The sequence below is a fragment of the Phyllobates terribilis genome, unplaced genomic scaffold (genome assembly GCF_046119375.1).
Source record: "Phyllobates terribilis strain yellow unplaced genomic scaffold, ASM4611937v1 Scaffold_13__5_contigs__length_258822181, whole genome shotgun sequence".
Classification (NCBI taxonomy): Eukaryota; Metazoa; Chordata; class Amphibia; order Anura; family Dendrobatidae; genus Phyllobates; species Phyllobates terribilis.
This window is the reverse complement of record NW_027362773.1, coordinates 107,327,175-107,399,263: the sequence shown is the minus strand read 5'-3', so window position 1 is coordinate 107,399,263 and position 72,089 is coordinate 107,327,175.

The following is a 72,089-nucleotide window of genomic DNA, read 5'->3' as shown; positions in this document are numbered from 1 at the left end:
GTACTCTAGACGAAGGGTGCACTTTTGGACTCTCCCCAGTGAGCGGGTATAGGGCCTCTTGATTAGAGATGAGCGGTGTTCGAATCGAACTGGTCGCCAATCTCAAATTCGAGCTGTTTTGGGCGGTGTTCGAGCCATTCGACGAACCCGAACGATTTGAAAAAAATCCGGCTGTTCGAGGTTATGTTCGATAACTCTTCGTGCACCCAAATCGTCACTGGATTTTTTCACAGTAATGCTGATAACCAATGTTACTACACAGTTTGAGGGTACATCGGGGCGGGGGGAGGGGCATGGAATGGATCTCTGTAGAAATAATGAAGATCTCCATTTTTTTTTCTTTTTCCCGCATTTACAGTGGGGCGGTGCAGTCTCTCAGCCTATCAGCAGCACACACACGGAGTGAAGTGCTTTTTTTCACACAAGCAAGGGCATGTGTCATTGGTAGTGTTGAGCACTCCGATACTGAAATATCGGGTATCGGCCGATATTCGCGGTATCGGAATTCCGATACTTAATTCCGATACTTTTGCAATATCGTATACCGGAATCGGAAGTTCCCATAATGCAATGAGCCATTTTCATTTTATTCAGCCAATGAGGATCCTAAGAAGTGTGGGCACATCCTGTTAGGCATGTAGGCATCTTAACTAATGGCATGGCTGTGATTGGCTGCTGAAATGATGTCATGATGCACTATAAAAGCCGCCGCCGCCATTTTGAGCTCACTTTGCTGTGAATTCAGTTAGGGATAGGACGCTGTTGTTCTGAGGGACAGTTTTAGCTACCTATTTGGTCTATTCTGCTTTACCCAAGCTACTTTATAAATCGCTGTGCCTTGCAGTGCTAGTGCACATTTCCCTGTGCTGTTCACCGCTTTCTGCAAGGTCTCTGTGTATGAGTGCAGCTCACCCTGTAGTGTGTGCTTCAACCACGTCTGGTTGTAGTGCACTCAGTGTGTGTCACTGCCTCATACATTGTCCTTTTTTGCCAATTCATAATTTTTCCTGATATCTCCTATTAGTGTGGTGGTTCCATCCGTATTCAGCTAAATTGGTTCCAAACACACTATATAGGAGTAGATAGAGAATTTTTTTTGGTCTTGCAGCGCTAGTGCACAGTGCTCTGCATCTGTACTGTTCACCGCTGTCTGCAAGGTCTGGTGTGTGAGTGCAGCTCACCCTGTAGTGTGTGCTTCAACCACGTCTGGTTGTAGTGCACTCAGTGTGTGTCACTGCCTCATACATTGTCCTTTTTTGCCAATTCATAATTTTTCCTGATTTCTCCTATTAGTGTGGTGGTTCCATCCGTATTCAGCTAAATTGGTTCCAAACACACTATATAGGAGTAGTTAGAGGAGCCTTTCTGCAGCATTGGGCCCTGCAGCCCCAGCCAGATTAGTATTAGCCTATTTTTTGCAGCCTCATCTATTGCATTGTAGGTTACCTTCCTACATTGTAATAGCTACAAAAAGTTTGTGATACTATCGTTATTACATCTTTAGGCACATCCAGTGTCTTTTTGTGACAAAAAAAACCTAAATAAAGTTCACCAAACACTCCACTTTACAGTTGTGTAGGCCACATTAGCTCATATTAAAGTCTAGTCCACACTTTATAAAATTAGTGTTTCTTATACCTGTTAGCAGCTGTTCAGGATTAAGCACACTAAGCCCTTAGTACTTTTCTGCCTATCTTTATCAGTCTACCAAGATGAAGAAGGCAGGGAGTAAGGCATGTGGTCGTGGGCGTGGGCGTGGAGTTTCTGCAGGGAGAGGACGTGAGGATTCTGTGCCTGCAGGGAGAGGACGTGGGGATTCTGTGCCTGCTGCGGGCACCAGTGACTCAGCATCCCCCAGTTTTACCCGGGAACAGTCCTTTATGCGCAGCTTTGTAGGAGCTAGCCGTACCCCACTGCTGCGCGAGGACCAAATTGAAGCCGTTGTCGGATGGATGGCAGCTAACGCATCGACTTCAATTAGTTCCAGATCCTCTCAGGTCCTGAGCACTGAAGAGCACCCATCTGTCTCTTCACCACCTGCCAAATTGCCCAGGCAGTCAGAGAGCCCTGGACAGGAGCCATCTCTACTTCTGTTCTCTGAATCTCTTGGCTTGGAAAGAGGGGGCCAGCCAAGCAGAATTCGAGAATTTGAAGAAGAGGTAGTATGCAGTGATGCGCAACCGTTTTGTCTCTCTGAATCTGAAGAGGCGGGTGGGCCAGTGCCTATGGTCAGCAGCACACCTCAGTACGCATCTGATGATGAGACTCAGGTGCCACTTTCTGGTGCGTACTGTGCTGTCGAGACTACCCAGGAGAAGCAGTTGTTTGAAGAGGGTGGTGTAGATGATGAGGTCCTTGACCCATCATGGCGTGAGGGACAGGAAGGTGGTGGGAGCAGCTCTGAGGAAGAGATTCCCCGAACGGCCCAAAAAGGAGGGAGAGGGAGGGGGCAGACTTGGTTGCCTGTAGCCTCAACTTCGGCACCCATTAGGAGCATGGCTCTTCCAAAATCCAAAGCGGGCGCTCCCAAGACTTGCAGTGCCTGGTCCTTTTTTGACACAGTTGCAGATGACATTTGCTTTGTCAAATGCAAGCTGTGTAATCAGAAGGTGAAAAGAGGGAAAAGTGTCAGCAACCTCAATACCACAAATATGTGGAAACATGTGCGGACCAAGCACGTGGTGGAGTTACAAAAACACACTGAAGACCTAGGCCAACCTACAGCGCCACCTACCACCTCTTCAGCTCGTGTTGCAGCCTCTTCCTCCAGCTCACACACAGCTGGTTCGGCTTCCTCACAGGATCGCCATGGAAGAATCTCTGGCACTGTTGTACAGAGACACAGTGTAATTCCACCCACAGCACCACTTTCCCAGTCATCCTCACACTCCCAGGCCAATCTACAGCCATCGTTAGCACAGGCATGGGAGAAAAGGCGCCCATACTCGGCAAACCACCCCCGAGCACAGGCTCTGAATGCTGGCATTGCTAAACTACTGGCCCTTGAAATGCTATCATTCAGGCTGGTGGAGACTGACACATTCCGTAACTTTATGGCATTGGCAGTCCCACAATACAACGTGCCCAGCCGATTTTATTTCAGCAGGCAAGCCGTCCCTGCCCTGCAACATCATGTGGAGGGAAAAATTAAACATGTGCTACAAAACGCCGTCAGTAGCAAGGTCCACCTGACCACCGATGCGTGGACCAGTAAGCATGGACAGGGACGATACCTTTCCCTCACTGCCCATTGGGTAAATGTTGTGGAGCCGGGTACAAATCTTGAGAGTGGCGCTGTACGTGTTCTGCCAACTCCAAGGATTGCAGGAATCCAGTCTGTACACATTGACTCCTCCTCATACTCCAGTTCCTCTGAATCAGCGCTGCAGGAGCCGTCACGGTCTACCTCCACATCGACCCGTGAACGGTTACCTGTTATGGTGACCAATATGAGCACAGCCGTGGCCAAACGTCAACAGGCCGTATTAAAATTAATTTCTTTGGGGAATCGAAGCCACACAGCGCAGGAGCTCTGGAATGCCATCAAGCAGCAGAGCGACGTGTGGTTTGTGCCAGCGAATCTCCAGCCAGGCATGGTAGTGTGTGACAATGGCCGAAATCTGGTGGCAGCTCTGGGCCTAGGCAACCTCACTCACATCCCATGTCTGGCACATGTGCTCAACTTGGTCGTGCAGAGTTTTTTGAGGGACTATCCGGATCTTGATGCACTGCTTCACAAGGTCCGCATAGTGTGCGCTCACTTGCGGCGTTCCAGCAATGCAAGATCACGCATTGCAGCTCTGCAGCGCCGATTACGTCTTCTGGAACATCGCATCATATGTGACCTACCCACCAGGTGGAATTCAACGTTACATATGTTGGAGAGGTTGTGTGAGCAGCAGGCAGCAGTAATGGAGTACCAGCTGCAGCAGGCGCAAACAAGTCGCAGTGCGCGCCGTTCACACTTCACCACCACTGAGTGGGCCTCTATGAAGGACATTTGCCACGTTTTGCGTGCCTTCGATTATTCCACGCGGATGGCAAGAGCAGATGATGCACTTGTCAGCATGACTATCCCCCTTATCTGCCTGTTTGAAAAAACACTGCAAGCACTAAGGGACGAGGTTCTGGAAGAGGTGGAGGATGAGGAGTCACAAATGCCATCTGCTTCTCTACAGTCTGCGCAACGTGGTTCCTCACAAAGGCCTAGGCAGGGGACACTTTGTGAGGAGGATGAGGAGGAGTCAATGGATGAGGAAGACATCTGTCCAGAGGAGGGAGGTACACAATGCTCTAGTAGTCAGTATCTAGAGCGAGGGTGGGGTGATGCAAAGCAGGCAGAGATCACGCCTCAAGCAGGGGACAGCGTTTCTTGGCCAGTTGGCAGTCTGCAGCACATGGTTGATTTCATGCTGCAGTGCCAGAGAAACGACCGCCGCATCGCCCACATTCTCAACACGGCTGATTATTGGGTGTCCACCCTCCTAGATCCTCGCTACCGGGACAACTTACAAAGCCTCATAACACCGTTGAACCGGGAGCGTAAAATGCGGGAGTACCAAGACGCACTGGTGCATTCCATCATGTTCTCCATTCCAACCGAGAGCAGTGCTGCTAGTGCTTTACAAAGCAGCTCAGTGCATCGAGGCAGTGGAGGAAGATCTGCACAAAGAGGGAGCAGAAGCAGCGCCTCAGCACAAGGCAAGACCAGTATGGCCGAAATGTGGCAAAGTTTTGTGTCCCCGCCGCCACAAATGTCTACACCATCACAGACGGCTCCAGTCAGCAGGAGGCAACGTTTCCGTCAGATGGTGACAGACTACATGTCTTGCCCTCTTAGTGTACTCCCAGACGGCTCTTCTCCCTTCAAGTTTTGGGTCTGTAAGCTGGATACATGGCCAGAGCTTAGTCAGTATGCATTGGAGATGCTAGCTTGCCCTGCTGCTAGTGTATTATCGGAACGCGTCTTTAGTGCCGCAGGTGGTGTACTAACAGACCGTCGCATGCGACTATCCTCCGATAACGTTGACCGGCTTACTTTTCTCAAAATGAACAAGGCCTGGATCTCTCATGAATTTGCCAGTCCTCTTCCAGAATAAATAATTGGTTGGCAACAGTATCCAGGTCTCCTGTTCTGTTCATGTTTCTACCACCTGAACTGTAATCCCTGAGCTCCAAAACCGCCAGTTGGCGCTCGGAAGTGCCGTCTGCACAGTCAACACTTGCTGCCGTGTTATTGGGGTTCAGTAACGTCAGCTGTTCCCCTGCTGTGCGGACGGCAATTTCTCCTGCTCTGTCTACATTCTCACTACTACAGATTTTAAAGTTGCTCCAATTACACCTCTGGCTCCTCTGTTTTCAGTATTATCCCTGAGCTCCAACACCGCCAGTTGGTGCACGGAAGTGCCGTCTGCACAGTCAACACTTGCTGCCGTGTTATTGGGGTTCAGTAACGTCAGCTGTTCCCCTGCTGTGCGGACGGCAATTTCTCCTGCTCTGTCCACATTCTCACTACTACAGATTTTAAAGTTGCTCCAATTACACCTCTGGCTCCTCTGTTTTCAGTATTATCCCTGAGCTCCAACACCGCCAGTTGGCGCACGGAAGTGCCGTCTGCACAGTCAACACTTGCTGCCGTGTTATTGGGGTTTAGTAACGTCAGCTGTTCCCCTGCTGTGCGGACGGCAATTTCTCCTGCTCTGTCCACATTCTCACTACTACAGATTTTAAAGTTGCTCCAATTACACCTCTGGCTCCTCTGTTTTCAGTATTATCCCTGAGCTCCAACACCGCCAGTTGGCGCACGGAAGTGCCGTCTGCACAGTCAACACTTGCTGCCGTGTTATTGGGGTTCAGTAACGTCAGCTGTTCCCCTACTGTGCGGACGGCAATTTCTCCTGCTCTGTCCACATTCTCACTAATACAGATTTTAAAGTTGCTCCAATTACACCTCTGGCTCCTCTGTTTTCAGTATTATCCCTGAGCTCCAACACCGCCAGTTGGCGCACGGAAGTGCCATCTGCACAGTCAACACTTGCTGCCGTGTTATTGGGGTTCAGTAACGTCAGCTGTTCCCCTACTGTGCGGACGGCAATTTCTCCTGCTCTGTCCACATTCTCACTACTACAGATTTTAAAGTTGCTCCAATTACACCTCTGGCTCCTCTGTTTTCAGTATTATCCCTGAGCTCCAACACCGCCAGTTGGCGCACGGAAGTGCCGTCTGCACAGTCAACACTTGCTGCCGTGTTATTGGGGTTCAGTAACGTCAGCTGTTCCCCTGCTGTGCGGACGGCAATTTCTCCTGCTCTGTCCACATCCACTGTACTACTGATTTAAAACCTCCTCCAAATACACCTCTGGCTCCTCTGTTTTCAGTATTATCCCTGAGCTCCAACACCGCCAGTTGGCGCTCGGAAGGGCCGTCTGCACAGTCAACACTTGCTGCCATGTTATTGGGGTTCAGTAACGTCAGCTGTTCCCCTGCTGTGCGGACGGCAATTTCTCCTGCTCTGTCCACATCCACTGTACTACTGATTTAAAACTTGCTCCAATTACACCTCTGGCTCCACTCTGTTTTTAGTACTTACCCTGGGTTCCAGCACCGCCAGCTGGTTCTCGGCAGTGCCTTTGGATTAGGTGCCTCTGACGCGCCCCTGGGCCTGTGTCGCGCTGCGTTGCGCACGCGGGAGCTTACCCGGAGCCGGATCTCTTGAGGGTTGTAGTCTAGTGGCGGCGACCCGGTCCGTGCCCAGGGAGTCAAACTGAGCGGCGATGTACTAGCAGTAGATGGTTGGTGACTACGCCACCCGTTGAATGCAGCTATGGAGCTGCCGCTGCAGGGCAGACCGCTGAGGCCGGTGGAAGGATGGTGCAGCGTGGATGGTATAACCCCCAACGGGAGGGGTATGGCCTCAGGGCAGCCGACGTGGATGATGGGGGTAGCAGGAACCACTCAGAGACGGTGCGGTGTAGTTCAGGGTCTTTACTGGTGACAAAGATAGACCCTCCCGGAGTACTTGCTAGTGATAGGGGCCTGGTCAGTCCTTGAGCAGATGGGATCTCCCCTGGCCAGGCGGAGTTGTAGGCCTTCCCAACTAACTGTACTCTTCTGGCTACCTTGCTAGAGGCGGGAATAAGTAGCCCACGTCCCTGAGTGTACCGTGTGGTGCTCACCCGTATGGCCGGTGACTCGGGGCCTTCTAATGGCTTCCGCTCCTCGATGGCGGTGCTGGTCCCACGCGTGTGACCGTGCCTTCGGGCTTCTGGGCCAGAGGACCTGAAATCCTCTGCCGGACGGTTTCTGCTGCTGGGTAGGAGTTAGTCCCCACAGCCTCGGACTCCGGGTCCAGTAAGAAATCTTCTCAGTCAGGGCGAGCTCTGCAGCTGCCAGCCCCTGACTCCTTGTAACACCGCTCCCCACAGAGCTCCTGATGTTTCTTGCTATGCTGCTTCTCTTCTCTACTCTTGTTCTGTCTTCTTTCTCACTAACCCTGCCTCAGCCCCGGGTTTATATAGGGGAAGTCCTTCCCCTCCCAAGACTGGGCAGGAGGTGTGGCATGCACAGGATCCCTGACCAAAGGACCTCCCACCTGCTCTCAGACGTAATATCTCTATCACTGTGGCAACCAGACCCCTGGGGTGTCACATTCCCCCCTAGTGAAATTTAGTACTCCGGGACTAAACATATTTTTTTTTTTTTTAGAAAAACATAACAAGGTATAACAATAACAATACAATAAGAAAAACACATAAGATGGTTACGGCGTGTCCGCAACCGGGTGCAGTTTTGAAAAGCAAGGTGTCCATTTCACCAAAACAGGGAGACGTAACCAGGTAGGGGCCTGTCCTGCCCCGAGTCCTTAACAGTCTTTAGTCCATCCTGGGTTACGCTCCAACTATGTACAAGGATTCCCGGTAAATCCACCAAGGACTCCTAAAAAGAACTAGAAACACAAAATTATACACAAGTAACTATAAACAAGTAAACATTATAAGATAGCTTAAACATTTAGATCCTCCAACGTGCGGGTAACTGGCCTCTAGTGGCCCTAGTGGACCTACGGAGCTGACTGTCTGGCCCTGAACTACAGGGTGTAGGAGCTGTCAAGGGTAAACTGGGCAGCTGTCTATGGGCCCTCTGGCTCACTAGGGGTATGGCAGGCTCACTATAAGCAGAGGGTTGATTTTCCGGGTCTGCTTGTGTAGAGTCTTCTGCCTCCTGGACCGGCTGTTCTTCCAGCTCTACCGGTTGCTCCGTAGGTTCTTGGGATGATGGTTGGAGGAAGGTGAGTACGGGTACCACAACTGCACCATTGACTTGAGTCCAAGACCGAGGGAAGTCCCCGAGCACGGTACTAACCATATCTTCCCTTTCCTCTACGGGTCGATGGTCTTCTTGTTCCTCTTCAGGGTTCCTCAGTTGTTCGGGACACTTCTTCAGGTGGTCCCGGGATACAATGGCTGTGGTTTCCCCTCCGTCTTTACTGATGGTACAGACCTTCGGGTTTTCGTGGCTTGAGGGCAGTACGGTGTACGGGTCCTTCTCCCACTGGTCGTCCAACTTGTGGAGCCGTCTCTTCCTCTTCAAGACCTGCTCTCCGGGTACCAGGGGAACAGCGGGAGCATACTGGTTGTAAGTTTTCTCTTGTCTTTCCCTAGCCTGACAGAGACTTCGCTCCACGCTCTCCTGTACTCTCCGGTACTGCTGCTGCCTCTCTGTGTCCCAGTCTGTTTCTGGTGAAGTGTCATCGGGTGTCAGGACTCCCATTTCCAGGTCAACAGGTAACTTACCAGGTCTTGCCCTCATTAGGTAAGCCGGGGTACAGTTGGTGGAACCTACCGGGATGTGGTTGTATAGGTCCACCAGATCGGGCAACTTTTCAGGCCACAGACTGCGTTCTTCCAGGGGCAACGTTTTTAGAAGATCCATTACCACCTGGTTCATTTTTTCACAAAGTCCATTAGTCTGCGGATGGTAGGGTGTCGTCCTTATCTTCCGGCAGCCATACAGATTGCAGAATTCCTGGAAGACCTCCGCTTCAAAGGCAGGTCCCTGGTCCGTCAGCACTTGGTCCGGGTACCCGTGTGGACGGCAAAAGTGCTGCTGGAAGGCTCTAGCTGCTGTTTGAGCCGTTAAGTCCTTGACGGGGACGACAACCAGAAACCGGGAGTAATGATCCACGATGGTTAACGCGTAGACGTAGCCACTTCTGCTTGGGGTCAGTTTTACATGATCCAAGGCTACCAGTTCCAACGGTTGCCGGGTGACAATGGACTGCAGGGGAGTCTTCTGGCTGGCGCGGTCCTTCCTTCTCAGGTTGCACGGGCCACAGTCTCTGCACCACTTCTCAATGGTTCCCCTCATGCCTACCCAGTGGAATCGCTCGCGCAGCAGGAACTCCAGCTTCTTCCACCCGAAGTGTCCAGCTCCGTCGTGGTATGCCTCCATCACCATGGCTGCGTCTCTTCGTGGCACCACTACTTGCCAGAGTAATTCATGCGTCCGGGAGTTAACCATTCTGCGGCACAACTTCCCTTTGTAAAGGAACAGTCGACTTTTCTCTGCCCATAGTTGTTTGGCTTCCTCCGGAGCGTCTGGTTCAAGGCGAGCCTCCGGCCGAGTCAGCATCTCCTTCACCAGTCGGACGGCAGGGTCGCTGTCTTGCGTTTCCGCCCAGTTGTAGTGAGGTAAGGGGTTCAACGTAGCAGCCTGCTTACTCCTTACCCGGTGGGAATACTGGATAGTCCCATGACGGTGGAACGCAGGGAGTTCAATCTCTTCCAGTCCCTCCGGATCTTCTCCTTCGTCCGGCAGGTTGGGCATCCTGGACAGGGCGTCCGCGTTAGTATTGGAGCGCCCTGCCCGGTATTTGATTATGAACTCGTAGTTGGACAGACGGGCCATCCACCTCTGCTCCAGGGCACCGAGTCTTGCCGTGTCCAGGTGTGTCAACGGGTTGTTATCCGTGTACACGGTGAACCGGGAAGAAGCAAGGTAATGCTTAAAGCGCTCAGTGACTGCCCATACCACGGCCAGGAACTCTAGCTTAAATGAGCTATAATTCTCGGGGTTCCTTTCGGTGGGTCGCAGTTTTCGGCTGGCGTAGGCGATTACTCGTTCTTTCCCCTGCTGGATCTGGGACAGTACGGCTCCTAGCCCGATGTTACTGGCGTCGGTGTAGAGGATGAAGGGCTGGCTATAATCCGGGTACGCCAAGATTTCATCCCCCGTGAGGGCCATCTTCAGCTGGCGGAAGGACTCTTCTTCTAGCTCTTCCCATTTGAAGGGCGGCTTCTGGTTCTTGGCCTTCCGGGACTGGCCTATCAGGAGGTCCTGCATAGGCGCTGCCTTTTTGGTGAAACCGGGAATAAACCTTCGGTAGTAGCCTACCAACCCGAGGAACTGCCGCACTTCTTTTACGCTGGAGGGGCTTGGCCATCCCTTAATTGCGGTGATCTTATCGGGGTCGGGAGCCACTCCGTCAGCGCTCACCACGTGTCCCAGGTACTGCACCTTTGGTTTCAGGAGGTGACACTTGGAGGGTTTCACCTTTAGGCCGTAACTCGCCAGAGCTTCGAACACCTCCGCCAGGTGTTTCAGGTGGTCCTCATAAGTTTTGGAGTATACGATGACATCGTCCAGGTACAACAGGACCGTCTCGAAGTTTCTGTGGCCCAGACAACACTCCATTAGTCGTTGGAAGGTTCCCGGTGCGTTGCAGAGTCCGAACGGCATGCAGGTGAACTCGCTAAGTCCCATCGGGGTGGTGAATGCGGTCTTCTCCCGGTCCGCCTCTGCTACAGGAACCTGCCAGTACCCGCTAGTGAGATCCAAGGTAGAGAAGAAGTTAGCAGATCTTAAAGCAGCCAATGACTCCTCTATCCTTGGTAAGGGGTACGCATCCTTGTGTGTGATACGATTGATTTTCCGGTAATCTACACACATCCTCATGGTGTTGTCTTTCTTTCGGACTAAGACTAGTGGAGCTGCCCAGGGGCTACAGCTATCCCGGATTACCCCAGCCTCCTTCATGTCTCTAAGCATCCCCTTGGCGTGTTGGTAATGTGCAGGGGGTACGGGTCGATACCTCTCTTTTATGGGAGGATGATCTCCCGTGGGGATGCGGTGTTCTACCCCCTTGACTCGCCCGAAGTCTAACGGGTGTTTACTAAACACTCTCTCATACTCTTGAACCACCCGGTAGACTCCCTGTTTCTGATGGGAGGGAGTGGAGTCAGTTCCCAAGTGTAGTTGCTGACACCAATCCTCCATTACTTTCGTAGAGCCGTTACCTTCCTCCGGGAGAGATGGAGGCAAGGGTTCCACAGACTGTATAGAGTTTTGGTTGATGGTATATAATTTTGCTAGCGTGGCATACCGGGGCAGGTACACTTCCCTCTCCCCGATATTGATTATGCGAACGGGCACCCTCCCATGGCGTACATTGACCACCCCCCGTGCTGTCAAAATGGTGGGCCTACTGTCTGAGTAAACTGGTTCTACCATTGCCTGGTAATCTCTACCTCTCAGACCAATAGCTGCCCGGCACCAAATCATCATTTCACTTTTTGGGGGCATGGCAATAGGGAAAGGGTCACACATTCTTACGCTACCAATCTCACCGCCGGAGAGTTCCACCTGTTGCCGTCGCATCAGTGCCCGGATCTCTTTCTGGAGCACTCGCTGCTCGCCGGAGCTGGCATTCTTGGCAACCTGCTGTAGAAGGAAAATCACCTCTGCAAGACAATTTTCAATTACATTAGTTCCTAGAGTTATTTTTGGGTGGCTCTCATGTTTGTCAATGTCTACAATGATCAGTCCCTGTGCTGCCAGTTCGACTCTACCGATTTTGATGGTCACCTCTTTAAATCCGATCTGTGGCACGGGCTGGCCATTGCTGGCGATGATACTCAAGTCGTCGTCAGGGTAGCGGGTAATATCCGAGTCATTCCAGTACTGCTTAAAGAGCACGTACGGGATGGTGGTGACCCGTGACCCGGTGTCCAGTAGGGCACTCATGGGAATGCCATCCAGTACCACAGGCAAGACTGGACGTCCTCCCACATATCTGTCGCGCCAGTTCGATGGGCCTGGTGATCTTTTTCCTGGGGGTTGGCCCTCTACCCCAGGTTGTGCCCGTTTAAAGAACAGTACCTTTCCATATGTCCGGGTTGATTGCAGCGGCGGCAGATGGGTCGTCCGTCCTCGCTGTATCGGTCACTGGGTCTTCCTCTGGCCGGTGGGGTCCTCCTTGGTCGACGCCACGGGATGTCCTCCGGTCCGGATGCCAGCTGGATCTTCCCTGGGGTGGAAACCTGTAAAGACTGCACAGTTCGGGTTAGCGCAGCAACGCTCTTAGCTAGCTCTTGGACCTGATGGCGTAGGTCTGGAGCCGGGTCATTGTCCAAAGCCTGCGCATCAGCTCCCACAGGCCCTGCCGACAAGGGCGCCGCCTCCTGGTGGTAAGTGATAGCTGGGCGCCTGTGGGTCACAACGCCACCCGGTGCCGGTTCTCGGAGCACCCGGATGGCTCTGTCCTTGAACTGTGCAAAGTCCAGATGGGGATCCTGTAAAGCCATTGCCCGCAACTGGGTTCGGTGGGCATTGCAATATAAACCCTCTATAAATTGTTCAGTCAACAGCCTGTCCTCGTTTCCCACCCCATCAGGGTCGGTCTGTTTTATGGCCCTCAGGGCCTCTTGTAGGTTTAGTGCATAGTCCCTTATACTCTCATGCGCTCGCTGCTTGCACCCGTAGAATCTAAGCTTAATCTCGGCTGAGGTGCGGGTATCAAAGGTGTCCTTCAGCCGGGTTAGTATCCCTGCGACAGTCTTCCTCCCAGGTGGCCAGGATTTTACTTCCCTTTTGGCTGCCCCAGTTAGTTGGGCCACCAGGATGCTCACTTTTTGCTCTTCGGTGAGGGGGTACACCTGGAAGAGGCTATCCAGCTTTTCTCTAAAGTCATGCAGGGTATGTGACTCCCCTGAGTACTGGGGTAGCCAAGCTGCTCCCGGGATATAGGGCATGGTGAAGGGCATAACTGCAGCAGCGGTGGCGCTGGCGGGGGTTGAGGCAGTGAAGCTCTCCTCCGTATCCGACATCTTCCTCCCCCCTAGTGGACCGTGGCCTACCTTGCGATGATCCTGTTCCGTAGGCCGCGGCTCCGCAGTGGATCGTCAGGGTTGAGGACCTTCCGTCACGCTCCGGTGACGTCGGCGTCTGCTGGGCTCCTTCCAGGACCTTACGCAACGTCCGGACGTGAGGCGGGGCTTCAGTTCTCGCGCGCTTTCGGAGTCCACGCCCCCCTTCTTCCCGCGCGGCGTCCTCAAGATGGCGTCCAATGGCGGGAAAACTCCACGGATGGCGGGAAGAAGGTAGAAGATGGCGCCGGATGGCGGGAAACCTCCACGGATAGCGGGAATCTTCACCACTGGTAAGTTTGAACAGTCTTTGCTTTTCAGGCACGCAGTACCCGGTGGTTGCGGGCACGAAATCCTGCCGACTACGCCAAAGTTGACGCGCCCCTGGGCCTGTGTCGCGCTGCGTTGCGCACGCGGGAGCTTACCCGGAGCCGGATCTCTTGAGGGTTGTAGTCTAGTGGCGGCGACCCGGTCCGTGCCCAGGGAGTCAAACTGAGCGGCGATGTACTAGCAGTAGATGGTTGGTGACTACGCCACCCGTTGAATGCAGCTATGGAGCTGCCGCTGCAGGGCAGACCGCTGAGGCCGGTGGAAGGATGGTGCAGCGTGGATGGTATAACCCCCAACGGGAGGGGTATGGCCTCAGGGCAGCCGACGTGGATGATGGGGGTAGCAGGAACCACTCAGACGGTGCGGTGTAGTTCAGGGTCTTTACTGGTGACAAAGATAGACCCTCCCGGAGTACTTGCTAGTGATAGGGGCCTGGTCAGTCCTTGAGCAGATGGGATCTCCCCTGGCCAGGCGGAGTTGTAGGCCTTCCCAACTAACTGTACTCTTCTGGCTACCTTGCTAGAGGCGGGAATAAGTAGCCCACGTCCCTGAGTGTACCGTGTGGTGCTCACCCGTATGGCCGGTGACTCGGGGCCTTCTAATGGCTTCCGCTCCACGATGGCGGTGCTGGTCCCACGCGTGTGACCGTGCCTTCGGGCTTCTGGGCCAGAGGACCTGAAATCCTCTGCCGGACGGTTTCTGCTGCTGGGTAGGAGTTAGTCCCCACAGCCTCGGACTCCGGGTCCGGTAAGAAATCTTCTCAGTCAGGGCGAGCTCTGCAGCTGCCAGCCCCTGACTCCTTGTAACACCGCTCCCCACAGAGCTCCTGATGTTTCTTGCTATGCTGCTTCTCTTCTCTACTCTTGTTCTGTCTTCTTTCTCACTAACCCTGCCTCAGCCCCGGGTTTATATAAGGGAAGTCCTTCCCCTCCCAAGACTGGGCAGGAGGTGTGGCATGCACAGGATCCCTGACCAAAGGACCTCCCACCTGCTCTCAGACGTAATATCTCTATCACTGTGGCAACCAGACCCCTGGGGTGTCACACCTCCTTCTCGGTATCCAAGTTCCACCAACGTCTGCTGGTCCTTGGTAGTGCTTTCTGGCACAGGTACCTCCTGCTTAGTAACCGAGTTCCAGTACCGTCAGCTGGTCTTCGGCAGTTCCATTGGCTCTTGTACCTTCTGCTACCCATCCGGGTTCCAGTACCGTCAGCTGGTCCTCGGTAGTTCCATTTGCTCTTGTACCTTCTGCTACCCATCCGGGTTCCAGTACCGTCATCTGGTCCTCGGTAGTTCCATTTGCTCTTGTACCTTCTACTACCCATCCGGGTTCCAGTACCATCAGCTGGTTCTCGGCAGTGACTTTGGCATGGGTACTCCCTCCTGCCCAGCCTGGTTCCAGCACGCCAGCTGTTTCCGGGTAGTGTCAACGTCACTTTGCCTCCAATGCGTTGTCCTGTCGTGTTGCGGTCGGGTTAGCCGACTCTATGGTGCCTGCAGTTTAGGTGACTCCTATGTGGGCTGCGGGATCTGGCAATGAAGGCTGGTTCCATAGTGCCAATAGGACAAGCACCCCCTGTAGGACTGTGGGTTTTGGTAACTGCGGCCGGCTCGCGGCCTTGAACTTTTTTTTACATGGGTACCTTCTGCTACCCATCCGGGTTCCAGTACCGTCAGCTGGTTCTCGGCAGTGCTTTTGGATTAGGTGCCTCCTTCTCGGTATCCAAGTTCCACCAACATCTGCTGGTCCTTGGTACTGCTTTCTGGCACAGGTACCTCCTGCTTAGTAACCGAGTTCCAGTACCGTCAGCTGGTCTTCGGCAGTTCCATTGGCTCTTGTACCTTCTGCTACCCATCCGGGTTCCAGTACCGTCAGCTGGTCCTCGGTAGTTCTATTTGCTCTTGTACCTTCTACTACCCATCCGGGTTCCAGTACCGTCAGCTGGTTCTCGGTAGTGACTTTGGCATGGGTACTCCCTCCTGCCCAGCCTGGTTCCAGCACGCCAGCTGTTTCCGGGTAGTGTCAACGTCACTTTGCCTCCAATGCGTTGTCCTGTCGTGTTGCGGTTGGGTTAGCCGACTCTATGGTGCCTGCAGTTTAGGTGACTCCTATGTGGGCTGCGGGATCTGGCAATGAAGGCTGGTTCCATAGTGCCAATAGGACAAGCACCCCCTGCAGGACTGTGGGCTTTGGTAACTGCGGCCGGCTCGCGGCCTTGAACTTTTTTTTACATGGGTACCTTCTGCTACCCATCCGGGTTCCAGTACCGTCAGCTGGTTCTCGGCAGTGCCTTTGGATTAGGTGCCTCCTTCTCGGTATCCAAGTTCCACCAACGTCTGCTGGTCCTTGGTAGTGCTTTCTGGCACAGGTACCTCCTGCTTAGTAACCGAGTTCCAGTACCGTCAGCTGGTCTTCGGCAGTTCCATTGGCTCTTGTACCTTCTGCTATCCATCCGGGTTCCAGTACCGTCAGCTGGTCCTCGGTAGTTCCTCAGCTTTCTTGTACCTTCTGCTACATTTCCAAGTTCAAGCTTTTTGAAATGGTTCTTGGTAATCACTCTAGATCTCCCTGACGAGGACCCTGAAGACGAGGACCCTGAAGACCAACCCTAAGAAGACGAGGACCCCGAAGATGACGACCCTGAAGACGAGGACCCTGAAGACCACCCCGAAGAAGACGAGGACCCTGAAGACCACCCCGAAGAAGACGAGGACCCCGAAGACGAGGACCCAGAAGACCAACCCGAAGAAGACGAGGACCCCGAAGACGAGGACCCCCAAAGACGACGACCCTGAAGACCACCCCGAAGAAGACCAAGAAGATGACCCTGAAGAAGTTGACCAAGAGGACAAAGAAGAGAAGACAAGCACCAAGATACAGAAGAACAAGAGACAGAAAACCAAGAAGCAGAAATACAAGAAGCTGCAGAACAAAAGGCGGAAGAACATTAAGCATAAGACTAAAAATCAGAGCAAAAGTTAATATCTAAATTATAAGCAGAAGATGACTAAGCAGTGTATGGGGGTGAGTCCGTTCCTCTTCGTGGTGACCCTGGAAAAGACCTGCTGCTGCAGGCTAAACTGAACGCGGACAAATCCTGTTGTAAATCTTTTGTGACGGGCAGAACGAAAGGTGTAATGTCCAACCTTTTATAGATAACAACTACAGGAATGCCTGCCACAAATAAGAATATGATGAAGAAGAAGAAGATGAAGAAGATGAAGAAGTAGAATATGAAGAATGTAAAAAAAAAGAATAATACGAAGAAGGTGAAGAAGAAGAAGATGAAGAAGGTGAAGAAGAAGTGGATGAAAAAGATGCTGAGGATGATGAAGGAGAAAGTGTGGGAGAAGTAAAAAAGAAGGTGAAGAGCATGGAAGTAGTGAAACATAAATATCTGACAAAATATAAAAATACTTAACATAGTCAATATTTCCGTAACTCAGAACGTCTTAAAAATAAATATTAATTCCTGCTATTCCATTTGATTGGGCTAAACCTCTATGCCTTTATTGTCTCCCCCACCTCCCCCAATACATTCTACATTATTCTTAGTTGTTTTCCTTCATGTAGAATTAACCTACAAGGAAAGAAAGGGTTTATTTTCATTCCGATATTTCTGTCCCATTGACTTGCATTGGTTTTCGGTATCGGAATCGGCGATATCCGATACTTTTTCGGTATCGGTCCGATCCAATCCGATCCGATATTTCCCGATATCGGAAGGTATCGCTCAACACTAGTCATTGGCTGTCTATGTCACATGTCCTTGCCCTATAAGACCCAGCCATTTTCCCCGTCGCCATCATTTTCTCACTGCTGCAGCTGAGTGTTAGATGGCACTGCTGCTGCTGTTAGCGCTATATTGTGTAACTTAATTGCAAGCGAATTTTCTCTTAAATAGACAGAAAGGTTTAGGGAGTAGGGACTAGTTTGCAATTGCAGCCCTTTTGAGGAACAGCAGTTCCTAGCACTTTTAGCAGGCAGGTCTGTCCTCTTAAATCGACAGATAGGTTGGGAGTAGTGACTAGTAGTGTTGAGCCACCCCCGTAGTGTTCGAGTTCGGTTCGGTTCGTCGAACACCCGTGTGTTCGCCGAACTGTTCGTCGAACTGTTCGTCGAACACCTTCGAACACCGTTAAAACCAATGGCAGGCAAACAAAAACACATAGAAACACATAGAAAACACCTTCAAAGGTGTCCAAAAGCTGACAAACTGCTCAGAAGACACAACTAACACATGGAAAAGTGACAAGTACATATAGTCATGCGAAAAGAAAAGAGGTGGAGGAGTAAAAGGAGGGGGAGACACAGATATAGGCATGTCATGCCCTTCTAAAATCCAAAAAGTGAGAAGCCGACACGTTCAGTCCGCTCCTGCCCGTGCCACCTCCGTGTCGCCGGGTTTGTGCCAGAGCCGCGGTGAACCCTGACGGCCAGCCCCCCTCTCCCAATACTGGTGCCTGTCCGCTGGTGGGTCGAGCGAGCCCCCCTGTGGTGGAGGCAGCTCTAAGCTTTTTAATTTAAATTGTCTCTCTAATTTGAATAAATACACTTTAAATCCATTTACAAGGATCTATTGGAGGGCAAGTCTCATGCCAGCAGCCGCGTAATTCCAGCTCCAGTAGCGTCCACTAAAGCTGCTGCAGTTAAAAAGTTTTTATAAGGATCGAGCTCGGCTGTCCACCGCAAGTCATCCTACTGCCAGTCCGAGCCCCTATGCCTTGGGGTGCCTCCTGATGCTCTTCACTGAGTATCCCGTGGTCCCGAAGCATTTCCTTTGAAAAAATGAAGTGTCCAAACTACAGGTGGTGTAGCTTGCTTAACAGCCGGGATAATCCGCTGACTAGCAGACCCTGCTACTAGGCACAAAGTATTTCCTGGGCTAGATGCAGTTAAAAATTTGTAATTAGATACTCTCGTTGGATGCTGAGAAAGCATTCCATAGAGTCTCCTGGCACGCCATATATGATTCTCTTAAAAAGCTTGGGGTAGGGGTCTAGGGGACCCTTTTATAGCCAAAATCACGGCCCTGTATCGCAATACGTCACCTAGGCTGAAGATAAATGGAACTGTAGCACCCTGAGGGCTCGGTTGCTACAGAGGTATTGCACCTCACCCAGAGGTGTGATATCTCACTCTCAGGTAAGGATGTAGTGTGGATCAGGACCCGACACCTGCATGCATTACACCACATTGCCGTGGGGCAGGGCGACCAATATGCCCCTGAGATGGGCACGACAGTCCCTGTCCCTGGCTGGAGTGGGGGGAGGGAACACTGAGGAAGGGGAACCCTGTAGTGCAGGAGCAGGGAGGAAGCAGTTCCTGGGTGCATTGAGAAGGGAGTATAAAAGGTGGGCACCATCTTAGTTCAGTGCAGAGAAGTCTGAGCAGAAGTGGCAGGGAGCAGGGGCTCTGCATGAGCTCTGCTCCGGAGGCGGGCCTAGTAACAGAGGCCCAGACCTGGAAGAGGGAGAAGGAAGGAAGAGGAGCGGAGAAGGCTCCAGGAACGAGGAACGAAGGGATCTCAGGGGTGCGGACGGGCGAGTCGCCACCGCACGCCCGAATCCACCTGCGTGGAGGGGTCAGGCCAAAGGGGGAGACCGGTCCCCGAAACTAGTGGAGGCAGGAAACGACCCTCAGCTAGAAACAGGAGGCTGTGACATTTTATGTGGCGCAGCCCCTCGCTACACCCGCTAGGAAGGCACCACATAGGGTCAGGGAAACTGGCACCAAGTTTACCAAGAGGAGGCCCGAGGCAGCCGGACAGAAGGGTTGGTAAGAAAGGCCAGACAAAGGACACACAAAGGGGGTCCTGTGAAGCACTCCAAAGTTATCTGGGATTTGTCTGAGCCCCTCACCTGGTGAGCACAGTACGACGTGGGCAGCCGTTACCTGCAGACGTGGTCTGGATAATAAGAACTGTGAGTAAAGGCCCTGGACTGCATCACTGACTCCGTGTCATTACTGCTGCTGCCCTGCACCATCACCCCCATCCTCCGCATACACTGCCCTGAGGCTATACTCCTCCCGTGGGGAGTTATGCTACGCTCTGCTGCACCCACAACACCAGCCTCAGCGGTCTGCCCTGGAGCGGCAGTTCACTCTGACCGCAATCCACGGGTGGCGTAGTCGGACATTTAAACATCAAAACCACATAAATAGTTCCGCCACTGGTTTGACCGCCCTGAGCCACGGAACCGGGTTGCCGCCACGGAGACTACAACCACCAGCATCCACCAAAAAGGGTCCGGCTCCGGGTGTCCCAAGGCCCAGGGGGCGCGTCAGAACATTTTCATCACCTTTCACAATCACCAATGGGACAAGGCAGGGATGTTCTCTGTCCCCTCTCTTATACATCCTAGTGACGGAGCACCTGCTCTCATCAATTCGCCATAACCCCAATATTAGGTGGATTGAGGTGGGAGGCACCGAGTACAAGTGCTCTCTATTTGCTGATGATGTCCTAGTATATATCACTCAATCACATATATCCATCCCTGCTGTTATGGCTGAAATAGATCACTTTGTTACATGGTCAAATTTTAAAATCAATGCAGCGAAGTCTGAGGCCCTCGATGTCTCCCTCCCCAAATCCATATAGGATTCCATCCAGTCCAACTTTCCCTTTGCCTGGCCCTCACAGGGTATCAAATACTTAGGAATTCCTATTCATAGAGACCTCTCCCATCTATGTTATCTTAATTTTGGGCCCTTTATTGAACAACTCCATACAGACCACGGTTGGCAAGTTAGAACTGTAAGATTCACTACGTGAACCACTGGTGTTTTGTGGAAAAGCACATGTACACTGTGTTCCAAATTATTATGCAAAAAGTGTTTAGGAGTGATAAGGGAAGAATTTGTTTGTTTGTCAGTTAAACTCATTGATGGTGATGTGTGTCAGGGCTCTTTATATCACTGTAAGCAATTGCAGACACCTGTGCTAATTAGTTTGGCAGGTGTGTCCAATGAAAGGCAAGACTACTTAAGAAGGCTGTCTCACATTATTAAGCAGCCTACATTTTCTGCCAAAATGGGAAAGAAAAAGGATGTGTCGGCTGCTGAGAAGCAACAAATTGTGGAGTGTTTAGGTCAAGGCATGACTACAATCAACATTGTGCGATGATCAGGATGAAGTGTCTTGGCAATCAAGAAGTATGTAGCTGATTCACAGTACACACGTGTGCGTGCTGATAAGGGCAAATTGAGGACTCTTTCCTACAGGCAATTACGTCAGGTTGAAAGAGAAGCGGCAAAAAAGCCTTGTCATAGCAGCAGACAAGTTTTTGAAGCTGCTTGTGCCTCCAACGTACCCCGAACAACAAGATGCAGGGTCCTTCAGAGGTTTGCTGCTGTGCATACGCCATCCTGTCGACCTCCTCTATCCACTTCACACAAGCAGAAACGGCTCCAGTGGGCCAAACATTACATGAAGACTGATTTCAAAACTGTTTTGTTCACGGATGAGTGCCGTGCAGCATCGATGGTCCAGATGGATGGAGTGGAGGATGGCTGGTTGATGGACACCCCACGCAAACACGGCTACAGCGCCAACAAGGAGGAGGTGGAGTAATGTTTTGGGCTGGAATCATGGGGAGAGAGATTGTTGGCCCCTTTAGGATCCCTGAAGGCGCTAAAGATGAACTCCATAATGTATGTGGATTTTCTCAAACAGCACTTCCTGCCATGGTTCAAGAAGAAGAACCGTGTATTTCACAGCAAGATCATTTTTCTGCATGATAATGCACCATCTCATGCTGCACATAAAACATCTGCATCTCTGGCTGATATGGGCATAAAAGGGGACAAACTTATGGTGTGACCCCCATGCTCCCCTGACCTCTACCCCATTCAGAACCTTTGGAGCATCATTAAAAGGAGTGTCTATGATGGCGGGAGGCAGTTCACATCTAAGCAACAGCTCTGGGAGGGTATTCTGTCCTCATGCAAAACAATTGAAGCAGAAACCATCCAAAACCTGACAAATTCAATGGACGAGAGAGTTCAGAAGCTCCTTTCGAACAAGGGGTCCTATGTGAAAATGTAACATCACCTAGAATAAAGTTTTGAGTTGAAAATTGTTTGATTTCAGTTTCTAGCAACCTGCTAATGCTTATAATTTCAAAAATGACCATTTTTTTGGTCTTTATTAAAATGAAAAGGTTGATCGAAAAGTTTGGGGGATCTAAGAGTGTGGCAACCCAGTAGTCATGATTACTTCGAATTCTGACAATATGAGGGTCATGCTGCAGGTAGTGCAGCAAGAAGGCACTTATGTGTCTCGCGCATCTCGGAGCCCCAAAATTATTTTCCGGGCTAGATGCAGCTAAAAATTATTATTAATTTTAAATCTGGTGAAGCTTTAGTATAGATGGCCTAATAGGATCAGTGCTGCACACTGCTACAAAGCCCAAATTATTTTCCAGTCAAGATACAGATAAACATGATTAGTAATTTTAAATCTGGTGGAGCTTATTATAGATGGCCTAATAGAATCAGTGCTGCACACTGCTACAAAGCCCAAATTATTTTCCAGCCAAGATACAGATAAACATGATTAGTAATTTGAAAGCTTAAAACGGTTGGTAGGGTGATTTTAACCAATCATCAAGCTTTTACTCTCCCCAGGATGACACAGGGGTAGAAAAGTCGTTTCGGATCCATGATTTGTTCATCTTTATGAACGTGAGTCTGTCTACATTATCAGTGGAGAGCCGCGTGCGCTTATCTGTCAGCACACCACCAGCAGCGCTGAACACACGTTCAGACAGAACGCTGGCTGCGGGGCATGACAAGATCTCCAAGGCGTAAGTGGCTATCTCCGGCCATTTATCCAGATTGGAAGCCCAAAAAGAGCAAGGGTCCAGTGACACAGTCGTGGCTTCAATGTTTACTTGGAGATACTCCTGTACCATCGTCTCTAGGCGTTGACTATGTGTCAGACTTCTTGTCTCCTGTGGCCTTGCAAAGGATGGGCTAAAAAAGTGGTGAAATGATTCCGCAAAATTGATGTTACCAGCAGATACTGTGGTTCTGTTACGGTTTGAGTGCTGAACACTTGACGGTCCCACGGTTGGCAAGTTGGAACTGTGAGATTCACTACGTGCACCACTGGTATTTTGTGGAAAAGCACATGTAAGATTCTGCAACAGTCTCTGCTGATACTCCTGCATGCGTGCATCCCTTTCTATGGCAGGAATAATTTCTGCAAATTTACTTTTGTACCGGGGATCTAACAGTGTGGCAACCCAGTAGTCAGGATTATTTCTAATTCTCACAATTCGAGGGTCATGTTGCAGGTAGTGCAGCAAGAAGGCACTCATGTGTGTTGCGCATCCAGGAGCACCAAGTCCCTGTTGTGTTGGTGGCGAGGTAACAATCATGCTTCCTTCCTCTGTCCTCTCCCCCCAACCTCGCACAACAGAAATGTGATCAAGGTCTCCCTCATCTGATGAGTCTTCCATCAGTTCGTCCTCCATTTCTTCCTGGGCTCCTGCACCTTCCTCACTAATTTGGCTGCTACCATGCGCCCTGGTAAAACCATCTCCCCCACCCTCACATGCCTGCCGCCTTGGTGCTGCCGACCGTCTGGACCTTGCAGATGTTAGTGACGCGCCCCCTGGGCTATGTTCAAGGGATACCCGGAGCCGGATCTAGATAGGGGTAGTAGTCCTTGTGGCGGTGACCCGGTCCGTGCCCAGGGTGGTCAAACTAAGTGTGTGGCAGTCTTGGTAGATGTTGTTTCAGTGTCGACTACGCCACCCGTTGATTTGCGGTCACAAGGCCGCCGCTGCAGAACAGTCCGCTGAGGCCGGTAGTATGTGTGCAGCAATGGTGGTATAACCCCCAACGGGAGGGGTATGGCCTCAGGGCAGCTGGTGCGGATGATGGAGGTAGTGATAGTGCAGAAAGGAGAGTCAGAGACGTGAGATGCAGTTTCAGGGTTTTTACTCACTGATGTTGCTTTAGTCACTTCGGCCGGGAGTGACCACCCGAGCCGTACTGCATTCACCAGGTGCGGGACTCGGCTAACCCCCAGGCAGTTCCGGAGCGTGGTCCTGAGCTTCCCTCTCACTCTCTTTCTCCTGGCCGTCCCCCACCAGGGATCCACCTTTGTCCGGTTCCCTTGGGCCTTCTACGGTAAAACCTTCTCTGGCTTTCCTGACCCTACTCTTGGTGTACCTTCCTGGTGGATGTGGTGAGGGTCGTGGCAAAACTTGACCACGACCTCCGGTTCCTGGTTAAGGGTTACTTTTGCCTCCGCCAGCTTGGGATCCGGTGCCTTCTTCTGCCAACCCTTCACCCTTTTGGCTTAATTCTGGGATCTTAGGGTTCCCTCTTTTCTGCGTCTCTGGGCCTTCCTTCTTCCTCTCCACTACAAGCCTGGCCCTGGAGCTGGGCCCAGCCGGAGCCACAGCTCCTAGTCAGCCCTCCTGGCTGAACTCTCCTTCAGCTTCTCCTCAGACTGACTGACTGACCCTGTCCTAAGATGGTGCCCACCATATATACTCCCTCTATGTGTGAGCCCAGGTGACCAGCACCTAATGGGCTCCTATCTCTATGCCCAGAGCCCCTCCCCTATCTTCCCCTACACTACTGGGATGTTCCACCCCCCCTCCCACTCCAGCCAGGGACAGACGCTGTCGTACCTGCACATTTACTTGGTGGGAGTACCGTAGTTCTGTCCCCCGGAAATGGGATGTATGTAGTGCATGCAGCCTACTGAGCTCAGTCCCACACTCCATCCTTACCCGGGAGTGGAATACCACACCTCTGGAGTGAGGTGCAATACCCCTGTAGCAGCCGAGTCCTCAGGGTGCTACATTCCCCCCTGGTAAATCACAGCACGTCCTCGGGCTGTAAAAGAGCAAAACATGCAAACATACAAAATTTTTCAAAACATACACGAATATATAAAACATTATAAACATTATCAGCAACATAACATTACGGGTAACTTCTTATATTATAAGACCTTTTTGATATAATACTCTTCTTATAAAATGTTCTTGTTCTTCTGGCCACTGTGCACTTGTGACCAGGTAAAAGTGCAACAGTACAAAAACAGTTCCTTATAAAACCAGTAGGGGGCGCTTTAGGAAGCGCAACTATATACAAGGGTATGGCCGCTCTCAGTCCTCGGCCAGTGGGGATAAGGGATGGCTGCTCACAGTCCTCAGCCTGTTAAGGGATAGGGACACACGGGTAACAGTTTGCTGGTCCCAACGGGGACTATACTTTACAGGTAACAGTTCTTGTACCCTTACGGGTAACTATTTACAGTTTCACTGTACCGTACTTTAGTAACGGCGTCCTCCTGCTCCTTCCTGCGGGTAACCTTCAAACCCGTCCGGGTCCTCTTGATCCTCCTTGCACTGTAGCTCTTCCTCGGTCAATCGGTGCACATGAAGAGCATATGGACCTTTGGCACACTGATGCCGGGTGAAGGTGACCTCGTCACCCAGGTAAAGGTCACGACCTCTGTGTCCCTCCGGCAGATGGCTCTCGACGTCCCTGCGGGTGACAAAGACGTCGCCGGGGGTTCTGTGGTCCCGGATAAAACCCCACCCGTGCTGCAGTTGAAACTTGATTACGGTCCCGGTGGCGCGGGGACCGTGGGCTGCACGGGGGTTTCGTCTGGTCCGGCTCTTCTGCTCCGCACTCTGGACTTGCAGCCGCTCCTCGCGGACCCGCCTCTCTCGCCGTTCCCGGTCGAAGACCTCCAGCTGTTGCCGGCAGCACTCTGCTCGCTGGGCTGCGGCCGCCCGGGTCTCGTGGGTGAAGCCGATGAGGTTTTCTCCAGTGGGGTCCCATTCGAATTGGGCCTCCTCCAACGGGAGCGGAGTGATCTTGGCGGGCGCCGGAGCCGGAATCAGAGGCTCACACAGAGGCCTTTCCTTCCGGAGTCGGGGATGGAGGTACTCCGGTGGCCACTCAAAGGGCTGCCCATCCGGGCAAGTGTGCTGGACGAACAGGTCTTCACCCAAGGGTAGGACTTTGTGGGTTGAGGGCGCGGTGGTAGTAGCGGCGCCCGGATTCACCAGGCCTTGCGACCAGGCCGGTAGTGCTCTAAAGGTAAAGGGCACTGTGGAGACGGCGGCGCCCGGGGGCACTCGACCTTGCGACCAGGCCGGTGGCGTCTCCTGCTTGGCCGCGCTCGGGGTTGAGGCGCGTGACGTCACAGGGGGCGTGGCCGCGGCGCCTACTTGAGGCATAGTCTGTAGCTGTGGCGGTGCAGCGACGGGCACGGTAGGGGGAATTTCGGGCTCTGCGACGGGGAGCTGGGGCAGGCTCGCGGTTTCTAGGCTTGGGGTAGTGACGTCCCCTTTACCTGCCTCCGTCTCTTCAGCTCCTTCCACGGCGTCGTCTCCGGCCTTCATTCCTCCTGCACCATCCTCAGAGGCGGTCAGACTCCTCGTCTCGGGTGGCGTGCTCCGCTGGCGGGTTCCAGCCTGCTGGGCCATCTCCCTACTCCACTCAGTCAGCGTTTCTCGCTGCACCTGGGCCATCCTCCGTGCGAGGCCCTCCAGCGCGGTCTGTGCACGCTCCCGGTCTCGGGGGAGCTGTGCTAGGATCTCCACCAGGTCTTGTGGGGTGGTGACTTGCAACAGGCTCCTGACCACAGGGTCGGTGCTGCCTGACTCTCCCTCCATCTCCGGGTGCGACCTCTCCAGACTCTTCCAGGCTGCACCCATCCTCACTCTTTTGTTCTGTATCCGCCCACACTGAGGGTGGTCCCGGGGCAACTTGGTGATTGTCAGTTCCAGGGGCAGACCCCCCACGCTGACGGACATCTCAATCATTGCAATCTCTGCTGGTGGGGGCGGTCTTCGCTTTTGGCGCCATTCTTGGACCTCGCCCACGATGGGAGGTGGCCTCTTGCCACCCTCTGGCACGCCCATAATGGTGTCCACTCTGCCAGGGCGGGAAATCTTCTCAGATGGCGGGAATCGTCTCCCAGTGGCGGGAAACTCCGTGGATGGCGGGAAAAAGCTGCAGATGGCGGGCAACCGGCGGGAAACGACCCGTGATGGCGTCCGATGGCGGGGACCCTCCGGAATTGGCGGGAGACTTCTTCTTACGGTACATATAAACTTTTCTTCAGGCACGCAGTACCCAGTGGTGGCGGGCACGTGATCCTGCCGACTACGCCAAAGTTGACGCGCCCCCTGGGCCATGTTCAAGGGATACCCGGAGCCGGATCTAGATAGGGGTAGAAGTCCTTGTGGCGGTGACCCGGTCCGTGCCCAGGGTGGTCAAACTAAGTGTGTGGCAGTCTTGGTAGATGTTGTTTCAGTGTCGACTACGCCACCCGTTGATTTGCGGTCACAAGGCCGCCGCTGCAGAACAGTCCGCTGAGGCCGGTAGTATGTGTTCAGCAATGGTGGTATAACCCCCAACAGGAGGGGTATGGCCTCAGGGCAGCTGGTGCGGATGATGGAGGTAGTGATAGTGCAGAAAGGAGAGTCAGAGACGTGAGATGCAGTTTCAGGGTTTTTACTCACTGATGTTGCTTTAGTCACTTCGGCCGGGAGTGACCACCTGAGCCATACTGCATTCACCAGGTGCGGGACTCGGCTAACCCCCAGGCAGTTCCGGAGCGTGGTCCTGAGCTTCCCTCTCACTCTCTTTCTCCTGGCCGTCCCCACCAGGGATCCACCTTTGTCCGGTTCCCTTGGGCCTTCTACGGTAAAACCTTCTCTGGCTTTCCTGACCCTACTCTTGGTGTACCTTCCTGGTGGATGTGGTGAGGGTCGTGGCAAAACTTGACCACGACCTCCGGTTCCTGGTTAAGGGTTACTTTTGCCTCCGCCAGCTTGGGATCCGGTGCCCTCTTCTGCCAACCCTTCACCCTTTTGGCTTAATTCTGGGATCTTAGGGTTCCCTCTTTTCTGCGTCTCTGGGCCTTCCTTCTTCCTCTTCACTACAAGCCTGGCCCTGGAGCTGGGCCCAGCCGGAGCCACAGCTCCTAGTCAGCCCTCCTGGCTGAACTCTCCTTCAGCTTCTCCTCAGACTGACTGACTGACCCTGTCCTAAGATGGTGCCCACCATATATACTCCCTCTATGTGTGAGCCCAGGTGACCAGCACCCAATGGGCTCCTATCTCTATGCCCAGAGCCCCTCCCCTATCTGCCCCTACACTACTGGGATGTTCCACCCCCCCTCCCACTCCAGCCAGGGACAGACGCTGTCGTACCTGCACATTTACTTGGTGGGAGTACCGTAGTTCTGTCCCCCGGAAATGGGATGTATGTAGTGCATGCAGCCTACTGAGCTCAGTCCCACACTCCATCCTTACCCGGGAGTGGAATACCACACCTCTGGAGTGAGGTGCAATACCCCTGTAGCAGCCGAGTCCTCAGGGTGCTACATTAGCCCTTCCGCATACAACTCCTCCTCCTCTACTTCCTCTACCTCCTCTTGTGCCACCACCTGACTCCGAATTCTGTTTAACATGTGCTCCAGCATGTAAATCACCGGAATAGTCATGCTGATAATGGCATCGTCAGCACTAAACATCTTCGTCGCCATTTCAAAACTGTGCAGAAGGGTGCATAGGTCCCTGATCTGAGACCACTCCTCCAGCATGATTTGCCCCACCTCTGGATCTCGTTGGCCCAGGCTATACGTCAGAACGTATTGCACCAGGGCTTGTCGGTGCTGCCACAGTCGCTGCAACATGTGCAGAGTTGAATTCCACCGGGTAGGCACATCGCATTTTAGCCGGTGAAGTGGCAGGCCCAACGACTTCTGTAGAGATGTAAGTCGCTGAGCTGCGGGATGCGAACGGCGAAAGTGAGCACACAGCGACCGTGCCCTCTGCAGAAGGCCATCTAGTCTGGGATAGTGGGCTAAAAATTGCTGGACAACCAGGTTCAACACGTGAGCCATACAAGGCACGTGTGTGACATTGCCCCGGCGAAGGGCCGCACCCAGGTTTGCAGCATTGTCACACACGGCCTTCCCTGGTTTCAGGTCCAGTGGAGACAACCATTCATGAAATTGGTTCTCCAGAGCTGACCACAACTCCTCAGCTGTGTGACTCACATTTCCCAGACATTTCAATGTAAAAACCGCCTGATGACGTTGAGCCCTACTGCCAGCATAGTAAGGAGGTGTGCAGGATCCCTTCTGCACAGTTAGAAAGCTTGTGGCATGACCAGACAGGCTTTGGGTGCAGGTGGAAGACCGAGAGGAGGTTGAGGAGGCAGAAGCAGTGGAGGAACTTTGACATAAAGAGGATTGACGCACAACTCGTGGGGACGGCAAGACTTGGACAGCAGCCCCTTGTCCTGCTGTCACCATAGTTACCCAGTGCCCAGTCAGCGACATGTAACGCCCCTGTCCATGCCTACTCGTCCAAGTGTCTGTGGTGAAATGCACCCTGTCACACACAGAGTTTCTCAAAGAAGCGGTGATGTTGTGTGCGACATGCTGGTGGAGCGCAGGCACACCTTTCTTTGAGAAGTAGTGCCGACTGGGCATCTGGTACTGGGGCACTGCGACGGACATAAGGTCTCGAAAATCCTCTGTGTCCACCAGGCGGAAAGGCAGCATTTCTGTAGCCAAGAACTTGCAGATGGTGAAATTCAACCTCTTAGCTTTCTCATGGCTAGGAGGAAATGGTCTTTTACTTGTCCACATCTGAGGGACCGAGGGCTGGCTATTGTGCTTAGACGGGGTTGATAAGGGTGTCCCCGGCAAACTGCCGGTCTGTGAGGAAGATGCAGGCGGACATGTTAGGTTGCCTTGATCCAAAGGTGGTGCTATCGATGTCGGACAGCGCTCAACACCAGCTGGTGTTACCACCTCCAAAGAAAATGATGACCTGCCAATCACGCTGGCTGTTGCGGGTAAAGAGGTGGCAGGTCTGCGCCCCAAAACAGGTGTGACTGCTGTCCCCCCAGTCACAGAGGATGAAGAGGCCGCGGATGCACAAGATATGGCAGACGGTGGTTGGCCCGGCCGGCTAGGCCGCATTGTAGCACACTGAGCTTCCCACTGAAACTTATGCTTCATGTCCATGTGCCGGTTCATGCATGAAGTACTCAAACTATGTATTTTTTGGCCTCTACTTAGCTTTTGCTGACAAATGTTACAGATAACACGAGTTGGGTCATCTTTATCGATCTGAAAAAATGCCCAGGCTATGCAAGGCTTAGCACCCATGCGACCTGAAGAGCCACCACGACTTGTGGTGAGAGGCAGAGTTGTGTTTGAGGATGCAGTTGTTGACGTGCTTCCAGTACTACGTCTCTGTCCAGGAAGGCGCAACCTGACCTCGTCGTCACTAGCATCTTCCTCCACCTCCTCTGCTGACCTCATCTCTTGGCTGACTGTGGGTTGACAGTAAGTGGGATCTCCAACCTCATCATCATCACCCTGTGCGTTATCACACCCGTCGTCCTCAGAGCCAACCTGTTCCTGCCCTGACAAAAAACTAAAGTTGTCGCTCCAATCAGGTATTTGAGTCTTATCATCGTCTTCCTCATTGTCTCCACCAACAGGAGTTACAGTTTGGGAATGAGGGTCTACATTATGGTCAGAACCTTCTGCGTCTGGTCCTGGATCCGACTCATAAAGATTCTGGGCATCAGTGCAGATCATTTCCTCGTCTGGATTCACAGAAGCGCTGGAGTCGACCTCTGATTCCCAGGCTATAGTATGAGTAAACAGCTCTGCAGACTCAACCATCTGTTCTACCTCATACTCAGACGGGCAGCTGGAGATTTGGGAGCTGTGAGGAAGCAAGTGCGATTGGGGTGACACCTTTGAGGACTGGAGTATTTGTGATGTTGAAGTTGATGTGGAGGAGAGCCCACTTAAAGGAGCACTTGATATCCGTTGAAGCACCTGCTGTTTTTGTGCCTCATCTGGAATTTGTAGCGATTGGCGTGGCCGTAAGAAAGGGATCTTATCACATTGTCCGCTAAAAGAAGTAGACATTTTAGTTTGGCTGGAAGATGGTCTTTCTTCTGCAGATGTTACTGTTGCTTTAACACCTACCCCACGGACACAACCTTTTTTCCCCTTCCCAACACGCCTATTCCCCTTTCCACCAGCAGCAGGCCTTTTTCCACTCATTTTGGTGGTTAACTAATTAACAACTCTGGAGTTGTTTGCACAAAAAAACAATGGATGGGAACCGAGCAGAGCTGAGTGGCCAAACTGTGGTATTAGGCCAAAACTATTGGCTGGGTTAGATGCAGAAAAAAATTATATTCAATTTGCAACCTGATGGAGGTCAGTATAGATGGACTAATAGAGAAAGTCCCACACACTGCTAGAAGGCCAAATATTTTTTCAGAGCTAGATGCAGAAAAAAATATATTCAGTTTGCAACCTGATGGAGGTCTGTATAGATGGATTAATAGAACAAGTCCCACACACAGCTAGAAGCCCAATATTTTTTCAGAGGTAGATGCAGAAAAAAATATATTCAGTTTGCAACCTGATGGAGGTCAGTATAGATGGACTAATACAACAAGTCCCACACACAGCTAGAAGCCCAATATTTTTTCAGAGGTAGATGCAGAAAAAAATATATTCAGTTTGCAACCTGATGGAGGTCTGTATAGATGGACTAATACAACAAGTCCCACACACAGCTAGAAGCCCAATATTTTTTCAGAGGTAGATGCAGAAAAAAATATATTCAGTTTGCAACCTGATGGAGGTCAGTATAGATGGACTAATACAAGTCCCACACACAGCTAGAAGCCCAATATTTTTTCAGAGGTAGATGCAGAAAAAAATATATTCAGTTTGCAACCTGATGGAGGTCTGTATAGATGGATTAATAGAACAAGTCCCACACACAGCTAGAAGCCCAATATTTTTTCAGAGGTAGATGAAGAAAAAAATATATGCAGTTTGCAACCTGATGGAGGTCAGTATAGATGGACTAATACAACAAGTCCCACACACAGCTAGAAGCCCAATATTTTTTCAGAGCTAGGTGCAGAAAAAAATTATATTCAATTTGCAACCTGATGGAGGTCAGTATAGATGGACTAATAGAATGATGCTATGCCCAAAAGATTTTACTTCACTAGGTGCAGTAAAAAAATTGGTATTCTATACACAGGTGGTATATCTTGCAACACAGATAGGCTACTCCACTGACTAACACACTCTGCAATAGGCCAAAAAGGATTAGCTTTGCTAGATTCAGCCAAATGCTGTGAAAAAAACTTGCACAGCACTGGCACAGACCTGCCTGGCAAAAACTGATAGGAACTGATGTAACCTAGTCCTGAAAAGGACTCCAATTACAATTAGTCTTTACTCCCACAATCTATCTATTTAAGAGCACAGACCTGCCTGATAAAAGTCGTAGGAAATGCTGTAACCTAGTCCTTAAAAGGACTGCAATCACAACTATTCCCTACTCCCAAGCTATCTGTAGATTTGTGCAAAAATTGGCTTGAAATTAACAAGGTATAGCGCACACAGCAACAGCGGTGCCGTCTAACACGCAGCTGCAGCAGTGAGAAAATGGTGGCGACGGGGAAAATGGCTTGGTCTTATAGGGCAAGGACATGTGACATACACTGCCAATGACACATGCCCTTGCTTTTATGAAAAAAAGCACTTCGCTCCGTGTGTGCGCTGCTGATAGGCTGACAGATTGCACCTCCCCACTGTAAATGCGGGAAAGAGAAAAAAAAAATGGAGATCTTCATTGTTCCTGCAGAGATCCATCCCCTGCCCCTCCCCCCACCCCGCTGTACACTCAAACTGCGTATTAACATTAATTTTCATCATTACTGAGAAAAAATCCAGTTATGATTTTGGTGCACGAACAGTTATCGAACATAACCTCGAACAGCCGAATTTTTCTCAAATTGTTCGTGTTCGCCGAACGGCTCGAACACGGCCCAAAACAGCTCGAATTTGAGATTGGCGAACAGTTCGAGTAGAACAACGCTCATCTCTAGTGACTAGTTGTAATTCCAGCCCTTTTGAGGGCTAGGTTACATCAATTCCTATCACTTTTTCCCAGGCAGGCCTGTTTTAGTGCTGTGCAAGTGTTTTTCACAGCATTTGGCTAAATCTAGCTAAGCAAATCCTTTTGGGCCTCTTGCAGTGTGTGTTAGTCAGTGGAGTAGCCTATCTGTGTTGCAAGCTACACCACCTGTGTATGTAATACAAATTTTTTACTGCACCTAGCCAAGTAAAACCTTTTGGGCCTGTAGCAGTGTGTGGTACTCATTCTATTAGGCCATCTATACTAAGCTCCACCAGCTTTCAAATTACTAATAATTTTTAGCTGCATCTTGCCTGGAAAATAATTTTGGGCATAATAGTAGTGTGTGGTACTCATTGTATTAGGCCATCTATACCAAGCGCCAACAGCTTTGAAATTAATAATAATTTTTAGCTGCATCTAGCCCGGAAAATAATTTTGGGCTTAGTAGCAGTGTGTGGTACTCATTGTATTAGGCCATCTATACCAAGCTCCACAAGCTTTGAAATTAATAATAATTTTTAGCTGCATCTTGCCTGTAAAATAATTTTGGGCATATTAGCAGTGTGTGGTACTCAATCTATTAGGCCATCTATACTAAGCTCCACCAGCTTTGAAATTAATAATAATTTGTAGCTACATCTAGCCCAAAAAATAATTTTGGGCTTAGTAGCAGTGTGTTGTACTCATTGTATTAGGCCATTTATACCAAGCTCCACCAGCTTTGAAATTAATAATAATTTTTAGCTGCATCTAGCCCGGAAAATTATTTTGGGCATAGTAGCAGTGTGTGGTACTCATTGTATTAGTCCATCTATACCAAGCTCCACCAGCTTTGAAATTAATAATAATTTTTAGCTGCATCTTGCCCGGAAAATAATTTTGGGCTTAGTAGCTGTGTGTGGTACTCATGGTACTCATTGAATTAGGCCATCTATACCAAGCTCCACCAGCTTTGAAATTAATAATAATTTTTAGCTGCATTTAACCCAGAAAATAATTTTGGGCTTAGTAGCAGTGTGTGGTACTCATTGTATTAGGCCATCTATACCAAGCTCCACCAGCTTTGAAATTAATAATAATTTTTAGCTGCATTTAGCCCGGAAAATAATTTTGGGCATAGTAGCAGTGTGTGGTACTCATTGTATTAGGCCATCTATACCAAGCTCCACCAGCTTTGAAATTAATAATAATTTTTAGCTGCATCTGGCCCGGAAAATAATTTTGGGCTTAGTAGCAGTGTGTGGTACTCATTGTATTAGGCCATCTATACCAAGCTCCACCAGCTTTGAAATTAATAATAATTTTTAGCTGCATCTAGCCCGGAAAATAATTTTGGGCTTAGTAGCTGTGTGTGGTACTCATTGTATTAGGCCATCTATACCAAGCTCCACCAGCTTTGAAATTAATAATAATTTTTAGCTACATCTGGCCCGGAAAATAATTTTGGGCTTAGTAGCAGTGTGTGGTACTCATTGTATTAGGCCATCTATACCAAGCTCCACCAGCTTTGAAATTAATAATAATTTTTAGCTGCATCTAGCCCGGAAAATAATTTTGGGCTTAGTAGCAGTGTGTGGTACTCATTGTATTAGGCCATCTATACCAAGCTCCACAAGCTTTGAAATTAATAATAATTTTTAGCTGCATCTTGCCTGTAAAATAATTTTGGGCATATTAGCAGTGTGTGGTACTCAATCTATTAGGCCATCTATACTAAGCTCCACCAGCTTTGAAATTAATAATAATTTTTAGCTACATCTAGCCCAAAAAATAATTTTGGGCTTAGTAGCAGTGTGTTGTACTCATTGTATTAGGCCATTTATACCAAGCTCCACCAGCTTTGAAATTAATAATAATTTTTAGCTGCATCTAGCCCGGAAAATAATTTTGGGCATAGTAGCAGTGTGTGGTACTCATTGTATTAGTCCATCTATACCAAGCTCCACCAGCTTTGAAATTAATAATAATTTTTAGCTGCATCTTGCCCGGAAAATAATTTTGGGCTTAGTAGCTGTGTGTGGTACTCATGGTACTCATTGTATTAGGCCATCTATACCAAGCTCCACCAGCTTTGAAATTAATAATAATTTTTAGCTGCATTTAGCCCGGAAAATAATTTTGGGCATAGTAGCAGTGTGTGGTACTCATTGTATTAGGCCATCTATACCAAGCTCCACCAGCTTTGAAATTAATAATAATTTTTAGCTGCATCTAGCCAGGAAAATAATTTTGGGCTTAGTAGCTGTGTGTGGTACTCATTGTATTAGGCCATCTATACCAAGCTCCACCAGCTTTGAAATTAATAATAATTTTTAGCTGCATCTGGCCCGGAAAATAATTTTGGGCTTAGTAGCAGTGTGTGGTACTCATTGTATTAGGCCATCTATACCAAGCTCCACCAGCTTTGAAATTAATAATAATTTTTAGCTGCATCTAGCGTGGAAAATAATTTTGGGCTTAGTAGCAGTGTGTGGTACTCATTCTATTAGGCCATCTATACTAAGCTCCACCAGCTTTCAAATTACTAATAATTTTTAGCTGCATCTTGCCTGGAAAATAATTCTGGGCATAATAGTAGTGTGTGGTACTCATTGTATTAGGCCATCTATACCAAGCGCCAACAGCTTTGAAATTAATAATAATTTTTAGCTGCATCTAGCCCGGAAAATAATTTTGGGCTTAGTAGCTGTGTGTGGTACTCATTGTATTAGGCCATCTATACCAAGCTCCACAAGCTTTGAAATTAATAATAATTTTTAGCTGCATCTTGCCTGTAAAATAATTTTGGGCATATTAGCAGTGTGTGGTACTCAATCTATTAGGCCATCTATACTAAGCTCCACCAGCTTTGAAATTAATAATAATTTGTAGCTACATCTAGCCCAAAAAATAATTTTGGGCTTAGTAGCAGTGTAATGTACTCATTGTATTAGGCCATTTATACCAAGCTCCACCAGCTTTGAAATTAATAATAATTTTTAGCTGCATCTAGCCCGGAAAATAATTTTGGGCATAGTAGCAGTGTGTGGTACTCATTGTATTAGTCCATCTATACCAAGCTCCACCAGCTTTGAAATTAATAATAATTTTTAGCTGCATCTTGCCCGGAAAATAATTTTGGGCTTAGTAGCTGTGTGTGGTACTCATGGTACTCATTGTATTAGGCCATCTATACCAAGCTCCACCAGCTTTGAAATTAATAATAATTTTTAGCTGCATTTAACCCAGAAAATAATTTTGGGCTTAGTAGCAGTGTGTGGTACTCATTGTATTAGGCCATCTATACCAAGCTCCACCAGCTTTGAAATTAATAATAATTTTTAGCTGCATTTAGCCCGGAAAATAATTTTGGGCATAGTAGCAGTGTGTGGTACTCATTGTATTAGGCCATCTATACCAAGCTCCACCAGCTTTGAAATTAATAATAATTTTTAGCTGCATCTGGCCCGGAAAATAATTTTGGGCTTAGTAGCAGTGTGTGGTACTCATTGTATTAGGCCATCTATACCAAGCTCCACCAGCTTTGAAATTAATAATAATTTTTAGCTGCATCTAGCCCGGAAAATAATTTTGAGCTTAGTAGCTGTGTGTGGTACTCATTGTATTAGGCCATCTATACCAAGCTCCACCAGCTTTGAAATTAATAATAATTTTTAGCTACATCTGGCCCGGAAAATAATTTTGGGCTTAGTAGCAGTGTGTGGTACTCATTGTATTAGGCCATCTATACCAAGCTCCACCAGCTTTGAAATTAATAATAATTTTTAGCTGCATCTAGCCCGGAAAATAATTTTGGGCTTAGTAGCAGTGTGTGGTACTCATTGTATTAGGCCATCTATACCAAGCTCCACAAGCTTTGAAATTAATAATAATTTTTAGCTGCATCTTGCCTGTAAAATAATTTTGGGCATATTAGCAGTGTGTGGTACTCAATCTATTAGGCCATCTATACTAAGCTCCACCAGCTTTGAAATTAATAATAATTTTTAGCTACATCTAGCCCAAAAAATAATTTTGGGCTTAGTAGCAGTGTGTTGTACTCATTGTATTAGGCCATTTATACCAAGCTCCACCAGCTTTGAAATTAATAATAATTTTTAGCTACATCTAGCCCAAAAAATAATTTTGGGCTTAGTAGCAGTGTGTTGTACTCATTGTATTAGGCCATTTATACCAAGCTCCACCAGCTTTGAAATTAATAATAATTTTTAGCTGCATCTAGCCTGGAAAATAATTTTGGGCATAGTAGCAGTGTGTGGTACTCATTGTATTAGTCCATCTATACCAAGCTCCACCAGCTTTGAAATTAATAATAATTTTTAGCTGCATCTTGCCCGGAAAATAATTTTGGGCTTAGTAGCTGTGTGTGGTACTCATGGTACTCATTGTATTAGGCCATCTATACCAAGCTCCACCAGCTTTGAAATTAATAATAATTTTTAGCTGCATTTAGCCCGGAAAATAATTTTGGGCATAGTAGCAGTGTGTGGTACTCATTGTATTAGGCCATCTATACCAAGCTCCACCAGCTTTGAAATTAATAATAATTTTTAGCTGCATCTAGCCCGGAAAATAATTTTGGGCTTAGTAGCTGTGTGTGGTACTCATTGTATTAGGCCATCTATACCAAGCTCCACCAGCTTTGAAATTAATAATAATTTTTAGCTGCATCTGGCCCGGAAAATAATTTTGGGCTTAGTAGCAGTGTGTGGTACTCATTGTATTAGGCCATCTATACCAAGCTCCACCAGCTTTGAAATTAATAATAATTTTTAGCTGCATCTAGCGTGGAAAATAATTTTGGGCTTAGTAGCAGTGTGTGGTACTCATTGTATTAGGCCATCTATACCAAGCTCCACCAGCTTTGAAATTAATAATAATTTTTAGCTGCATCTAGCCCGAAAAATAATTTTGGGCTTAGTAGCTGTGTGTGGTACTCTTTGTATTAGGCCATCTATACCAAGCTCCACCAGCTTTGAAATAAATAATCATTTTTAGCTGCATCTGGCCCGGAAAATAATCTTGGGCTTAGTAGCAGTGTGTGATACTCATTGTATTAGGCCATCTATACCAAGCTCCAACAACTTTGAAATTAATAATAATTTTTAGCTGCATCTAGCCCGGAAAATTATTTTAGGCTTAGTAGCAGTGTGTGGTACTCATTGTATTAGGCCATCTATACCAAGCTCCACCAGCTTTGAAATTAATAATAATTTTTAGCTGCATCTAGCCCAGAAAATCATTTTCGGCTTAGTAGCAGTGTGTGGTACTCATTGTATTAGGCCATCTATACGAAGCTCCACCAGCTTTGAAATTAATAATAATTTTTAGCTGCATCTAGCCCGGAAAATAATTTTGGGCTTAGTAGCTGTGTGTGGTACTCATTGCATTAGGCCATCTATACCAAGCTCCACCAGCTTTGAAATAAATAATAATTTTTAGCTGCATCTAGCCCGGAAAATAATTTTGGGCTTAGCAGCTGTGTGTGGTACTCATTGTATTAGGCCATCTATAGCAAGCTTCACCAGCTTTGAAATTAATAATAATTTTTAGCTGCATTTAGCCCAGAAAATAATTTTGGGCTTAGTAGCAGTGTGTGGTACTCATTGTATTAGGCCATGTATACCAAGCTCCACCAGCTTTGAAATTAATAATAATTTTTAGCTGCATCTTGCCTGGAAAATAATTTTGGGCATAGTAGCAGTGTGTGGTACTCATTGTATTAGGCCATCTATACCAAGCTCCACCAGCTTTGAAATTAATAATAATTTTTAGCTGCATCTAGCTTGGAAAATAATTTTGGGTTTAGTAGCTGTGTGTGGTACTCATTGTATTAGGCCATCTATACCAAGCTCCACCAGCTTTGAAATTAATAATAATTTTTAGCTGCATTTAGCCCAGAAAATAATTTTGGGCTTAGTAGCAGTGTGTGGTACTCATTGTATTAGGCCATCTATACCAAGCTCCACCAGCTTTGAAGTTAATAATAATTTTTAGCTGCATCTAGCCTGGAAAATAATTTTGGGCTTAGTAGCAGTGTGTGGTACTCATTGTATTAGGCCATCTATACCAAGCTCCACAAGCTTTGAAATTAATAATAATTTTTAGCTGCATCTTGCCTGTAAAATAATTTTGGGCATATTAGCAGTGTGTGGTACTCAATCTATTAGGCCATCTATACTAAGCTCCACCAGCTTTGAAATTAATAATAATTTTTAGCTACATCTAGCCCAAAAAATAATTTTGGGCTTAGTAGCAGTGTGTTGTACTCATTGTATTAGGCCATTTATACCAAGCTCCACCAGCTTTGAAATTAATAATAATTTTTAGCTACATCTAGCCCAAAAAATAATTTTGGGCTTAGTAGCAGTGTGTTGTACTCATTGTATTAGGCCATTTATACCAAGCTCCACCAGCTTTGAAATTAATAATAATTTTTAGCTGCATCTAGCCTGGAAAATAATTTTGGGCATAGTAGCAGTGTGTGGTACTCATTGTATTAGTCCATCTATACCAAGCTCCACCAGCTTTGAAATTAATAATAATTTTTAGCTGCATCTTGCCCGGAAAATAATTTTGGGCTTAGTAGCTGTGTGTGGTACTCATGGTACTCATTGTATTAGGCCATCTATACCAAGCTCCACCAGCTTTGAAATTAATAATAATTTTTAGCTGCATTTAGCCCGGAAAATAATTTTGGGCATAGTAGCAGTGTGTGGTACTCATTGTATTAGGCCATCTATACCAAGCTCCACCAGCTTTGAAATTAATAATAATTTTTAGCTGCATCTAGCCCGGAAAATAATTTTGGGCTTAGTAGCTGTGTGTGGTACTCATTGTATTAGGCCATCTATACCAAGCTCCACCAGCTTTGAAATTAATAATAATTTTTAGCTGCATTTAGCCCAGAAAATAATTTTGGGCTTAGTAGCAGTGTGTGGTACTCATTGTATTAGGCCATCTATACCAAGCTCCACCAGCTTTGAAGTTAATAATAATTTTTAGCTGCATCTAGCCTGGAAAATAATTTTGGGCTTAGTAGCAGTGTGTGGTACTCATTGTATTAGGCCATCTATACCAAGCTCCACAAGCTTTGAAATTAATAATAATTTTTAGCTGCATCTTGCCTGTAAAATAATTTTGGGCATATTAGCAGTGTGTGGTACTCAATCTATTAGGCCATCTATACTAAGCTCCACCAGCTTTGAAATTAATAATAATTTTTAGCTACATCTAGCCCAAAAAATAATTTTGGGCTTAGTAGCAGTGTGTTGTACTCATTGTATTAGGCCATTTATACCAAGCTCCACCAGCTTTGAAATTAATAATAATTTTTAGCTACATCTAGCCCAAAAAATAATTTTGGGCTTAGTAGCAGTGTGTTGTACTCATTGTATTAGGCCATTTATACCAAGCTCCACCAGCTTTGAAATTAATAATAATTTTTAGCTGCATCTAGCCTGGAAAATAATTTTGGGCATAGTAGCAGTGTGTGGTACTCATTGTATTAGTCCATCTATACCAAGCTCCACCAGCTTTGAAATTAATAATAATTTTTAGCTGCATCTTGCCCGGAAAATAATTTTGGGCTTAGTAGCTGTGTGTGGTACTCATGGTACTCATTGTATTAGGCCATCTATACCAAGCTCCACCAGCTTTGAAATTAATAATAATTTTTAGCTGCATTTAGCCCGGAAAATAATTTTGGGCATAGTAGCAGTGTGTGGTACTCATTGTATTAGGCCATCTATACCAAGCTCCACCAGCTTTGAAATTAATAATAATTTTTAGCTGCATCTAGCCCGGAAAATAATTTTGGGCTTAGTAGCTGTGTGTGGTACTCATTGTATTAGGCCATCTATACCAAGCTCCACCAGCTTTGAAATTAATAATAATTTTTAGCTGCATCTGGCCCGGAAAATAATTTTGGGCTTAGTAGCAGTGTGTGGTACTCATTGTATTAGGCCATCTATACCAAGCTCCACCAGCTTTGAAATTAATAATAATTTTTAGCTGCATCTAGCGTGGAAAATAATTTTGGGCTTAGTAGCAGTGTGTGGTACTCATTGTATTAGGCCATCTATACCAAGCTCCACCAGCTTTGAAATTAATAATAATTTTTAGCTGCATCTAGCCCGAAAAATAATTTTGGGCTTAGTAGCTGTGTGTGGTACTCTTTGTATTAGGCCATCTATACCAAGCTCCACCAGCTTTGAAATAAATAATCATTTTTAGCTGCATCTGGCCCGGAAAATAATCTTGGGCTTAGTAGCAGTGTGTGATACTCATTGTATTAGGCCATCTATACCAAGCTCCAACAACTTTGAAATTAATAATAATTTTTAGCTGCATCTAGCCCGGAAAATTATTTTAGGCTTAGTAGCAGTGTGTGGTACTCATTGTATTAGGCCATCTATACCAAGCTCCACCAGCTTTGAAATTAATTATAATTTTTAGCTGCATCTAGCCCAGAAAATCATTTTGGGCTTAGTAGCAGTGTGTGGTACTCATTGTATTTGGCCATCTATACGAAGCTCCACCAGCTTTGAAATTAATAATAATTTTTAGCTGCATCTAGCCCGGAAAATAATTTTGGGCTTAGTAGCTGTGTGTGGTACTCATTGCATTAGGCCATCTATACCAAGCTCCACCAGCTTTGAAATAAATAATAATTTTTAGCTGCATCTAGCCCGGAAAATAATTTTGGGCTTAGCAGCTGTGTGTGGTACTCATTGTATTAGGCCATCTATAGCAAGCTTCACCAGCTTTGAAATTAATAATAATTTTTAGCTGCATTTAGCCCAGAAAATAATTTTGGGCTTAGTAGCAGTGTGTGGTACTCATTGTATTAGGCCATGTATACCAAGCTCCACCAGCTTTGAAATTAATAATAATTTTTAGCTGCATCTTGCCTGGAAAATAATTTTGGGCATAGTAGCAGTGTGTGGTACTCATTGTATTAGGCCATCTATACCAAGCTCCACCAGCTTTGAAATTAATAATAATTTTTAGCTGCATCTAGCTTGGAAAATAATTTTGGGTTTAGTAGCTGTGTGTGGTACTCATTGTATTAGGCCATCTATACCAAGCTCCACCAGCTTTGAAATTAATAATAATTTTTAGCTGCATTTAGCCCAGAAAATAATTTTGGGCTTAGTAGCAGTGTGTGGTACTCATTGTATTAGGCCATCTATACCAAGCTCCACCAGCTTTGAAGTTAATAATAATTTTTAGCTGCATCTAGCCTGGAAAATAATTTTGGGCTTAGTAGCAGTGTGTGGTACTCATTGTATTAGGCCATCTATACCAAGCTCCACCAGCTTTGAAATTAATAATAATTTTTAGCTGCATCTAGCCCAGAAAATAATTTTGGGCTTAGTAGCAGTGTGTGGTACTCATTGTATTAGGCCATCTATACCAAGCTCCACCAGATTTGAAATTAATAATAATTTTTAGCTGCATCTAGCCTGGAAAATAATTTTGGGCTTAGCAGCAGTTTGTGGTACTCATTGTATTAGGCCATCTATACCAAGCTCCACCAGCTTTGAAATTAATAATAATTTTTAGCTGCATCTAGCCCAGAAAATAATTTTGGGCTTAGTAGCAGTGTGTGGTACTCATTGTATTAGGCCATCTATACCAAGCTCCCCCAGCTTTGAAATTAATAATAATTTTTAGCTGCATCTTGCCTGTAAAATAATTTTGGGCATATTAACAGTGTGTGGTACTCGTTCTATTAGGCCATCTATACTAAGCTCCACCAGCTTTCAAATTACTAATAATTTTAGCTGCATCTTGCTTGGAAAATAATTTTGGGCATATTAGCAGTGTGTGTTACTCATTCTATTGGGCCATCTATACTAAGCTCCACTAGCTTTCAAATTCCTAATAATTTTTAGCTGCATCTTGCCTGGAAAATAATTTTGGGCATATTAGCAGTGTGTGGTACTCATTCTATTAGGCCATCTATACTAAGCTCCACCAGCTTTCAAATTACTAATAATTTTTAGCTGCATCTTGCCTGTAAAATAATTTTGGGCATATTAGCAGTGTGTGTTACTCATTCTATTAGGCCATCTATACTAAGCTCCACCAGGTTTGAAATTACTAATAATTTTTAGCTGCATCTTGCCTGGAAAATAATTTTGGGCCTGTAGCAGTGTTTGGTACTCATTCTATTAGGCCATCTATACCAAGCTCCACCACCTGTGTATTTAATAAAATTGTTTTACTGCTTCTAACCTAGCCAATCCTTTTGGGCTAGTACCACAATTTGGCCACTCAGCTCTGCTCGGTTTCCATCCATCGTTTTTTGTGCAAATAACTCCAGAGTTGTCAATTAGTTAACCACCAAAATGAGTGGCAAAAGGTCTGCAGCTGGTGGATAGGGGAATAGGCGTGTTGGGAAGGGAAAAAAAGGTTGTGTCCATGGGGTAGGTGTTAAAGCAACAGTATCATCCACAGAAGAAAGACCATCTTCCAGCCAAACTAAGATGTCTACTTCTTTAAGTGGACAATGTGATACGATCCCTTTCTTACGGCCAAGCCCATCACTACAAATTCCAGAGGTGGCACAAAAACAGCAGGTGCTTCAACGGATATCAAGTGCTCCTTTAAGTGGGCTCTCCTCCACCTCAACTTCAACATCACAAATACTTCAGTCCTCAGAGGTGTCACCCCAATCGCACTTGCTTCCTCACAGCTCCCAAGTCTCCAGCTGCCTGTCTGAGTATGGGGTAGAACAGATGGTTGAGTCTGCAGAGCTGTTTACTCATACTATAGCCTGGGAATCAGAGGTCGGCTCCAGAGCTTCTGTGAATCCAGACGAGGAAATGATCTGCACTGATGCCCAGAATCTTTATGAGTCGGATCCAGGACCAGATGAAGTAGGTTCTGACCATAATGTAGACCCTCGTTCCTAAACTGTAACTCCTGTTGGTGGAGACAATGAGGAAGACGATGATGAGACTCAAATACCTGATTGGAGTGACAACTTGAGTTTTTTGTCAGGGCAGGAAGAGGTTGGCTCTGAGGACGACGGGTGTGAGAACACACAGGGTGATGATGACGAGGTTGCAAATCCCACTTACTGTTAACCCACAGTCAGCCAGTCGATGAGGTCAGCAGAGGAGGTAGAGGAGGATGCTAGTGACGACGAGGTCAGGTTGCGCCTTCCTGGACAGAGACGTAATACTGGAAGCACGTCAACAACTGCATCCTCAAACACAACTCTGCCTCTGACAACAAGTCGTGGTGGCTCTTCAGGTCTCATGGGTTCTAAGCCTTGCATAGCCTGGGCATTTTTTCAGATCGATAAGGATGACTCAACTCATGTTATCTGTAACATTTGTAACCAAAAGTTAAGTAGAGGTCAAAAAATCCATAGTTTGAGTACTTCATGCATGAACCATCACATGGATATGAAGCATAAGTTGCAGTGGGAAGCTCACTGTGCTACAATGCGGCCTAGCGGGCCGGGCCAACCACCGTCTGCCGCATCTTGTGCATCTGCGGCCTCTTCATCCTCTGTGACTGGGGGGACAGCAGTCACACCTGTTTTGAGACGCAGACCTGCCACTTCTTTACCCGCAACAGACAGTGTGATTGGCAGGTCATCATTTCATTTGGAAGTGGAAACACCAGCTGGTGTTGAGCGCTCTCCGACATTGAGAGCACCACCTTTGGATCAAGGCAACCTAACTTTTCCGCCTGCATATTCCTCACAGACAGTCAGTTTGCCGGGGACACCCTACTCAACCCCGTCTAAGCACAACAGCCAGACCTCGGTCCCTCAGATGTGGACAAGTAAAAGACCATTTCCTCCTAGCCATGAGAAAGCTAAGAGGTTGAATTTCACCATCTGCAAGCTCTTGGCTACAGAAATGCTGCCTTTCCACCTGGTGGGCACAGAGGATTTTTGAGACCTTATGTCCGTCGCAGTGCCCCAGTACCGGATGCCCAGTCGGTACTACTTCTCAAAGAAAGGTGTGCCTGCGCTCCATCAGCATGTCGCACACAACATCACCGTTTCTTTGAAAAACTCTTTGTGTGACAGGGTGCATTTCACCACAGACACTTGGACGAGTAGGCATGGACAGGGGCGTTACATGTCGCTGACTGGGCACTGGCTAACTATGGTGACAGCAGGACAAGGGGCTGCTGTCCAAGTCTTGCCGTCCCCACGAGTTGTGCATCAATCCTCTTTATCTCGAAGTTCCTCCACTGCTTCTGCCTCCTCAACCTCCTCTCGGTCCTCCACCTGAACCCAAAGCCTGTCTGGTCATGCCACCCGCTTTCTAACTGCACAGAAGGGATCCTGCACACCTCCTTACTATGCTGGCAGCAGGGCTTAAAGTCATCTGATGGTTTTTACTTTGAAATGTCTGGGAAATGTGAGTCACACAGCTGAAGAGTTGTAGTCAGCTCTGGAGAACCAGTTTCATGAATGGTTGTCTCCACTGGACCTGCAACCAGGGAAGGCCGTGTGCTACAATGCTGCAAACCTGGGTGCGGCCCTTCGCCGGGGCAATGTCACACTCGTGCCTTGTATGGCTCAGGTGTTGAACCTGGTTGTCCAGCTATTTTTAGCCCACTATCCCGGACTAGATGGCCTTCTGCAGAGGGCATGGTCGCTGTGTGCTCACTTCCGCCGTTCGCATCCCGCAGCTCAGCGACTTACATCTCTACAGAAGTCGTTGAGCCTGCCACTTCACCGGCTAAAATGCGATGTGCCAACACGGTGGAATTCAACTCTGCACATGTTGCAGCGACTGTGGCAGCACCGACAAGCCCTGGTGCAATACGTTCTGACTATAGCCTGGGCCAATGAGATCCAGAGGTGGGGCAAATCACGCTGGAGGAGTGGTCTCAGATCAGGGACCTATGCACCCTTCTGCACAGTTTTAAAATGGCGACGAAGACATTTAGTGCTGACGATGCCATTATCAGCATGACTATTCCGGTGATTTACATGCTGGAGCACATGTTAAACAGAATTCGGAGTCAGGTGGTGGGACAAGAGGAGGTGGAGGAAATAGAGAAGGAGGAGTTGTATGTGGAAGGGCTAACATCTGCAAGGTCCAGACGGTTGGCAGCACCAAGGCGGCAGGCATGGGAGCGTGTGGGAGAGGTATTAACCAGGGCGCATGGTAGCAGCCAAACTAGTGAGGAAGGTGCAGGAGCCCAGGAAGAAGTGGAGGATGAGCTGGCGATGGGCATGGAAGACTCATCAGATGAGGGAGACCTTGATCACATTTCTGTTGTGTGAGGTTTGGGGGAGAGGGCAGAGGAAGGAAGCATGATTCTTACCTCGCCACCAACACAACAGGGACTTGGTGCTCCTGGATGAGCAAGACACATGAGTGCCTTCTTGCTGCACTACCTGCAACATGACCCTCGAATTGTCAGAATTAAAAATAATTCTGGCTACTGGGTAGCCACACTCTTAGATCCCCGGTACAAAAGTAAATTTGCCGAAATAATTCCTGCCATAGAAAGGGATTCACGCATGCAGGAGTATCAGCAGAGACTGTTGCAGAATCTTACATGTGCTTTTCCACAAAACACCAGTGGTGCACTTAGTGAATCTCACAGTTCTAACTTGCCAACCGTGGGACTGTCGAGTCTTCATCACTCAAACCGTAACAGTAATACAGTATCTGCTGGTAACAGCAATTTTGCGGAATCCTTTCACCACTTTTTTAGCCCATCCTTTGCAAGGCCACAGGAGACAAGAAGTCAGACACATAGTCAACGCCTAGAGACGATGGTACAGGAGTATCTCCAAGTGAACATCGAAGCCATGACTGTGTCACTGGACCCTTGCTCTTTTTGAGCTTCCAATCTGGATAAATGGCCGGAGCTCGCCACTCACGTCTTGGAGATCTATACTAAGCTCCACGAGCTTTCAAATTAATAATAATTTTTGTTCTCTGTGAACGTGTGTTCAGCGCTGCTGGTGGTGTGCTGACAGATAAGCGGACGCGGCTATCCACTGACAATGTAGACAGACTCACGTTCATAAAGATGAACAAATCATGGATCCGCAAGGACTTTTCTACCCCTGTGTCTTCCTGGGGAGAGTAAAAGCTTGAGGATTTGTTAAAATAACCTCACCAACCGTTTTAAGCAACTCTGGGGCAATTGATGCCACTTAAGTGGTGTCTGTGCCCCATATTTTTGGAAAAAATGGAGACTCTTTTTGGAATCCCCTTGCTGTGTTTTACGTGATGTTGACATCGTCAATTACAGGTGGGTTGGGTGCCCCCCCTTTTAACCGTAAGAAACTACATACACTATGGCTTGGGGTATCTCAGATGGTTGAGTCTGAAGAGCTGTTTACTCAGAGGTCTGCTCCAAAGCTTCAGTGTCTGCTAGTCAGCGTAGTAAACCAGCTGCGAAGCAAGCTGCACAGCCTGTGTATCTAATAATGATTTTTAACTGCATCTAGCCTAGGCAGACTGTGGTGACCCCCAAGCAAACCCAGACGCTCTGCATCTAACCCAGCCAATCATTTGATAGTATTGCTAGTAGCAGAGTCGCATGGGCTCTAAACCTTGCATAGCCTGTGCATTTTTTCAGATCGATAAGGGTGACCCAACTCGTGTTATCTGTAACATTTGTCACCAAAAGCTAAGTAGAGGCCAAAAAATCCATAGTTTGAGTACTTCATGCATGAACCGTCACACGGATATGAAGCATAAGTTGCAGTGCGAAACGCACTGTGCTACAATGCGGCCTAGCGGGCCGGGACAACCACCATCTGCCCCACCTGTGTCATTCTGGGGAGACTAAAAGCTTGAGGATTTTGGAAAATCACCTCACCAACCATTTTAAGCAACTCTGTGACAATTGATGCCACTTAAGTGGCGTCTGTGCTACAATTTTGGGAAAAAATGGAGACTCTTTTTGGAGTCCCCTTGCTGTGTTTTACATGACGTTGCCATCGTCAATTCCAGGTGGGTCGGGTCTCTCCTCCCCCTTTTAACCGTAAGAAACTACATACACTATGGCTTGGGGTAACACAGATGGTTGAGTCTGAAGAGCTGTTTACTCATACTATAGCCTGGGAATCAGAGGTCTGCTCCAAAGCTTCAGTGTCTGCTAGTCAGCGGAGTAGCCACCGCCTGTAGATCTAATTACAATTTTTTTTTTCAAATTCAAGTTTTTTTTTATTTTTGTGTTGAAAAAGTACAAGAAAATACAATATACATAGTAAAAGGGGTAGTATAACTATAAATCTATGCATAACGACAGTACATTGGGGGGTACAGGGAGGGTTTTCCATGAATATCCAGATCAAGCATGTATTTTTCCATATGAAAGATAGAGAGAGAGGGAGCGGACCACCGCAGACCACCAATCAATAGAGTGCGATTATGATCATTGTTGTGCCGACATCACGGATAACTTTAGTTGGGGGCTAGATGGTAGGCGTCAGAGTTTTGCAAATCAATCCAATCCCTCCAAATCACACAGTATCTATCAACATCAGCCGGTGAGATGGCAATCAGATGCTCCATCCTATTAAGGAGGGAGATCTCCGCAAACCATTCCTCCACAGTGGGAGGGTCTCTGCTTTTCCAGTGTCGTGGAATGACATTCTTAGCTGCCTGTATTAGGTAGCCTATTGATGACCTTTTATAACTATGTTTACTTATTGGTAACATTGATAAAAGGAGGGCTTCTGGCGTATTAGGGATAGTTAAACCAGTTATCTTCTCAATCATGGGAACCACCTTTGCCCAAAATGCATTTATTATAGGGCATGCCCACCATATGTGTGACATTGTTCCTTCCCCCTCCCCACATCTCCAACATCTATCTGAGACCACTGGATACCATCTATGAAGGACTGCTGGTATCCGGTACCATCTAGAGATCATTTTAAAGGAGGTTTCCTAAGCTTTGGACCCTATTGAGGTTTTATGTGTTAGGAAGAAACATTTATCCCATTGTGAGTCAGAGAAGGACTTCCCCAGTTCCCTTTCCCATGCACCGCAGAATCCTGGCCTATTGTCAGTTACCTGGGCAATGAGGAGATTATACAGTAGGGAGATGGAGTGTGTAGGGGGTGACAATGATAGGCTCAATTTTTCAAAGTTTGTGAGATCTCTATGAAGATGTGTGCGCTTCTTCACAGTTGAATAGAAGTGTTGTAACTGGCTATATTCAAAATTAGCCTTCGGGGACGTGGCTCTTCCCTGTAACAAGTCATTGAGGGGGAGCAGCGAAGTATTGGAGATGACATGAGAAAATAATATCGGATGGGATTTATTTGAACCGAGAAATCTATTTGCAGATAGTCCTGGTGGGAAATCTGGATTATCTGAAATCAGGAGCAAGTGGCCCTGGGGGTCGATTGAGGATAAGCTTTTTTTTGGGGATCTCAAAGCCAAAGCAGTGGCATAAGTGTAGCACCCCGACGAAGGCTCGGCTGCTACAGGGGTATTGCACCTCAGTCCAGAGGTGTGATATTCCACTCCCGGGTAAGGATGGAGTGTGGACCAGGGCTCAGTAAGCTGCATGCACCACACACACCCCATTTCCGAGGAACAGACCATACTGAGGAGATACTGGGTGAAGGGTTGGCAGAGCAGGGTACCGGAACCCGAATTGGTGGAGGCGACTAATCCTCAGCCAAAACCGGAGGTTGTGACCACATCTTGGTGCGACCCCTCACTACATCCACCAGAAAGGCATACCGCATAGGGTCAGGGAAACCGGAGAGAGGTTTCACCAACAGAAGGCCCGAGGAAGCTGGACAAAGGTGGGTCACTGGTGAGGACGGCCAGAGAAAGGAAGAGAGGGATGCTCTGAACCGCACTCTGGAATTGCCTGGGAGTTGACCGAGTCCCTCACCTGGTGGACGCAGCACGGCTCGGGCGGTCACTGCTGGTCGAAGTGATCTGAACAACAACAGTGAGTAAAGCTTTGGAAACTGCACCACAAGTCTCTGTGTTTCATCGCCGCACCAGCACCATCAGTACTGGGACACTCACACCATCACTCCCATCATTATCCACACTAGCTGCCCTGAGGCAATACTCATCCCATACTCAGCTGCACAAACAACATCAGCCTCAGCGGTCTGCAGTGCAGCGGCGGTCCCCACTGACCGCAATCCACGGGTGGCGTAGTCGGACACTTATTACAATACAAATAGACTGCCACTGGTTTGACCACCCTGGGCACGGACCGGGTCACCGCCACGGAGAACTACAACCCCCAGCGATCCGGCTCCGGGTTCCCCTGCACAGCACAGGCCCAGGGGGCGCGTCAACTTTGGCGTAGTCGGCAGGATCATTACCAACCCGCCACAAACGGGTATTGCGTGCCTGAAGAAAATTGCACATGTACCTTAAAAAGAAGTTTCCCGCCGTCCAGAGTCGTTTCCCGCCATCCGGAGCCGATTCCCGCCATCGAACGCCATCTTGGACTGTTTCCCGCCATCTTCATCCGTTTTTCCCGCCCTGGCAGAGCGGACGCCATTATGTGCGCACCAAAGGACAACAAGAAGCCACCTCCCATCGTGGGCCAGGTCCCAGAGTGGCGCCAAAGAAGGAGCCCGCCCCCACCAGCCATGAATGCAGCAATGGAGATGTCCATCAACGTGGGGGGGCTTCCCCTGAAGGTGATTGTCAGCAGATGCCCCCAAGACCAAACCCCATGGGGGCGGATAGGAAAGAAAACTGTGGGGCAGGGCGCGCTCTGGATCAGTTTGGACCTGCTGCACCCGGAGATGGAGGGAGCAGCGAACCCCACCAGCACCCTGGCCCGCAGCCTGCTGCAAGCTGAACCACCCTGCAGCCTGACGGAACTGCTGGCCCAGCTGCCTAGATACCCGGACCGTGCGCGCGCAGCGCTGGAAGATCTGAACAGGAGAATGGTCCGGGCGCAGCGGGATGTGTTTGCCGGGTGGAGAGAGGAGATGGCCCAGCAGCACGGAGGTGACCAGCAGAGGACTCCGCCGGGACCGGGCAACGCGCTGACTGCTGGGCGCGGAGAAGAGGGACCGGCAGCTGCAGATGACGCCGCGGAGGAGGCCACGGAGACTGAGGCAAGTAATGGGGACGCCACCACCCCAAGCCGGGGGAACACCAGCCTGCCCTCACTCTCCGTTGCGGGACCCGAAGCCCCGGGGACCGTACCTGACACCACGCCTCCACCGCCACCAGCTAGGCCTCAGGCAGCAAGCACCGTCGTCACGCCCCGCCCTGTGCCCTCTGAACCCTGGCACCGTACAGCGTGAGACGTCACAGGCCAGGACGCAAGGCCCAGCACACCCGGGCGCCGCTGCCTCACCAGCGCCCCCTACTGGTTTTATACAAAAACCGCAACGTCTACCTCAGGATTAAATGGACTGTTGCACCTTTTCCTGGTCGCAAGTTGCACAGCGGCCAGAACTCAAGAATCGGTCTTGGAAATGTTTTACTTGAAAATGTTTTTGCTTAAGAATGTCTTATACTGAAAAAGTTACATATGCTGCTAAAAGAGTTTATAGCATTTTATATGTGTGTGAAGAAAGTCTTGTAATGTTTTATGATGTTTATACCAGTAACGTTTAAAAGGAAAAGAGTACCTCCCATAAAGGGATGGGTTAAAAGTTATTGTCTTATATACAAATGCATTCTAAAAACTTGTATGTTTAAATTGTCTTTGCTCTTTTCCAGCCCGAGGACGTGCTGTGATTTACCAGGGGGGAATGTAGCACCCCGAGGGCTCGGCTGCTACAGGGGTATTGCACCTCAGTCCAGAGGTGTGATATTCCACTCCCGGGTAAGGATGGAGTGTGGACCAGGGCTCAGTAAGCTGCATGCACCACACACACCCCATTTCCGAGGAACAGACCAATGGTGCTCCCACTAGACAGAGTGCAGGCACGACAGCTTCTGTTCCTGGCTGGAGTGGGGAGGGGGGTGGAAAACCCAGTGGTGTAGGAGCAGATAGGGGTGGGTTTCTGGGCATAGGTAGGAGCCCATTGGTTGCTAGTCACCTGGGCTCGGGTGTCAGAAGGAGGTATATAAGGTGGGCACCATCTTAGAACAGGGTCGAGTTCAGTCCGGTCAGTTCAGAGAGGAGCTCAGCCAGAGAGGGCTGACAGGGAGCTGTGGCTCAGTCTGGGCCCAGCTCCAGAGCCAGGCCTGGAGTGGAGGCCTGAGACAGCAGAGAGGGAGAGAAGAGAAGGAACAGCAAGGAGAGTAAGAAAGGAACTGAAACAGAGGAGAAAGGAGGCGAGGAACACAGAGAAAGGCCCAGAGACACGAAGGCAGAAGGAACCCCATATTCCCAGAGGAGATACTGGGTGAAGGGTTGGCAGAGCAGGGTACCGGAACCCGAATTGGTGGAGGCGACTAATCCTCAGCCAAAACCGGAGGTTGTGACCACATCTTGGTGCGACTCCTCACTACATCCACCAGAAAGGCATACCGCATAGGGTCAGGGAAACCGGAGAGAGGTTTCACCAACAGAAGGCCCGAGGAAGCTGGACAAAGGTGGGTCACTGGTGAGGACGGCCAGAGAAAGGAAGAGAGGGGAGCTCTGAACCGCACTCTGGAATTGCCTGGGAGTTGACCGAGTCCCTCACCTGGTGGACGCAGCACGGCTCGGGCGGTCACTGCTGGCCGAAGTGATCTGAACAACAACAGTGAGTAAAGCTTTGGAAACTGCACCACAAGTCTCTGTGTTTCATCGCCGCACCAGCACCATCAGTACTGGGACACTCACACCATCACTCCCATCATTATCCACACTAGCTGCCCTGAGGCAATACTCCTCCCGTGGGGAGTCATCCCATACTCAGCTGCACAAACAACATCAGCCTCAGCGGTCTGCAGTGCAGCGGCGGTCCCCACTGACCGCAATCCACGGGTGGCGTAGTCGGACACTTATTACAATACAAATAGACTGCCACTGGTTTGACCACCCTGGGCACGGACCGGGTCACCGCCACGGAAAACTACAACCCCCAGCGATCCGGCTCCGGGTTCCCCTGCACAGCACAGGCCCAGGGGGCGCGTCATAAGTACTATATGACATGAGGCCAAGAGAGGGGACAATTAAATGGGCGCACCATGGGAGAGTGGTAAGAGCTTTAGGACAAATGGATTGAGCTATTTTGACCCACAATTTCCCCTCCGAATGATGGAAGAAATCTAGGATTCTAGCGTGTACTGCTGCCATGTAATACCTTCTACAATCCGGAAGGCTAAGGCCCCCCTTTTGTTTGTGTCTGATCAGAACGTCCCCCCGAATGCGTGGACGCCCAGTTGCCCAGATAAATCTGCAAAAGTTACTGCATAGTTTTTTCCAAAAATTTGAGGGAATTACCACGGGAAAGGTTTGGAAGAGGTATGAGAGGTTAGATAGGACGCTCATTTTTAGTATATTTATACTGCCGAACCAGGAAAAATCCTTCACCGTCCAAGAAGTAATATCTCTATGGAGTTGTTCAATAAAGGGCCCAAAATTAAGATAAAATAGACGGCAGAGGTCTCTATGAATACGAATTCCTAAGTATTTGATACCCTGTGAGGGCCAGGCAAAGGGAAAGTTGGACTGGATGGAATCCTGTATGGATTTGGGAAGGGAGACATCGAGGGCCTCAGACTTCGCTGCATTGATTTTAAAATTTCAGCCATAACAGCAATGATGGATATATGTGGTTGAGTGATATATACTAGGACATCATCAGCAAATGCAGAGCACTTGTACTCGGTGCCTCCCACCTCAATCCCCCTAATATTGGGGTTATCGTGAATTGATGAGAGCAGGTACTCCATCACTAGGATGTATAAGAGAGGGGACAGAGGACATCCCTGCCTTGTCCCATTGGTGATTATGAAAGGTGATGATAATGTTCCATTTATCTTCAGCCTAGCTGACGGATTGCGATACAGGGCCATGATTTTGGCTATAAAAGGGTCCCCTACCCCAAGCTTTTTAAGAGAATAATATATGGCGTGCCAAGAGACTATGGAATGCTTTCTCAGCATCCAATGAGAGTATCTAATTACAAATTTTTAATTGCATCTAGCCCAAGCAATACTTTGGGCCTAGTAGCAGTGTCTGCTAGTCAGCGGATTAACCCAGCTGTTAAGCAAGCTACACCACCTGTAGCTTGGACACTTAATTTTTTCAAAGGAAATGGTTTGGGCCCCCGGGACACTCAGTGAAGAGCATCGGGAGACACCCCAAGGCACAGGGGCTGGGACTGGCGGTAGGACGTCCTGCGGTGGACCGCCAAGCTCGATCCTTATAAAAGCTTTTTAACTGCAGCAGCTTCAGTGGACGCTACTGGAGCTGGAATTACCGCGGCTGCTGGCATGAGAGTTGCCCTCCAATAGATCCTTGTAAAAGGATTTAAAGTGTATTCATTCAAATTAGAGAGACAATTTAAGACCTGCCTCCACCGCAGGGGGGCTCGCTCGACCCACCAGCGGACAGGCACCAGTATTGGGAGAGGGGGGCTGGCCGTCAGGGTCCACCGCAGCTCTGGCACAAACCCGGCGACACGGAGGTCGCAAGGGCAGGAACGGACTGGCCGTGTCGGCTTCGCACTTTTTTGGTTTTAGAAGGGCATTCTATGTGTTTTTGTTTGCCTGCCATTGGTTTTAACGGTGTTCGAAGGTGTTCGATGAACAGTTCGGCGAACATACGGGTGCTCGACGAACCGAACCGAACTCGAACACTACGGGGGCGGCTCAACACTAGTCTCGACCGCATACTCCTCCTCACCCTGATGCTCCTTCCTCCCACCATGCCGAGTATCGTCAGTCAGCAACTGATCCCACACTTGGACACTCTGAAAAGCTGTTCACTGGTCCATTTCCAGATTTGTGCCCCTCGCCTGCTCCGCTTGAAGTGGTGGAAGAGGAGATCCCATGTTGCGATGCCCAAATATTTGAACAGCCACGGCCGCAGGAAGTCGACGCTGGCAATTTGTCACAAGAGGTGGTGGATGACGAGACACAATTGCCAGGAAGTGAGGAGGAGGATCGTGGTGTGCAAGTGAAAGAGGAGAAGGTGGTGGATGATCTAGTAACTGACCCAATGTGGCAGGAGGACATGCAGAGCGAGGCCAGTAGCACACAGGGTGAGGGAGGCAGAGTACCCCAACAGGCAGGAAGAAGCAGTGTGGTGGCCACACACAGAAGACAGGCAAAAGTTCCTCGTAACACCAACACGAGGGACATTTTCAGTACAACCTGTAGGTCTTCCAGAGTTTTTAAAGACTCTGCTGATAACCCCAAAAAGGCCATTTGTACCACCTGCCATGCCAGCATCAGCAGAGGTGACAAAACTACCAGCCTGACCACCACCAGCCTGATCAGGCACATGGCAGCAAAGCACCCGACTTTGTGGGGTAAATCCCAGGGTCCACGACCAGTGTCATCGGGTGTCACCACTGCTTCTTCCGCTGTTGTGCGTGCAATAGAACCCCCTGTTTAGTGTGCAAGGCAATCCCCTGTCCATACTGCATGCAAAGATGCCCCCTCCTCTCATTCTTCACTTGTTATGGCAGTTTCTCAAGAAACAGCATCAACATCAACGTCCACGTCCCAAAAGCGTTCAATTGTCCATATCCCAGACCTTTGAACGAAAGCGGAAATTCGCAGCCAACGCCCCACAGGCCACAGTCCTAAATTCGCACATTTCACGGCTGCTTGCATTGGAAATGTTGCCTTTTAGACTGGTGGAGACGGAATCCTTCCGCAACCTTATGGCGGTGGCCGTCCCTCGGTACTCGGTCCCCAGCCGACACTATTTTGCCCGGTGTGCCATCCCCGCACTACACAAGCACGTATCCCAAAACATCTGCTGTGCCCTCAACAACGCAGTTACTGGGAGAGTCCACCTGACAACGGACACGTGGACAAGTGCTTGTGGCCAGGGATGGTACATCTCCCTGACGGCACACTGGGTAAACATAGTGGAAGCCGGGACCCAGTCGGACCTTGGGACGGAACACATCCTCCCCACACCAAGGATTGCGGGTCCTTTGTCAGTCAGAGTTGCCCCCACAGTGTACAGCTCCTGCGCATCATCCTCCTCCTCATGTTCAGCCTCCATCTCAGATATCACCACATCAGTTACAAGCCGGAAGCACTGCAGTACTGCTTCCGCCAAGGGGCAACAGGCTGTGCTGAAACTCATAAGCTTAGGTGAGAAACCTCACACTGCTTGTGAGTTGTGGACAGTTGTGAAAGAGCAGGCAGATCTGTGGCTGAGACCGCTGAACCTACATCCAGGCATGGTCGTGTGTGACAATGGCCGTAACCTGGTGGCGGCTCTGAGGCGAGGCGAGATCACACACGTACCATGCCTGGCTCATGTGCTTAACCTCATGGTTCAGCGGTTTCTTAAATCGTACCCCGAGTTGCCAGATCTGCTCGTCAAAGTACACCGCCTGTCAGCTCATTTTTGCAAGTCGACTACAGCTTCTGCCGCCCTTGCTGTGTTGCAGCAGCGTTTGCAGCTTCCAGCACACCGACTGGTGTGTGATATCCCCACACGTTGGAACTCTACCCTCCACATGTTGCAAAGGATTTGTGAGCAGAAGAGAGCAGCTGTGGAGTACCAGCTGCAACAAGGCCGTTGCTATTCAGGTCAGACTCCACACATAAGACCTCAGGAGTGGACCTGGATGTCTGACATATGTACAATCTTGACAAACTTTGAGGAGTCCACCAAGATGGTCAGTGGCGATGACGCCATCATTAGCGTCAGCATTCCACTCGTCTGTCTTTTGCAATGCTCTCTGCAGAGAATTAAAGAGGAGGCATTGCAGCCAGAGTATGATGAGATGGATCAAGAAGCCGTAGCGGTCGATTACACACAGCCCAGCCTCATCTCATCCCAACGTGCATTGGGGGACAATGAGGGAGAGGAGGAGGAGGAGGAAGAACAAGAGCTTGTATCATGCGCTGTAGACTGTAGTACCTGTACAACTGTCATACCGTCGATTCAGCGTGGGTGGCTTCAGGACAGGGGGGAGGAGAAGGAGGAGGAGAGCATGGTCAGTCGTCATCTTGGTGAGGACACGGAAGTCTTGCCCGTTACCAGTCTGGCACGCATGGCTGACTTTATGTTACGCTGCCTTAACCATGACACTCGTATTGTCAAAATGTTGGGTGACAGTCATTACTGGTTGGTGACACTTTTAGACCCCCGCTACAAGGAGAACTTTCACTCTCTTATTCCTGAGGTGCAGAGGTCTACAAAAATGGGGCAGTACCAGAAGGCGCTTGCTGCAGAATTCCCATCTGAACACGCTAGCGGCAGAGGTCACAGTTCGTTGCCCAACCAAGGCGTACATGCAAGAGAGATGTAACTCCAATCCAGCAGAGGCAGGGGAACACTGTCAATGTTCTGGGACAGTTTTCTCAGACCCTCCCTTCGGACATACCCTGAGGCGCGGGGTACTCTCACAAGGAGAGGAAAGTTTCAAAAGATGGTGAGGGAGTACCTTGCTGACCGTACCAGCGTCCTCCGTGATTCCTCTGTGCCTTTTAATTATTGGGTATCCAAGCTGGACACTTTGAATGAACTCGCTCTGTACGCCTTGGAGGTGCTGGCCTGCCCTGCCATTAGCGTGTTATCGGAGCGTGTTTTTATTGCCGCTGGGGGAATTATAACTGATAAGCGCACTCGCCTGTCAACTGACAATGCTGACAAGCTGACCCTCATCAAAATGAACAAGGGCTGGATTGGGCCAGACTTCTCATCACCACCAAATGACAGCAGAGTAACATAAAGTCAAATCCACTGTGTTATTTCCGGAGGTGTATTCACATGCACCGCTTCACACCCACACATGGGTATACGCTTCCTCATTTCGGCTCTTTTATGTTCTTCTCCTTATCCTCAGTCTCCACCACCACTATACCACCAGGGTGACCGTGGTCCATGATGCCATTATTGAAAGTTCCTCCGTCCTTATTTTTGTCAGCTTTTGCTTGGAAGGCATAAGCAAAGACTATGGGAGACCTACTCCCCAATAATGGGAATAATGTTTGTAATATGCTGTACTGCATGGCTCTTGTAAGGAGCATTGCAAGTTCCCCCATCCTAATTTTTGTCAGCTTTTGCTTGGAAGGCATAAGCAAAGACTATGGGAGACCCACTCCCCAATAATGGGAATAATGTTTGTAATATGCTGTACTGCATGGCTCTTGTAAGTGGCATTGCAAGTTCCTCAGTCCTAATTTTTGGCATCTTTTGCTTGGGATGCATAAGCAAAGACTATGGGAGACTCACTCCGTAATAATGGGAATAATGTTTGTAATATGCTGTAATGCATGGCTCTTGTAAGGGGCATTGCAAGTTCCTCCATCCTAATTTTTGGCAGCTTTTGCTTGGAAGGCATAAGCAAAGACTATGGGAGACCCACTCCCCAATAATGGGAATAATGTTTGTAATATGCTATACTGCATGGCTCTTGTAAGGGGCATTGCAAGTTTCTCCGTCCTAATTTTTGGCAGCTTTTGCTTGGAAGGCATAAGCAAAGACTATGGGAGACCCACTCCCCAATAATGGGAATAATGTTTTTAAGATGCTATACTGTATGGCTCTTGTAAGGGGCATTAAAACCATCTTGTTAAGCTACTGTGGCCTCCACCACTTTTCCAAGGGGCATTCAAACCGTCTTGTTAAGCTACTGTGACCTCCACCACTTTTCCAAGTGGTATTAAAACCGTCTTGTTAAGCTACTGCGACCTCCACGTCTCTTCCGAGCGGCATTAAAACCATCCTGTTAAGTTACTGTGACCTCCACCAATTTTCCAAGGGGCATTCAAACTGTCTTGTTAAGCTACTGCGACCTCCACGACTCTTCCAACGGGCATTGCATTTCCTCCTAATTTTAGTCAGCTTTTGCTTTTCAATGCATAGGCGAACACTAAGGGAGACCCACTCCCCAATAATGGGTAGAAGGTTTTTAGAACGCTGTAATCCACGTCTGTTTCAAGGGGCATTGCAGTTCCTCATAATTTTTGGAAATCCTGCCATTCACTGCTTAGGCCAACAGTGCACAGGAGACCCAGTTGCTATAAATGGAAAAAATGGTTTAGTTAAGGCCCTCTGACCTTCATGTCACTTCCAAGGGGCATTGGAATGCCTCTAAATTTTTGGTAGGCATTGCACTCACTGTATGCCCTATAACTGTGTAGCCAAACCGCTCCTTTTGGTACAGAAACATATCCTACAAGACATGTGTGGTTGACTGGCCTGATGTTGATGTGAATGGTCCCTGTTCCTCCTGCTCTTTCTCCTTTGCCACCACCTCATCCATCATTTATCACCTGAAGCTTTGTTTTCACGGGAGTCATAGAACTGGGATAGTAGCAGGAAAACATCCAGCAATCCTCGGAGGAGGTAGGATATGCGCCAAAACGCTGACCACCTCAGTCCTAGACGCTACTACATATATGCGCTTGCATTCCAAGAAAACAATGCAGATGCTAACTTCTATCACCATCATCATGCTCCTCACCTTGGCACTTTCAACTCCCCTGATGGAGAAGCCAGGGCCCACCGGAGGAGTCTGGTTCTCTGGTGGGCTCGTCCAATGCTGCCCTAAAGCACGCCAGGCTAAGAAAAGTGTGTGAGAAGGTGACAGGAGAAATAGGGGCGGCTGGGGACCGTTTATGGACACCCGGCCGCCGGGCGGCTGGGGACTGAGTATGGATACCAGGCCACCGAAGCAGCCATGAGGTAGTGGCCAGCTTCGGCCTACTCCAAACTAAAAGGCCCCATTTCAAGTGCAAGCTAGCAGTATGGCATCGCAGCCTGGGGGTGGGTGGGTGGCAGGCTGCACACTTATGCTAGCATTAAAAGAAAACAAAGCAGATGCTAATGACTCACCCCCCGGGGGCCTTACTGTCTGGAGCAGTATATCACGGTGGCTGGCCCAGGGCGGTCAGTGCACAAAAAGGGGTAGCAATTAATAATAAAAGTTCAGATAGTTTGTGATGCCACCTGTGGTGTCTGGTGAAGGTCACCAGCGCTGCAACAGTCCACTGAGGCAGGTGTCTAGGCAGCTTAAGATGTTACAGCTCCCTACAGGTGGAGCGGGCATCAGGGCAGTACAGATAAATAGATGAATGGTGGGTGAAGTGTACTGGGCGTTGTGGTGCAGGTAGATAGCGCCAGTGTAGAAACAGACAGAGGCTGTTCGTTGCAGTCGTCCAAGGCTTTACTCACAGTTCTTAGGCAATTCACAAGTGCACTTTACAGGTGAAGGCCTCCCTCGTCGCGCTGCGTTCACCGGTTCAGTCCTCCTTCAAGCAGCTTAGGTATGCTTGGCAGAACCCCACTTTCAGATGTGCCTAATTTGACCTTCTTCACACTTGGTCCTTCTCACCGTTGCCCTACGCTGCCCACTCTTAATCCTGCTCGGGTATGCTGAAGTCCTTCCTGTACGTCGGATCCGGGACCAACCTGACCCCCTGGGGTTTAGAATGCGGCAAGCTCGATCCCTCCTGACACAGGGCAGGAACAGGACGTACGGGTGCCGTTCTGCACGCGCCGTACCCCCTTGGGATTCCTTCTTAGAACTGGAGCCTACTCCCTGCTCCCCTTCGGGCCACTATGCTGGGCCCTAACTGTGGAGCAGAACTCTGCCTGAGCCTCTGCTCCCGGACTGTTCCTCTGCACAGCCCTCACTAAAGACCTCGTTTCCTAATATGGCTTCCTATTATATACCTACTGTATATGTGCTCCGTGTATCAACTTCCTCCACCCACACCCACTATTGGTTCCCCCTATCTTTGGGTTCCCCCCCCTACTCCATCCAGGGCCAGGGATCAGCAGAAAACTACATTGCGTCTTGCCCCTCCTGCTGGCCTGGAGCAGTGTTTTGTGTTGGATGTAGGTGGTTGGGGTTCCGTGCAGCATTCCCATCTTACCTGAGAGAAGGGAGACACCACACCTCGGGGTGAGGTGCAGTATCTCTGTGGCGACTGACTCCTCAGGGGCGCCACACTAACTTCTATCATCATCATGCTCCTCACTCTAACTTCTATCATCATCATGCTCCTCACTCTAACTTCTATCATCATCATGCTCCTCACCTTGGCACTCTCAACTCCCCTGATGGAGAAGTGTGTCACCCTGACCTGGATGCCACAAGTGTAATTAAAGCTGTGTCTGAGAGCAAGGGGGAGATTCTCTAGTCAGGGGAACATTAGCATGCAATGCCTCCTGTCTCAGGCCAGTAGGGGGAGCTGGCTGCCCCTATAAAAGCTGGTACTGAGGGCAGGGTTAGGGAGTACTGGACGACCTGCTTCAGCACTGAGAGGTGTCCCAGAGCAGGGACAGAAAGTTGTGTTGCACCTAAGAGGAAGTGTGGCAGTAGGAGAGCCACAAGCCAGAGACAAGAGGCGAAGAGAGCCTGTCTTGGCAGAGAAAAGACTTAATTTTACCAGACTTTGGTGTCTGAGGCTGGAAGGATTCCACATCCCCCAGCAGAGAACCAGTCCGCAAGGGACTGTACATTCCTTGGCCTAAGAAGCCTGGAGGCCCTGCCACAACCGAAGGCAACCGAAGGGACCAGTAAAGCCGTACAAGGCTGGGAGTAGAAAGGAACCCACGTCGCAGGCCATACAGGCGAGAAAACACGGAAAGCTCGGAAACATGGGCTGTTACCCTATCAGGAGGAGATAGCCAGAAGGAGCACAGAAAGTACGGTAGGCGTACACCCTCACCGTGACCAGGGCCAATTTCCCCGTTGCTCTCAGACATCCAGGTCCCCTCCTAGCCGGGACTGTTTGTGGGTCAGTTTACCTGTTTAGTAAAGACCCTGGACTGCAACCTGTTCTCTGTGTGCTCCTTGTTCCTCCAGCACTATCAGCACTGGGACTCTCACTACCATTACTCACACCATCCACTATACTGCCCTGGGGCCCCACTCTTCCCGTGGGGAGTCACACTACCATATCTGCACACCTCATCAGCCCCAGCGGTCTGCATGCAGCGGCGGTTCCTAATAACCGCAAATCCACGGGTGGCGTAGTCGGACATAATTAATAACACATAACGGACTACCACTGGCCTGACCACCCTGAGCCACGGAACAGGGTTGCCACTACTACTCCCATCGTTCCCCCTATTGCCCGGATCCGAGTGCCCCACGGCCCAGGGGGCGAGTCAGAAGCCAGGGCCCACCGGAGGAGTCTGGTTCTCTGGTGGGCTCGTCCAATGCTGCCCTAAAGCAGGCCAGACTAAGAAAATAGTGGGGGAAGGTGACAGGAGAAATAGGGGCGGCTGGGGACCGTTTATGGACACCCAGCCGCCCCCAGGCGGCTGGGGACCGTGTGTGGACACCCGGCCACAGGGCGGCTGGGGACCGAGTATGGACACCCGGCCACCCCCTGGCGGCTGGGGACCGAGCGTGGACACCCGGCCGCCGGGAGGCTTGGGACTGAGTATCGATACCTCGCTGCCGAAACAGCCATGAGGTAGTGGCCAGCTTCGGCCTCCTCCAATCTAAAAGGCCCCATTTCAAGTGAAAGCTAGCAGTATGGTATTGCAGACGGCGGGTGGGTGGGTGGTTAGCTGAATATTTGCGCTTGCATTGCAAGGAATGGGGGAGGTACAATTGAACATTGCCCTGGGACAAGGACTTGCACAGGGATAGTTGCAAGTCTGCATCTTCTGATGCGGCAAGGATCACTTCTGATGGGCACACTTTTAGGCAGTGACCTGGGAGTCAGAGATGCTTACAGGGGTTTTCCCCATGCTGTTCCCTTGTCTTTTCAGCACTGTATGCATGTGTCACACAGCACATGGCTAGATAAGATTGTAAAATGTTAAAATGACATTTCCTGGTGAATGCATTTGTCACGATTGAAAGTAATACAAAAGTGCAAAAATGCATGAAAAATCCTACTTGTGAACATAGCCCAAGGTGAGGAGGAGTATTTTTGTTTTTGGTTATTTATTTTACCTTATACACAAATCTTTACCCTGGAAAGGAAATTCCTTAACAAATTTCACAGGAAAGCAGTTTCAGTTTCGTTTTTGAACGTTTTATTGTGAGCCCGTAAACGTGGCTTAATACCTCTGACCACGTTGTTGACAGCAGTGACCTGGGGGTCAGAAATGCTTCCAGGGGCGATCCCCATGCTGCCCCCATGTCTTTTGAGCACTGTCACTGTAGTTTTGGGCACTTTTTAGGCTTTCTACAGACTGCCAGGAGTGCCACCGCAAAAATGCTCAGGTCTCCCATAGACTAACATTGGGCTCGTAGCTCGGGTCGAGCACCCGAGTATCATGGTGAGCTCAGCCCGCGCTTCGAGCACCCGAGCATTTTAGTGCTTGCTCAACACTAGTTTTTATGATGCCCGTAAAAAAAATTTTTTATACAGCATGTTCATATATACCCCCCACGGATAAATGTCTGTCAGCCCATACACTTAGTGCATGGGCATTACAACTATAGGAGAGCTTTCTAATGGGAACATTTTTTATGAGGCCCTCTAAGTCTCTTCCAAGGGAAATTGGATTGCCTCCCAATTTTTGGCAGCCCTTGCATTCACTGCATAGGCCAACACTATGGGAAACCCTCTCCTTTCTAATGGGAATTTGTTGTTACTGTGGCCCTGCTCTATGAGTCTTTAAATTGTTAGTGGGGTTTTTCTTGAATTTGGTCAGCCGTTGGACTCACTGCATACCCTATAACTGTATAGCAGACCTTCTCCTTTCTAATGGAAACATGTTGTACTTGTTACTGTGGCCCTGCTCTATGTGTCTTTAAATTGTTAGTGGACTTCCTGGGAGAAATGACACCCAGAGTAGATACGGTTTCTCTCTATGCCAGTCCTTTCGCTGAACTAAAGAATATAGCTGTGGTGAAATACAACTCAGCTGTGGACTGGCTCCATACCGTCTCTGGCCACAGTTACCTGTTTGCGGTTAGGCGGTCCTTCCCAGTAAGTGCACTGGGGAGGGCACGGGTAATGTTGTTGGACCCGTGCTTATGGAAGGTGGAGACGATACCGGGAGAAATAGTGGCAGCTGAGGACCGAGTATGGACACCCGGCCGTCGCCGTCATGAGGTTTTGAAAAGCTTCCGCCTCCACGAGCCTAAAAGGCCACATTTCAAGTGAAAGCAACTTTAGAGGACTTCCTGTGAGAAATGACAGCTGGAGTAGATATGGTTTCCCAAGTCCTTTCACCAAGCTAAAGAATATGGCTGTGGTGAAATACAACTCTCAGCAAAAAAAAGCTGTGGACTGGCTCTGTACCGTCCCTGGCCACATTCACTTGACCACGTGGTTGTGGTTAGGCGGTCCTTCCCAGTAAGTGCACTGGAAAAGGCACGGGTAATGTTGTGGGACCCGTGCTTGTGGAAGGCGGAGACGATACCGGGAGAAATAGTGGCTGCATAAAAGGCCACATTTCTAGTGCAAGCAGCTGTCAAAAATTTGGCAGTATAGTATTGCAGCCTGTGGGTGGGTGGCTGGCTGCATACTTGTGCTTGCATTCCAAAGAATGGGGTAGGGACAACTGAACGTCGCACTGGGACAAGAACATGAACGGTGATTGTTGCAAGTCTGCAACGACAGGTGCATGGCAGAAGGCATCTTCATATGCGCCAAGGATCACTTATGATGGGCACAGTTTTAGGCAGTGACCTGGGAGACAGAGATGCTTCCAGGGGTCTTCCCCAAGCTGTTCCCACTTCTTTTCAGTACTGTATGCATGTGTCTGATGATGTGTCACACACCACATGGCCAGATAAGGTTGTAAAATGTTAAAATGACATTTCCCAGTGAATGCATTTGTTTGGTTGAAATCAATGCAAAAGTGCAAAAACGCATCAAAAACTCTACGTATGAACACAGCCCAAGGTGTGGAGGAGTATTTTTGGTTTTGGTTATTTATTTTATCTTACATGCAAGTCATTACCCTGGAAAGGATGTTCCTTAACATATTTCTCAGGAAAATCCATTTTGGATTCGTTTCTGTATGTTTTATTGTGAGTCTGTAAAAGTGGCGTAATACCTCTGACAACATTGTTGACAGCAGTGACCTGGGAGTCAGAACTGCTTCCAGGGGTCTTCCCCATGCTGTCCCCATGTCATTTGAGCACTGTTCCCATCGATTTGGGCAATTTTTAGGCCCTCTGCAGACCGCCGGGTGGAGCTGCCTGAAAAATGCTCGAGTTTCCCATAGACTTACATTGGGCTAGTTGCTTGAGTTGAGCACCCGAGTATTCCAATTTGCTCAGCCCGAGCATTAAGCACGCGAGCATTTTAGTGCTCGCCCATCACTATTAGAAACCTATAATTTTTTTTTTTTTTGCGAACCTCTCCCAGGACTCAAACCCAGAAAACTCAACATTCTAGGCAGTAGTTGAACATACAACATGCCTTGCAGCGCTTGGGTCATGGGCAGTGACGTACCCCCAATGGTGGCAGGCCAGGTGACTGCTATGGGGCCCATGAGCTGGGGAGAACCGGTGTCAGTGCCGCATTGGGTTGCCCCTCTGGCCAGTGAGAACCGCCCCCCCCAGATTCCGATACAATTGAAAGCAATGATGGAGGAAGGAGGTTCATGTGACACTCCCTCTCCCATCATTCTGTGGCGCCCTGCTACGCACTGGTGCCATAGATCCCAGAAGGGTGCATGGATGGACTTCTTCACAAGAGGCCCTAACACATTCACACACCTCCACCCTACCACCTCAGACCAGCAGAGGGAGCCCGTTAGGGATATATATAGGGAGGGTGGAGCCAGGCAGCTCAGTTCCAGTTTATTGTTCGGTGTTGGAGTTGAGAGTTGAGAGTCAGACTGAGAAGGAGTCTGAGAGCGTGCTGACGCTCAGAGAGCAGCGAAGAGGCAGCACGCTGGCTGTTGTGCTTAGGCGAGCCAAGGCCTACAGCACGTGTGAGAGCCTAGTGAGGGCCCTGAGTGTGGCCAAAGGCGAGAGGAGAAGGAAGACATAGCGAGGGGGCAGAGGAGCATAACAGGCTCACCCCGATATATATATATATCGGACACCGGGTCCACGCTCACAGGGACCCTTTACACCCAGTAGGAACCACCGGAACCCCTGGAGGACACAGGTCCCAAGTTCACCAAATGCTGATTGCAGTTCCAGGGCTAGGAGTCAGGAAGGCCCCAGCGTCAAGGGAGAGTGATCTCCAGGAGAAGGCCCTACCACCAGGTCAGCAGGTGCAAAGAGAGACAGTAACCAAGCAAGGCCTAGCTCCAGGCAGGTCAGAAGCTCAGAGAGTAAAGCCATGGATCAGGAGGCCCTATACCCGCTCACTGCGGAGAGTCCAAAAGTGCGCCCTTCGCCTGGAGTACCCTGGACCGTGCCTGCAGCATCACCAGTAAAGGTACTGAAGCTTACCCCCGTGTGAGTGTCCGTCTTTCCTCCGGGACCATCCTGCCGTCTCTCCCCTGCACCATCCACCGTTCACCCCTACACTGCCCTGGAGCCAGCTCTACCTGTGGAGAGCCACACCATCCCTGCTGCCGTAACACCAGCTCCAGAGGACTGCTCTGCAGCGGCGGCTCCCCTTAGCCGCATTCCACAGGTGGCGTCACAAACTTTCCAAATTCCCTATAAATATTCCCATTTTTTTACTGACCGCCCTGGGTCACAGACCGGGCCAGCCACCATGATATCCCCCACCGGCATACGCAGAGGCCCGGCTGCCGAGTACCCCACGGCCCAGGGGGCGCGTCAATTGCTTCTCTGCATCTGATGCTCTCCATCCTTGTATATAAGTCCCTCATCCTGGTATATGTGTCCATCATGTGTTCCATTCTGGTATATACAGTACATCCCCCATCCTAGTACATATGTCACTTACCCTGTGCCCCATCCTGGTATATATCCCCTGTTTTGCCTCTGTTCTGTAATGTCTACAAAAAAAAAAAGCCATTATCCTCACCTTCCCTCTTCTCCTCCGCCGTGCGGGGTCCTCTTCTGAAACCTGCAGCTGACTTCAGCGTGCAAGCAACAGGTCCTGGTCGCGACGGCGGTCATTATGATCTTGTCTTTAACCCCTTCTCAATAGAGCGATTTTTTGTTTTTGCTTTTTTCCTCCCTTTCTTCCAAGAGCCATAACTTTTTCAGTTTTCCGTCAAAAAAGGCAGATGGGGAATTTTTTCTTTTCCTAGATGAGTTGTAGTTTGGAATAACTCAATTCATTTGTACATACAATGTACTGGAAAACAGGAAAAAAAATCCAAGTGCCGTGAATTTGTGAAGGAAATGCAATTATGACATTTTTTTTTTCCATTTTGTTTTTATAGTGTTCATTGTGTGGCAAAAATGACCTGGCAATATGATTCTACAATTCAGTATAATTATAGCGATACCAAACTTGATATATATATATTTTTTTTAGTTTTCTGTTGCTATTGTCTGAGACATGTAATTTTTTATTTTTCCGTCAATAAACCTCTATGAGGGCTTTTCTTTTTTTTTAGCGTGGCAAGCAGAGGCATACATAAAAATCATGGGACCCCATTACAGAGCTTCTAATCACCCCTACTCCCCTCTCTAAGAAAAAAAAAAAAAAATATATATATATATATATTATGTGGGGCACAGAAGAGCATATCTCTCAACTTTGCAGCCCTTACAGAGTAATTTACCTTCTTTTGATGCCCCTAGATTCCTCTTTCAGTGCCCTCATAAAATATGATGCCAACAAAAAGTGCCCCCCAAACACAGTATGATACCCACCACAGTGAATTCCTACACAGCACCCTCCAAATGTACAGTATGATGACCCTACTGTACCCATCTGGCAATGTATGGTGACCCCCCAAGCCAGTATGATGCCCTAACTGTGACTCCAACACAGCCCTCCATACAATATGATGACCCCACACAGTATGATGGACCCCACACAAACCTCTACACTTTCTAATGGCCTCCACTAATCCTCATAAACAGTATAACGGCCAGACAAAGCTCTCCAAACACTATAATGGCCCTCACATAGCCCTCCAAACATTATAATGGCCCTCACATAGTCCTCTAAACATTATAATAGCCCCCACATAGCACTCCAAACAGTAAAATAGCCACCACATAGTTTAACGGCCCCACGTATCCCACCAAACAGTATAATGGTCCCAATATATCCCTCCAAACAGTATAATGATCCCACATAGCCTTCCATATAAAATAAAGGAACCACATTGCCGTCCATATAATATAATGGGCCCATATTGCCCTCCATATAATATAATGGCCCCCACATAGACTTCCATAGAATATAATGGCCCCCACATAGCCTTCCATATAATATAATAGCCACACATAACCCTCCATATAATATAATGACCGCTGAGACGTCTCCATTTCTCCTCCATTATTGCTTTCAACTGTATTGGCATCCAGGATGCCGATACAGTTGGAAGTGCGAAGCCGGGTGGTGGGGTGGTGCCACCACTGGCACTGACCACCCCAACTCACGGGCCGCATAGCAGCCAGGAGACTTGCCGCCATTAGTGGTACATCACTGATGGAAAGCTGACACTTGATAATGTGATAAATGATAAAATTTGGAGGAAATTAAGATTTTATGATTACTTTTTATTGCAATTTTTAAGACAATGTGGTGGCCAAAATAAAAAAAAAAACTGCAATTCTTTGAGTTTCAGTTTTTTTTCAAGTTTGTGTTTTATTTCTCATTACGGCATTTACTGTTTTAGTTTATTAATTTTATATTTTTATCAGAATTTTTCCAGATGCAGCGATACTAAAGATGCTTATTTTTTTTATTTCTGAATTATTATTGCAGGAAAAGTGGGGATTTAGAATTTTCATCTTTTATTTTTCTTAAAAACTACCGTGTGAAGAAAATGCTGCAGCTCGTGGTACCACAATTCATACAGAATGCTTATTAATGCATTAGAATTTGATAATAGTACACTCAAAGATGCTGTAACTTGTAGTTCAACGGCTGGATAAATTTGGCTAGATGTAGTATTCGCTAAACGCGTTTTGGAGGATATTATCACTCCTTCCTAAATGCTAAATAAGAAAAAAAAAATGTCACAAAAAAACATGGCAAAGTAAGACTAAATTATAGAAAAAAATAATGCAATGCAATGATAAAAATATAAATAATGTAAAATGGTCTGTCTCTTTAAGGCTAAAACCAGTTGTGTCCATAAGAGGTTAGAAGACCATTCATGTCCAGTGCATTGGTTGTAGGTGATTGTCGGTTATGAGGTCACGGAATGTTGTGACGCTGATATATAAGCAACTGCCGGACGGAACTCCTCTGAGGGTTTACAGTTAGTGGAGTGTAAGTAGCCTTATATTATCTGCTGATTTATCTCCTATCAATCCCTTGTGTCTTTCCCTCTCGTTCCTCATTTCCTTCATTCTCGAATAATATTTGAACTTTTATTTAGTTAATGAGCAAAATGTGTCATGTGCCCACCCGGCCTTCTGTCTATGTATCTACCATCCATACACAGGTACAATACATCACTATGTATGGATGAAGTGTAATTAGGAACATAGAAATAACTGTCTTAAATCTTTATCTATTGCTATTCACAATTACATAATATTTAAATGGTTGAAGGGGTAAAGTGTCTCCTTGAAGAGAGTGCCAAGTTGATGTAGGGAGGGAGAGAAGGAGAAAAAGCGCGCTATGTGAAGGACCTTGTGGATTGATATGGAGAAAACGGCCAAGAGGCCACTCACCTAATGGAGTTGTGCACCCCTGCACAACCCCGGTGACAGTCTGAGGATGGAGAGAGCAGGCAAGTCTCACCACACGGTGCAGGTGGCTGGGCCCACCACGTGCCGTGTGTTGCCGACCGCCGTTTGTGCTCACCGTTTCCGGGTTCCTGGTCGCGGACCATGTGACCGCCCGCAGACCACGTGACTCGGGATCAAATGCGCGTCATCACAGGTCCTGTTGGTTGAGAGGAAGCGGCCCCCTGAACGCAGGTCCTCTATGTGAACAAATGGAGGGAAATTACAGGGAAGGGTTTAAGCAGTTATTGTATGGAAGCTGCTCCTGCAGCTGACCCCCAAGAGAGGGACTGAGAGAATGTATAGAATAGATAAAAAGCGGTCTATGGAGCGCTGAAGGATTGACACTAGAGAAGACGGATTTGGGGCTAAAAAAAATAAGTATTTAATGAGCCCTTTCCACAACGCGTTTCGATAGTAAACTATCTTCCTCAGGTGGTACAAGGGTATGAACACAAGATAAAACATATATAGACAGAGCTTCACAGTGATTGGTTGATATATTCATTGATTTTGTTCAGACACTAATAAGTTAAACCTGGGTCCAAATAGAAGAGACCCTTCATGTGCCGGTGAATACGTGCCTCCAATGGTTTCACATAAACCACCTTCACATGAATACAAGAAACCAAAAACATATTATATAAAGGTATAGAATATAGCAATACATGTTCATGAACAAATATTCAAAAATACATCAATAATACAAATTGCCCCCAGGGGTTAGTAGACAATGTTAAACATACATTTACCAATGTAAAATATACATCACCAATGCAAAATACACACAAACGTCACTGTATTGTGACGTATTGCAAATTGGTGATAAAAGAAAAATGAAAAAAATTGTTTAAAACATGACAATTGTAAATCAATTAGAAAGGAACAAGAAATAACCTTAAGAACTGGTTACATTTTCAAGAGCCAAATTCAAACCTTCAGGGGCCAACGTGCCCAATTTGAAGATCCAGAATATCTCTTTATTAATCAAACTGACCAGTCGGTCAGAGACAGTGTCGGGTACATGGTCATTGTCCATCAAAAAGGTCCAGGAGATATGAGGCTTACTATTATTGACCATGCTCCACAGACCGCTTTTTATCTATTCTATACAAGTTGATGTAGGGAGACTTATAGGCCATAAAATGTTTCCCTAGGAATTTAAATGTGCAAGTAGTTTGTTCAGAGGAATAGGACAGTAGCTCTAGTTCTGCCTATAGGACATAACTTTGCACTGATGAGAAGCAAAAAGCCCAAAAACACTTGACTGCAAATAAAGTTTCTGTTTTAGTTTTCTATCCTAAGTCATTTAACGAGGCCCTTTAAAGGGTTGATCTTGACTTTTAGGAATGCTACCTCCAATGGGACTAGAGCTCCTATCCTCTTTGTCTCTGAAAATGGTATAAGATTGTACAAGATTTAAAAAATTCTGTCTTGTTTCTTCCAAAAACACAAACTGTCGGTTGTGTCCGGTGTTACAGCTCAGCTCTATTCACTTCTATGGAGCTGAGTTACAATACCACAAACAACCTGTGGACAGGTGTGGCGCTGTTTTTGGAAGAAAGTGGTTATGTTTTTCTAATCCTCTCATAATCCCTTAAAGGACCATTTCATGTAAACTGGATTGGTTTCAGGTTTTTGTAACTTCGGACAGTTACTGTTGTTACTGGTGATTAGTGATCCATGGAATGGGATGATGACATCACACAGTGACATCATGATAACTGCCGAGGGGCCACTCACTAGAGGGGTGCAGATGGCAGTGAAGTGTAAGTAAACCTTATATTGGCCTCTTTTTACGTCTTTTATTATGTTCTGTTACTTTGTCTTTATCTGTAGATATTAACCCTATAATGTCAGGATGTCTATTCCCCGTCCTTATAGATTTTTTTTCCCTTAATTAAAACTGAATCTTTATTTAGTTAGTGAGCTGAGGTGTCAGTAACCGACCCTTCCCCCCTTCACAAATATCACAACAGGAGTGAAATTTGATGTCTACTATAATTGCTTTTTTTCCATTATTGTAGGGTTTTATTATTTGTGAGCGAAAGAATTGTGAGAAAAATAAGGTAAATGCTTAATTATCCTAAATCTACAATTTCTCTGATGGACTGGGGTCACTTGATGGCGGAGAGTCACCGTCCATGTCACCCATTATCTCCTGCAACTTCTCCTCCCATAGAGAAATACTGAAGCTCCATGTGAGTAAGGAGAATGGCAGGTGACTTTGTGTTACCATCGAGCATTAGCCCTAGGGAAGAGTCAAAGATCTCATCGCAATGCTCGGGCTGGCTGTCAGCTCTCCTGACCCGAGCGTGACAGCTGCATAGGAATACACGCCGTCACTCTTGGGTTGTTAAAGCCGTCGACCAGTTCAAGCATTGCGATGCAATCCTCATTCAAGTTATACAACCCTCTGACTCTTCCCGAAGGCCAAGGTCAGGTATGGCAGATTTATAAAATCCAACTTTTTGGAAATTCATTCATAGGGGGAATTCATCATACTCTCTGCCACAAAAGTTGTACATTTTTATTTAACACGAGCTTCCAAATACAACTTAGCACATTTTAGCTTTTTTACACCAGCCCTGACACTTTTCAGAAACGTGGGTACGGCCTAGTCAAAAGGCAGGGAAAGGCGAGGCCCAACAGAATAGCTATCATATGCAAAAGAAAGTGTAAAAAGGGCAAACTCCACCAAAAGTCCGGTGTTTGGGGTTATGTTTGGAGGGCTTCCCATGTTGGTTTCAGAGACACTGCTGGCTTAAGTGTCCCAGTTTTGGCTACTGTAATATTGATAATTATGTTATAAATTGGGGTCTCTATTCTATAACTACTTTCTATATCTGATTATACAAACCCTCTAGTGACCATTGATGATCTCCTATTATCAGCTC